Source organism: Lissotriton vulgaris, chromosome 1_1, assembly GCF_964263255.1.
Source record: "Lissotriton vulgaris chromosome 1_1, aLisVul1.2, whole genome shotgun sequence".
Taxonomy (NCBI): domain Eukaryota; kingdom Metazoa; phylum Chordata; class Amphibia; order Caudata; family Salamandridae; genus Lissotriton; species Lissotriton vulgaris.
In genome coordinates this window covers 237,535,814-237,604,495 of record NC_141685.1, presented here as the reverse complement: position 1 = coordinate 237,604,495, position 68,682 = coordinate 237,535,814, and positions in this window count along the sequence as shown.

The following is a 68,682-nucleotide window of genomic DNA, read 5'->3' as shown; positions in this document are numbered from 1 at the left end:
CCTCTTCTCACTCTCACCTCTTCTCACTCACACCCTCTTCTCGCTCTCACCCTCTTCTCACACTCTCAGCCTCTTCTCGCTCTCACCCTCTTCTCGCTCTCACCCTCTTCTCACTCTCTTCTCACTCTCACTCTCACCCTCTTCTCGCTCTCACCCTCTTCTTGCTCTCACCCTCTTCTCACTCTCTTCTCGCTCTCAACCTCTTCTCACTCTCACCCTATTCTTGCTCTTACCCTCTTCTCACTCTCACCCTCTTCTCGCTCTCACCCACTTCTTGCTCGCATTTTCTTCTCGCTCTCTCCCTCTTCTCACTCTCACCTCTTCTCACTCTCACCCTCTTCTCGCTCTCACCCTCTTCTCACACTCTCACCCTCTTCTCGCTCTCACCCACCTCTCGCTCTCACCCTCTTCTCACTCTCTTCTCGATCTCACCCTATTCTCACTCTCACCCTCTTCTCGCTCTCACCCTCGTCTCACTCTCGCTTTCACCCTCTTCTCACCCTCTTCTCGCTCTCACCCTCTTCTCGCTCCCACCCTCTTCTCACTCTCTTCTTGCTCTCACCCTCTTCTCGCTGTCACCCTCTTCTCACTCTCACCCTCTTCTCACTCTCACCCTCTTTTTGTCTAACCCTCTTCTCACTCTCACCCTCTTCTCGCTCTCACCCTCTTCTGGCTCTCACTCTAACCCTCTTCTCGCTCTCTCCCTCTTCTCACACTCTCACCCTCTTCTCGCTCTCACCCTCTTCTCATACTCTCACCCTCCTCTCGCTCTCACCCTCTTCTCAATCTCACCCTCTTCTTGCTCTCTCCCTCTTCTCGCTCTCACCCTCTTCACACTCTCACCGTGTTTTCACACTCTCACCCTCTTCTTGCTCTCTCCCTCCTCTCACCCTCTTCTCGCTCTCACCCTCTTCTCGCTCTCACCCTCTTCTCGCTTTCACCCTCTTCTCGGTCTCACCTTCTTCTCACTCTCACCCTCTTCTCACTCTCACCCTCTTTTTGTCTAACCCTCTTCTCACTCTCACCCTCTTCTCGCTCTCACCCTCTTCTGGCTCTCACTCTAACCCTCTTCTCGCTCTCTCCCTCTTCTCACACTCTCACCCTCTTCTCGCTCCCACCCTCTTCTCACTCTCTTCTTGCTCTCACCCTCTTCTCGCTGTCACCCTCTTCTCACTCTCACCCTCTTCTCACTCTCACCCTCTTTTTGTCTAACCCTCTTCTCACTTTCACCCTCTTCTCGCTCTCACCCTCTTCTGGCTCTCACTCTAACCCTCTTCTCGCTCTCTCCCTCTTCTCACACTCTTCTAGCTCTCACCCTCTTCTCGCTCTCACCCTCTTCTCGCTCTCACCCTCACCCTCTTCTCGCTCTCACTCTCCTCTCGCTCTCCCTCTTCTCATACTCTCACCCTCCTCTCGCTCTCACCCTCTTCTCACTCTCACCCTCTTCTCGCTCTCACCCTCTTCTCACTCTCACCCTCTACTTGCTCTAACCCTCTTCTCGCTCTCACCCTCTTCTCGCTCTCACCCTCTTCTCACTCTCACCCTCTTCTCGCTCTCCCTCTTCTCACTCTCACCCCTTCTTACTCTCACCTCTTCTCACTCTCACCCTCTTCTTGCTTTCACCCTCTTCTCACACTCTCACCCTCTTCTCACTCTCACCTCTTCTCACTCTCACCCTCTTCTCGATCTCACCCTCTTCTCAGACTTTCAATCTCTTCTCGCTCTCACCCTCTTCTGAATCTCACCCTCTTCTTGCTCTCTCCCTCTTCTCGCTCTCACCCTCTTCACACTCTCACCCTCTTCTCACACTCTCACCCTCTTCTTGCTCTCTCCCTCCTCTCACCCTCTTCTCGCTCTCACCCTCTTCTCGCTCTCACCCTCTTCTCGCTTTCACCCTCTTCTCGCTCTCACCCTCTCCTCACTCTCACCCTATTCTCGCTCTCACCCTCTTCGCACACTCTCACCCTCTTCTTGCTTTCACCCTCTTCTCACACTCTCACCCTCTTCTCACACTCTCACCCTCTTCTTGCTCTCTCCCTCTTCTCGATCTCACCCTCTTCTAACACTCTCACTCTCTTCTCGCTCTCACCTTCTTCCCACTCTCACCCTCTTCTTGCTCTCTCCCTCTTCTCGCTCTCACCCTCTTCGCACACTCTCACCCTCTTCTTGCTCTCTCCCTCCTCTCACCCTCTTCTCGCTCTCACCCTCTTCTCGCTTTCACCCTCTTCTCGGTCTCACCCTCTTCTCACTCTCACCCTATTCTCGCTCTCTCCCTCTTCTCACTCTCACCTCTTCTCACTCTCACCCTCTTCTCGCTCTCACCCTCTTCTCGCTCTCACCCTCTTCTCACTCTCGCTCTCACCCTCTTCTCGGTCTCACCCTCTTCTCACTCTCAGCCTCTTCTCGCTCTCTCTCTCTTCTTACTCTCACCTCTTCTCGCTCTCACCCTCTTCTCACTCTCACCCTCTTCTCACACTCTCACCCTCTTCTCGCTCTCACCCTCTTCTCACCCTCTTCTCGCTCTCACCCTCTTCTCACCCTCTTCTCACTCTCACTCTCAGCCTCTTCTTGCTCTCTACCTCCTCTCACCCTCTTCTCGCTCTCACCCTCTTCTCACTCTCACCCTATTCTCGCTCTCTCCCTCTTCTCACTCTCACCTCTACTCACTCTCACCTCTTCTCACTCTCACCCTCTTCTCGCTCTCACCCTCTTCTCGCTCTCACCCTCTTCTCGCTCTCCCCCTCTTCTCACTCTCGGTCTCACCCTCTCTCACCCTCTTCTCGCTCTTACCCTCTTCTCACTCTCTTCTTGCTCTCACCCTCTTCTCGCTCTCACCCTCTTCTCACTCTCACCTCTTCTCGCTCTCACCCTCTTCTCGCTCTCACCCTCTTCTCACCCTCTTCTCGCTCTCAGCCTCTTCTCACTCTCTTCTCGCTCTCACCCTCTTCTCGCTCTCACCCTCTTCTCGCTCTAACCCTCTTCTCACTCTCACCCTCTTCTTGCTCTAACCCTCTTCTCGCTCTCACCCTCTTCTCGCTCCCACCCTCTTCTCGATCTCACCCTCTTCTCGCTCTCACCCTCTTCTCACCCTCTTCTCACCCTCTTCTCGCTCTCAGCCTCTTCCCACTCACTTCTCACTCTCACCCTCTTCTCGCTCTCACCCTCTTCTCACTCTCACCCTCTTCTCACCCTCTTCTCACTCTCACCCTCTTCTTGGTCTAACCCTCTTCTCACTCTCACCCTCTTCTCGGTCTAACCCTCTTCTTGCTCTGACCCTCTTCTCGCTCTCACATGCTTCTCGCTCCCACCCTCTTCTCGATCTCACCCTCTTCTCAATCTCACTCTCTTCTCACTCTCACCCTCTTCTCACTCTCTTCTCGCTCTCACCCTCTTCTTGCTCTCACCCTCTTCTCGATCTCACCCTCTTCTCACCCTCTTCTCGCTCTCACCCACTTCCTGCTCGCACCTTCTTCTCACTCTCTCCCTCTTCTCACTCTCACCCTCTTCTCACACTCTCACCCTCTTCTCGCTCTCTCCCTCCTCTCACCCTCTTCCCGCTCTCACTCTCTTCTCACTCTCACCCTCTACTCGCTCTCACCCTCTTCTCACTCTCACCCTCTTCTCGCTCTCACCCTCTTCTCACACTTTCACCCTCTTCTCGCTCTCACCCTCTTCTCACTCTCTTCTCTCTCTCACCCTATTCTCACTCTCACCCTCTTCTCGCTCTCACCCTCTTCTCACACTTTCACCCTCTTCTCACTCTCACCCTCTCCTCACTCTCTTCTTGATCTCACCCTATTCTCACTCTCACCCTCTTCTCGCTCTCACCCTCTTCTCACTCTCGCTTTCACCCTCTTCTCACCCTCTTCTCATACTCTCCCCCTCTTCTCGCTGTCACCTCTTCTCACTCACACCCTCTTCTCGCTCTCACCCTCTTCTCACACTCTCACCCTCTTCTAGCTCTCACCCTCTTCTTACTCTCTCCCTCTTCTCACTCTCACCTCTTCTCACTCTCACCCTCTCCTCGCTCTCACCCTCTCCTCGCTCTCACACTCTTCTCGCTCTCACCCTCTTCTCGCTCTCACCCTCTTCTCACTCTCACCCTCTCCTCGCTGTCACCCTCTTCACACTCTCACCCTCTTCTCGATCTCACCCTCTTCTCGCTTTCACCCTCTTCTCACTCTCACCCTCTTCTCGCTCTCACTCTCTTCTCACTCTCACCCTCTTCTCGCTCTCACCCTCTTCTCACTCTCACCCTCTTCTCGCTTTCACCCTCTTCTCACTCTCTTCTCACTCTCACTCTCAGCCTCTTCTTGCTCTCTACCTCCTCTCACCCTCTTCTCGCTCTCACCCTCTTCTCACTCTCACCCTCTTCTCGCTCTCTCCCTCTTCTCACTCTCACCTCTACTCACTCTCACCTCTTCTCACTCTCACTCTCACCCTCTTCTCGCTCTCACCCTCTTCTCGCTCTCACCCTCTTCTCGCTCTCCCCCTCTTCTCACTCTCGGTCTCACCCTCTCTCACCCTCTTCTCGCTCTCACCCTCTTCTCACTCTCTTCTTGCTCTCACCCTCTTCTCGCTCTCACCCTCTTCTCACTCTCACCTCTTCTCGCTCTCACACTCTTCTCGCTCTCACCCTCTTCTCACCCTCTTCTCGCTCTCAGCCTCTTCTCACTCTCTTCTCGCTCTCACCCTCTTCTCGCTCTCACCCTCTTCTCGCTCTAACCCTCTTCTCACTCTCACCCTCTTCTTGCTCTCACCCTCTTCTCGCTCTCACCCTCTTCTCGCTCCCACCCTCTTCTCGATCTCACCCTCTTCTCGCTCTCACCCTCTTCTCGCTCTCACCCTCTTCTCACCCTCTTCTCACCCTCTTCTCGCTCTCAGCCTTTTCTCACTCACTTCTCGCTCTCACCCTCTTCTCGCTCTCACCCTCTTCTCACTCTCACCCTCTTCTCACTCTCACCCTCTTCTTGGTCTAACCCTCTTCTCACTCTCACCCTCTTCTCGGTCTAACCCTCTTCTTGCTCTGACCCTCTTCTCGCTCTCACATGCTTCTCGCTCCCACCCTCTTCTCGATCTCACCCTCTTCTCAATCTCACTCTCTTCTCACTCTCACCCTCTTCTCACTCTCTTCTCGCTCTCACCCTCTTCTTGCTCTCACCCTCTTCTCGATCTCACCCTCTTCTCACCCTCTTCTCGCTCTCACCCACTTCCTGCTCGCACCTTCTTCTCACTCTCTCCCTCTTCTCACTCTCACCCTCTTCTCACACTCTCACCCTCTTCTCGCTCTCTCCCTCCTCTCACCCTCTTCCCGCTCTCACTCTCTTCTCACTCTCACCCTCTACTCGCTCTCACCCTCTTCTCACTCTCACCCTCTTCTCGCTCTCACCCTCTTCTCACACTTTCACCCTCTTCTCGCTCTCACCCTCTTCTCACTCTCTTCTCTCTCTCACCCTATTCTCACTCTCACCCTCTTCTCGCTCTCACCCTCTTCTCACACTTTCACCCTCTTCTCACTCTCACCCTCTCCTCACTCTCTTCTTGATCTCACCCTATTCTCACTCTCACCCTCTTCTCGCTCTCACCCTCTTCTCACTCTCGCTTTCACCCTCTTCTCACCCTCTTCTCATACTCTCACCCTCTTCTCGCTCTCACCCTCTTATCACTCTCACCTCTTCTCACTCACACCCTCTTCTCACTCTCACCCTCTCCTCGCTCTCACCCTCTCCTCGCTCTCACACTCTTCTCGCTCTCACCCTCTTCTCGCTCTCACCCTCTTCTCACTCTCACCCTCTCCTCGCTGTCATCCTCTTCACACTCTCACCCTCTTCTCGCTCTCACCCTCTTCTCACTCTCGCTCTCACCCTCTTCTCACTCTCACCCTCTTCACACTCTCACCTTCTTCTCGCTCTCACTCTCACCCTCTTCTCACCCTCTTCTCGCTCTCACCCTCTTCTCGCTGTCACCCTCTTCTCACTCTCACCCTCTCCTCGCTGTCACCCTCTTCACACTCTCACCCTCTTCTCACTCTCACCCTCTTCTCACTCTCGCTCTCACCCTCTTCTCACTCTCACCCTCTTCTCGCTCTCACCCTCTTCTCACTCTCACCCTCTCCTCGCTGTCACCCTCTTCACACTCTCACCCTCTTCTCACTCCCACCCTCTTCTCACTCTCGCTCTCACCCTCTTCTCACTCTCACCCTCTTCACACTCTCACCTTCTTCTCGCTCTCACTCTCACCCTCTTCTCACCCTCTTCTCGCTCTCACCCTCTTCTTGCTGTCACCCTCTTCTCACTCTCACCTTCTTCTCGCTCTCACTCTCACCCTCTTCTCACTCTCACCCTCTTCTCACCCTCTTCTCGCTCTCAGTCTCTTCTCACTCTCTTCTCGCTCTCACCCTCTTCTCGCTCTCACCCTCTTCTCGCTCTCACCTTCTTCTCACTCTCACCCTCTTCTTGCTCTAACCCTCTTCTCGCTCCCACCCTCTTCTCGCTCCCACCCTCTTCTCGCTCCCACCCTCTTCTCGCTCCCACCCTCTTCTCAATCTCACTCTCTTCTCACTCTCACCCTTTTCTCACTCTCTTCTCGCTCTCACTCTCTTCTCGCTCTCACACTCTTCTCGCTCTCACCCTCTTCTCGCTCTCACCCTCTTCTCGATCTCACCCTCTTCTCACTCTCTTCTCGCTCCCACCCTCTTCTCGCTCTCACACTCTTCTCGCTCTCACACTCTTCTCGCTCTCACCCTCTTCTCGCTCTCACCCTCTTCTCACTCTCACCCTCTTCTCGCTCTCTTCCTCTTCTCGCTCTCACCCTCTTCTCACTCTCACCCTCTTCTCGCTCTCACCCTCTTCTCGCTCTAACCCTCTTCTCACTCTCACACTCTTCTTGCTCTAACCCTCTTCTCGCTCTCACCATCTTCTCGCTCTCACCCTCTTCTCGCTCTCACCCTCTTCTCACTCTCACCCTCTTCTCGCTTTCACCCTCTTCTCACTCTCACCCTCTTCTCGCTCTCACCCTCTTCTCGATCTCACCTTCTTCTCACTCTCTTCTCGCTCTCACCCTCTTCTCGCTCTCACACTCTTCTCGCTCTCACACTCTTCTCGCTCTCACCCTCTTCTCGCTCTCACCCTCTTCTCACTCTCACCCTCTTCTCGCTCTCTTCCTCTTCTCGCTCTCACCCTCTTCTCACTCTCACCCTCTTCTCGCTCTCACCCTCTTCTCGCTCTAACCCTCTTCTCACTCTCACACTCTTCTTGCTCTAACCCTCTTCTCGCTCCCACCATCTTCTCGCTCTCACCCTCTTCTCGATCTCACCCTCTTCTCACTCTCACCCTCTTCTCGCTTTCACCCTCTTCTCGCTTTCACCCTCTTCTCACTCTCACCCTCTTCTCGCTCTCACCCTCTTCTCACTCTCACCCTCTTCTCGCTCTCACCCTCTTCTCACTCTCACCCTCTTCTCGCTTTCACCCTCTTCTCACTCTCTTCTCACTCTCACTCTCAGCCTCTTCTTGCTCTCTACCTCCTCTCACCCTCTTCTCGCTCTCACCCTCTTCTCACTCTCACCCTATTCTCGCTCTCTCCCTCTTCTCACTCTCACCTCTACTCACTCTCACCTCTTCTCACTCTCACTCTCACCCTCTTCTCGCTCTCACCCTCTTCTCGCTCTCACCCTCTTCTCGCTCTCCCCCTCTTCTCACTCTCGGTCTCACCCTCTCTCACCCTCTTCTCGCTCTCACCCTCTTCTCACTCTCTTCTTGCTCTCACCCTCTTCTCGCTCTCACCCTCTTCTCACTCTCACCTCTTCTCGCTCTCACACTCTTCTCGCTCTCACCCTCTTCTCACCCTCTTCTCGCTCTCAGCCTCTTCTCACTCTCTTCTCGCTCTCACCCTCTTCTCGCTCTCACCCTCTTCTCGCTCTAACCCTCTTCTCACTCTCACCCTCTTCTTGCTCTCACCCTCTTCTCGCTCTCACCCTCTTCTCGCTCCCACCCTCTTCTCGATCTCACCCTCTTCTCGCTCTCACCCTCTTCTCGCTCTCACCCTCTTCTCACCCTCTTCTCACCCTCTTCTCGCTCTCAGCCTTTTCTCACTCACTTCTCGCTCTCACCCTCTTCTCGCTCTCACCCTCTTCTCACTCTCACCCTCTTCTCACCCTCTTCTCACTCTCACCCTCTTCTTGGTCTAACCCTCTTCTCACTCTCACCCTCTTCTCGGTCTAACCCTCTTCTTGCTCTGACCCTCTTCTCGCTCTCACATGCTTCTCGCTCCCACCCTCTTCTCGATCTCACCCTCTTCTCAATCTCACTCTCTTCTCACTCTCACCCTCTTCTCACTCTCTTCTCGCTCTCACCCTCTTCTTGCTCTCACCCTCTTCTCGATCTCACCCTCTTCTCACCCTCTTCTCGCTCTCACCCACTTCCTGCTCGCACCTTCTTCTCACTCTCTCCCTCTTCTCACTCTCACCCTCTTCTCACACTCTCACCCTCTTCTCGCTCTCTCCCTCCTCTCACCCTCTTCCCGCTCTCACTCTCTTCTCACTCTCACCCTCTACTCGCTCTCACCCTCTTCTCACTCTCACCCTCTTCTCGCTCTCACCCTCTTCTCACACTTTCACCCTCTTCTCGCTCTCACCCTCTTCTCACTCTCTTCTCTCTCTCACCCTATTCTCACTCTCACCCTCTTCTCGCTCTCACCCTCTTCTCACACTTTCACCCTCTTCTCACTCTCACCCTCTCCTCACTCTCTTCTTGATCTCACCCTATTCTCACTCTCACCCTCTTCTCGCTCTCACCCTCTTCTCACTCTCGCTTTCACCCTCTTCTCACCCTCTTCTCATACTCTCACCCTCTTCTCGCTCTCACCCTCTTCTCACTCTCACCTCTTCTCACTCACACCCTCTTCTCACTCTCACCCTCTCCTCGCTCTCACCCTCTCCTCGCTCTCACACTCTTCTCGCTCTCACCCTCTTCTCGCTCTCACCCTCTTCTCACTCTCACCCTCTCCTCGCTGTCATCCTCTTCACACTCTCACCCTCTTCTCGCTCTCACCCTCTTCTCACTCTCGCTCTCACCCTCTTCTCACTCTCACCCTCTTCACACTCTCACCTTCTTCTCGCTCTCACTCTCACCCTCTTCTCACCCTCTTCTCGCTCTCACCCTCTTCTCGCTGTCACCCTCTTCTCACTCTCACCCTCTCCTCGCTGTCACCCTCTTCACACTCTCACCCTCTTCTCACTCTCACCCTCTTCTCACTCTCGCTCTCACCCTCTTCTCACTCTCACCCTCTTCTCGCTCTCACCCTCTTCTCACTCTCACCCTCTCCTCGCTGTCACCCTCTTCACACTCTCACCCTCTTCTCACTCCCACCCTCTTCTCACTCTCGCTCTCACCCTCTTCTCACTCTCACCCTCTTCACACTCGCACCTTCTTCTCGCTCTCACTCTCACCCTCTTCTCACCCTCTTCTCGCTCTCACCCTCTTCTTGCTGTCACCCTCTTCTCACTCTCACCTTCTTCTCGCTCTCACTCTCACCCTCTTCTCACTCTCACCCTCTTCTCACCCTCTTCTCGCTCTCAGTCTCTTCTCACTCTCTTCTCGCTCTCACCCTCTTCTCGCTCTCACCCTCTTCTCGCTCTCACCTTCTTCTCACTCTCACCCTCTTCTTGCTCTAACCCTCTTCTCGCTCCCACCCTCTTCTCGCTCCCACCCTCTTCTCGCTCCCACCCTCTTCTCGCTCCCACCCTCTTCTCAATCTCACTCTCTTCTCACTCTCACCCTTTTCTCACTCTCTTCTCGCTCTCACTCTCTTCTCGCTCTCACACTCTTCTCGCTCTCACCCTCTTCTCGCTCTCACCCTCTTCTCGATCTCACCCTCTTCTCACTCTCTTCTCGCTCTCACCCTCTTCTCGCTCTCACACTCTTCTCGCTCTCACACTCTTCTCGCTCTCACCCTCTTCTCGCTCTCACCCTCTTCTCACTCTCACCCTCTTCTCGCTCTCTTCCTCTTCTCGCTCTCACCCTCTTCTCACTCTCACCCTCTTCTCGCTCTCACCCTCTTCTCGCTCTAACCCTCTTCTCACTCTCACACTCTTCTTGCTCTAACCCTCTTCTCGCTCTCACCATCTTCTCGCTCTCACCCTCTTCTCGCTCTCACCCTCTTCTCACTCTCACCCTCTTCTCGCTTTCACCCTCTTCTCACTCTCACCCTCTTCTCGCTCTCACCCTCTTCTCGATCTCACCTTCTTCTCACTCTCTTCTCGCTCTCACCCTCTTCTCGCTCTCACACTCTTCTCGCTCTCACACTCTTCTCGCTCTCACCCTCTTCTCGCTCTCACCCTCTTCTCACTCTCACCCTCTTCTCGCTCTCTTCCTCTTCTCGCTCTCACCCTCTTCTCACTCTCACCCTCTTCTCGCTCTCACCCTCTTCTCGCTCTAACCCTCTTCTCACTCTCACACTCTTCTTGCTCTAACCCTCTTCTCGCTCCCACCATCTTCTCGCTCTCACCCTCTTCTCGATCTCACCCTCTTCTCACTCTCACCCTCTTCTCGCTTTCACCCTCTTCTCGCTTTCATCCTCTTCTCACTCTCACCCTCTTCTCGCTCTCACCCTCTTCTCACTCTCACCCTCTTCTCGCTCTCACCCTCTTCTCACTCTCACCCTCTTCTCGCTTTCACCCTCTTCTCACTCTCTTCTCACTCTCACTCTCAGCCTCTTCTTGCTCTCTACCTCCTCTCACCCTCTTCTCGCTCTCACCCTCTTCTCACTCTCACCCTATTCTCGCTCTCTCCCTCTTCTCACTCTCACCTCTACTCACTCTCACCTCTTCTCACTCTCACTCTCACCCTCTTCTCGCTCTCACCCTCTTCTCGCTCTCACCCTCTTCTCGCTCTCCCCCTCTTCTCACTCTCGGTCTCACCCTCTCTCACCCTCTTCTCGCTCTCACCCTCTTCTCACTCTCTTCTTGCTCTCACCCTCTTCTCGCTCTCACCCTCTTCTCACTCTCACCTCTTCTCGCTCTCACACTCTTCTCGCTCTCACCCTCTTCTCACCCTCTTCTCGCTCTCAGCCTCTTCTCACTCTCTTCTCGCTCTCACCCTCTTCTCGCTCTCACCCTCTTCTCGCTCTAACCCTCTTCTCACTCTCACCCTCTTCTTGCTCTCACCCTCTTCTCGCTCTCACCCTCTTCTCGCTCCCACCCTCTTCTCGATCTCACCCTCTTCTCGCTCTCACCCTCTTCTCGCTCTCACCCTCTTCTCACCCTCTTCTCACCCTCTTCTCGCTCTCAGCCTTTTCTCACTCACTTCTCGCTCTCACCCTCTTCTCGCTCTCACCCTCTTCTCACTCTCACCCTCTTCTCACCCTCTTCTCACTCTCACCCTCTTCTTGGTCTAACCCTCTTCTCACTCTCACCCTCTTCTCGGTCTAACCCTCTTCTTGCTCTGACCCTCTTCTCGCTCTCACATGCTTCTCGCTCCCACCCTCTTCTCGATCTCACCCTCTTCTCAATCTCACTCTCTTCTCACTCTCACCCTCTTCTCACTCTCTTCTCGCTCTCACCCTCTTCTTGCTCTCACCCTCTTCTCGATCTCACCCTCTTCTCACCCTCTTCTCGCTCTCACCCACTTCCTGCTCGCACCTTCTTCTCACTCTCTCCCTCTTCTCACTCTCACCCTCTTCTCACACTCTCACCCTCTTCTCGCTCTCTCCCTCCTCTCACCCTCTTCCCGCTCTCACTCTCTTCTCACTCTCACCCTCTACTCGCTCTCACCCTCTTCTCACTCTCACCCTCTTCTCGCTCTCACCCTCTTCTCACACTTTCACCCTCTTCTCGCTCTCACCCTCTTCTCACTCTCTTCTCTCTCTCACCCTATTCTCACTCTCACCCTCTTCTCGCTCTCACCCTCTTCTCACACTTTCACCCTCTTCTCACTCTCACCCTCTCCTCACTCTCTTCTTGATCTCACCCTATTCTCACTCTCACCCTCTTCTCGCTCTCACCCTCTTCTCACTCTCGCTTTCACCCTCTTCTCACCCTCTTCTCATACTCTCACCCTCTTCTCGCTCTCACCCTCTTCTCAATCTCACCTCTTCTCACTCACACCCTCTTCTCGCTCTCACCCTCTTCTCACACTCTCACCCTCTTCTCGCTCTCACCCTCTTCTTACTCTCTCCCTCTTCTCACTCTCACCTCTTCTCACTCTCACCCTCTCCTCGCTCTCACCCTCTCCTCGCTCTCACACTCTTCTCGCTCTCACCCTCTTCTCGCTCTCACCCTCTTCTCACTCTCACCCTCTCCTCGCTGTCACCCTCTTCACACTCTCACCCTCTTCTCGCTCTCACCCTCTTCTCACTCTCGCTCTCACCCTCTTCTCACTCTCACCCTCTTCACACTCTCACCTTCTTCTCGCTCTCACTCTCACCCTCTTCTCACCCTCTTCTCGCTCTCACCCTCTTCTCGCTGTCACCCTCTTCTCACTCTCACCCTCTCCTCGCTGTCACCCTCTTCACACTCTCACCCTCTTCTCACTCTCACCCTCTTCTCACTCTCGCTCTCACCCTCTTCTCACTCTCACCCTCTTCTCGCTCTCACCCTCTTCTCACTCTCACCCTCTCCTCGCTGTCACCCTCTTCACACTCTCACCCTCTTCTCACTCTCACCCTCTTCTCACTCTCGCTTTCACCCTCTTCTCACTCTCACCCTCTTCACACTCTCACCTTCTTCTCGCTCTCACTCTCACCCTCTTCTCACCCTCCTCTCGCTCTCACCCTCTTCTCGCTGTCACCCTCTTCTCACTCTCACCTTCTTCTCGCTCTCACTCTCACCCTCTTCTCACTCTCACCCTCTTCTCACCCTCTTCTCGCTCTCAGTCTCTTCTCACTCTCTTCTCGCTCTCACCCTCTCCTCGCTCTCACCCTCTTCTCGCTCTCACACTCTTCTCGCTCTCACCCTCTTCTCGCTCTCACCCTCTTCTCACTCTCACCCTCTCCTCGCTGTCACCCTCTTCACACTCTCACCCTCTTCTCGCTCTCACCCTCTTCTCACTCTCGCTCTCACCCTCTTCTCACTCTCACCCTCTTCACACTCTCACCTTCTTCTCGCTCTCACTCTCACCCTCTTCTCACCCTCTTCTCGCTCTCACCCTCTTCTCGCTGTCACCCTCTTCTCACTCTCACCCTCTCCTCGCTGTCACCCTCTTCACACTCTCACCCTCTTCTCACTCTCACCCTCTTCTCACTCTCGCTCTCACTCTCTTCTCACTCTCACCCTCTTCTCGCTCTCACCCTCTTCTCACTCTCACCCTCTCCTCGCTGTCACCCTCTTCACACTCTCACCCTCTTCTCACTCTCACCCTCTTCTCACTCTCGCTCTCACCCTCTTCTCACTCTCACCCTCTTCACACTCTCACCTTCTTCTCGCTCTCACTCTCACCCTCTTCTCACCCTCTTCTCGCTCTCACCCTCTTCTCGCTGTCACCCTCTTCTCACTCTCACCTTCTTCTCGCTCTCACTCTCACCCTCTTCTCACTCTCACCCTCTTCTCACCCTCTTCTCGCTCTCAGTCTCTTCTCACTCTCTTCTCGCTCTCACCCTCTTCTCGCTCTCACCCTCTTCTCGCTCTCACCCTCTTCTCACTCTCACCCTCTTCTTGCTCTAACCCTCTTCTCGCTCCCACCCTCTTCTCGCTCCCACCCTCTTCTCGCTCCCACCCTCTTCTCGCTCCCACCCTCTTCTCGATCTCACTCTCTTCTCACTCTCACCCTTTTCTCACTCTCTTCTCGCTCTCACTCTCTTCTCGCTCTCACACTCTTCTCGCTCTCACCCTCTTCTCGCTCTCACCCTCTTCTCGATCTCACCCTCTTCTCACTCTCTTCTCGCTCTCACCCTCTTCTCGCTCTCACACTCTTCTCGCTCTCACACTCTTCTCGCTCTCACCCTCTTCTCGCTCTCACCCTCTTCTCACTCTCACCCTCTTCTCGCTCTCTTCCTCTTCTCGCTCTCACCCTCTTCTCACTCTCACCCTCTTCTCGCTCTCACCCTCTTCTCGCTCTAACCCTCTTCTCACTCTCACACTCTTCTTGCTCTAACCCTCTTCTCGCTCTCACCATCTTCTCGCTCTCACCCTCTTCTCGCTCTCACCCTCTTCTCACTCTCACCCTCTTCTCGCTTTCACCCTCTTCTCACTCTCACCCTCTTCTCGCTCTCACCCTCTTCTCGATCTCACCCTCTTCTCACTCTCTTCTCGCTCTCACCCTCTTCTCGCTCTCACACTCTTCTCGCTCTCACACTCTTCTCGCTCTCACCCTCTTCTCGCTCTCACCCTCTTCTCACTCTCACCCTCTTCTCGCTCTCTTCCTCTTCTCGCTCTCACCCTCTTCTCACTCTCACCCTCTTCTCGCTCTCACCCTCTTCTCGCTCTAACCCTCTTCTCACTCTCACACTCTTCTTGCTCTAACCCTCTTCTCGCTCTCACCATCTTCTCGCTCTCACCCTCTTCTCGCTCTCACCCTCTTCTCACTCTCACCCTCTTCTCGCTTTCACCCTCTTCTCGCTTTCACCCTCTTCTCACTCTCACCCTCTTCTCGCTCTCACCCTCTTCTCACTCTCACCCTCTTCTCGCTCTCACCCTCTTCTCACTCTCACCCTCTTCTCGCTTTCACCCTCTTCTCACTCTCTTCTCACTCTCACTCTCAGCCTCTTCTTGCTCTCTACCTCCTCTCACCCTCTTCTCGCTCTCACCCTCTTCTCACTCTCACCCTATTCTCGCTCTCTCCCTCTTCTCACTCTCACCTCTACTCACTCTCACCTCTTCTCACTCTCACCCTCTTCTCGCTCTCACCCTCTTCTCGCTCTCACCCTCTTCTCGCTCTCCCCCTCTTCTCACTCTCGGTCTCACCCTCTCTCACCCTCTTCTCGCTCTCACCCTCTTCTCACTCTCTTCTTGCTCTCACCCTCTTCTCGCTCTCACCCTCTTCTCACTCTCACCTCTTCTCGCTCTCACCCTCTTCTCGCTCTCACCCTCTTCTCACCCTCTTCTCGCTCTCAGCCTCTTCTCACTCTCTTCTCGCTCTCACCCTCTTCTCGCTCTCACCCTCTTCTCGCTCTAACCCTCTTCTCACTCTCACCCTCTTCTTGCTCTCACCCTCTTCTCGCTCTCACCCTCTTCTCGCTCCCACCCTCTTCTCGATCTCACCCTCTTCTCGCTCTCACCCTCTTCTCACCCTCTTCTCACCCTCTTCTCGCTTTCAGCCTCTTCTCACTCACTTCTCGCTCTCACCCTCTTCTCGCTCTCACCCTCTTCTCACTCTCACCCTCTTCTCACCCTCTTCTCACTCTCACCCTCTTCTTGGTCTAACCCTCTTCTCACTCTCACCCTCTTCTCGGTCTAACCCTCTTCTTGCTCTGACCCTCTTCTTGCTCTCACATGCTTCTCGCTCCCACCCTCTTCTCGATCTCACCCTCTTCTCAATCTCACTCTCTTCTCACTCTCACCCTCTTCTCACTCTCTTCTCACTCTCACCCTCTTCTTGCTCTCACCCTCTTCTCGATCTCACCCTCTTCTCACCCTCTTCTCGCTCTCACCCACTTCCTGCTCGCACCTTCTTCTCACTCTCTCCCTCTTCTCACTCTCACCCTCTTCTCACACTCTCACCCTCTTCTCGCTCTCTCCCTCCTCTCACCCTCTTCCCGCTCTCACTCTCTTCTCACTCTCACCCTCTACTCGCTCTCACCCTCTTCTCACTCTCACCCTCTTCTCGCTCTCACCCTCTTCTCACACTTTCACCCTCTTCTCGCTCTCACCCTCTTCTCACTCTCTTCTCTCTCTCACCCTATTCTCACTCTCACCCTCTTCTCGCTCTCACCCTCTTCTCACACTTTCACCCTCTTCTCACTCTCACCCTCTCCTCACTCTCTTCTTGATCTCACCCTATTCTCACTCTCACCCTCTTCTCGCTCTCACCCTCTTCTCACTCTCGCTTTCACCCTCTTCTCACCCTCTTCTCATACTCTCACCCTCTTCTCGCTCTCACCCTCTTCTCACTCTCACCTCTTCTCACTCACACCCTCTTCTCGCTCTCACCCTCTTCTCACACTCTCACCCTCTTCTCGCTCTCACCCTCTTCTTACTCTCTCCCTCTTCTCACTCTCACCTCTTCTCACTCTCACCCTCTCCTCGCTCTCACCCTCTCCTCGCTCTCACACTCTTCTCGCTCTCACCCTCTTCTCACTCTCACCCTCTCCTTGCTGTCACCCTCTTCACACTCTCACCCTCTTCTCGCTCTCACCCTATTCTCACTCTCGCTCTCACCCTCTTCTCACTCTCACCCTCTTCACACTCTCACCTTCTTCTCGCTCTCACTCTCACCCTCTTCTCACCCTCTTCTCGCTCTCACCCTCTTCTCGCTGTCACCCTCTTCTCACTCTCACCCTCTCCTCGCTGTCACCCTCTTCACACTCTCACCCTCTTCTCACTCTCACCCTCTTCTCACTCTCGCTCTCACCCTCTTCTCACTCTCACCCTCTTCTCGCTCTCACCCTCTTCTCACTCTCACCCTCTCCTCGCTGTCACCCTCTTCACACTCTCACCCTCTTCTCACTCTCACCCTCTTCTCACTCTCGCTCTCACCCTCTTCTCACTCTCACCCTCTTCACACTCTCACCTTCTTCTCGCTCTCACTCTCACCCTCTTCTCACCCTCTTCTCGCTCTCACCCTCTTCTCGCTGTCACCCTCTTCTCACTCTCACCTTCTTCTCGCTCTCACTCTCACCCTCTTCTCACTCTCACCCTCTTCTCACCCTCTTCTAGCTCTCAGTCTCTTCTCACTCTCTTCTCGCTCTCACCCTCTTCTCGCTCCCACCCTCTTCTCGCTCCCACCCTCTTCTCGCTCCCACCCTCTTCTCGCTCCCACCCTCTTCTCGATCTCACCCTCTTCTCGCTGTCACCCTCTTCTCACTCTCACCCTCTCCTCGCTGTCACCCTCTTCTCGCTCTCAGTCTCTTCTCACTCTCTTCTCGCTCTCACCCTCTTCTCGCTCTCACCCTCTTCTTGCTCTCACCCTCTTCTCACTCTCACCCTCTTCTTGCTCTAACCCTCTTCTCGCTCCCACCCTCTTCTCGCTCCCACCCTCTTCTCGCTCCCACCCTCTTCTCGCTCCCACCCTCTTCTCGATCTCACTCTCTTCTCACTCTCACCCTTTTCTCACTCTCTTCTCGCTCTCACTCTCTTCTCGCTCTCACACTCTTCTCGCTCTCACCCTCTTCTCGCTCTCACCCTCTTCTCGATCTCACCCTCTTCTCACTCTCTTCTCGCTCTCACCCTCTTCTCGCTCTCACACTCTTCTCGCTCTCACACTCTTCTCGCTCTCACCCTCTTCTCGCTCTCACCCTCTTCTCACTCTCACTCTCTTCTCGCTCTCTTCCTCTTCTCGCTCTCACCCTCTTCTCACTCTCACCCTCTTCTCGCTCTCACCCTCTTCTCGCTCTAACCCTCTTCTCACTCTCACACTCTTCTTGCTCTAACCCTCTTCTCGCTCTCACCATCTTCTCGCTCTCACCCTCTTCTCGCTCTCACCCTCTTCTCACTCTCACCCTCTTCTCGCTTTCACCCTCTTCTCACTCTCACCCTCTTCTCGCTCTCACCCTCTTCTCGATCTCACCCTCTTCTCACTCTCTTCTCGCTCTCACCCTCTTCTCGCTCTCACACTCTTCTCGCTCTCACACTCTTCTCGCTCTCACCCTCTTCTCGCTCTCACCCTCTTCTCACTCTCACCCTCTTCTCGCTCTCTTCCTCTTCTCGCTCTCACCCTCTTCTCACTCTCACCCTCTTCTCGCTCTCACCCTCTTCTCGCTCTAACCCTCTTCTCACTCTCACACTCTTCTTGCTCTAACCCTCTTCTCGCTCTCACCATCTTCTCGCTCTCACCCTCTTCTCGCTCTCACCCTCTTCTCAGTCTCACCCTCTTCTCAGTCTCACCCTCTTCTCGCTCTCACCCTCTTCTCACTCTCACCATCTTCTCGCTCTCACCCTCTTCTCGCTCTCACCCTCTTCTCACTCTCACCCTCTTCTCGCTTTCACCCTCTTCTCGCTTTCACCCTCTTCTCACTCTCACCCTCTACTCGCTCTCACCCTCTTCTCACTCTCACCCTCTTCTCGCTCTCACCCTCTTCTCACACTTTCACCCTCTTCTCGCTCTCACCCTCTTCTCACTCTCTTCTCTCTCTCACCCTATTCTCACTCTCACCCTCTTCTCGCTCTCACCCTCTTCTCACACTTTCACCCTCTTCTCACTCTCACCCTCTTCTCGCTTTCACCCTCTTCTCGCTCTCACCATCTTCTCGCTCTCACCCTCTTCTCGCTCTCACCCTCTTCTCACTCTCACCCTCTTCTCGCTTTCACCCTCTTCTCACTCTCACCCTCTTCTCGCTCTCACCCTCTTCTCGATCTCACCCTCTTCTCACTCTCTTCTCGCTCTCACCCTCTTCTCGCTCTCACACTCTTCTCGCTCTCACACTCTTCTCGCTCTCACCCTCTTCTCGCTCTCACCCTCTTCTCACTCTCACCCTCTTCTCGCTCTCTTCCTCTTCTCGCTCTCACCCTCTTCTCACTCTCACTCTCTTCTCGCTCTCACCCTCTTCTCGCTCTAACCCTCTTCTCACTCTCACACTCTTCTTGCTCTAACCCTCTTCTCGCTCTCACCATCTTCTCGCTCTCACCCTCTTCTCGCTCTCACCCTCTTCTCACTCTCACCCTCTTCTCGCTTTCACCCTCTTCTCGCTTTCACCCTCTTCTCACTCTCACCCTCTTCTCGCTCTCACCCTCTTCTCACTCTCACCCTCTTCTCGCTCTCACCCTCTTCTCACTCTCACCCTCTTCTCGCTTTCACCCTCTTCTCACTCTCTTCTCACTCTCACTCTCAGCCTCTTCTTGCTCTCTACCTCCTCTCACCCTCTTCTCGCTCTCACCCTCTTCTCACTCTCACCCTATTCTCGCTCTCTCCCTCTTCTCACTCTCACCTCTACTCACTCTCACCTCTTCTCACTCTCACCCTCTTCTCGCTCTCACCCTCTTCTCGCTCTCACCCTCTTCTCGCTCTCCCCCTCTTCTCACTCTCGGTCTCACCCTCTCTCACCCTCTTCTCGCTCTCACCCTCTTCTCACTCTCTTCTTGCTCTCACCCTCTTCTCGCTCTCACCCTCTTCTCACTCTCACCTCTTCTCGCTCTCACCCTCTTCTCGCTCTCACCCTCTTCTCGCTCTCAGCCTCTTCTCACTCTCTTCTCGCTCTCACCCTCTTCTCGCTCTCACCCTCTTCTCGCTCTAACCCTCTTCTCACTCTCACCCTCTTCTTGCTCTCACCCTCTTCTCGCTCTCACCCTCTTCTCGCTCCCACCCTCTTCTCGATCTCACCCTCTTCTCGCTCTCACCCTCTTCTCACCCTCTTCTCACCCTCTTCTCGCTCTCAGCCTCTTCTCACTCACTTCTCGCTCTCACCCTCTTCTCGCTCTCACCCTCTTCTCACTCTCACCCTCTTCTCACCCTCTTCTCACTCTCACCCTCTTCTTGGTCTAACCCTCTTCTCACTCTCACCCTCTTCTCGGTCTAACCCTCTTCTTGCTCTGACCCTCTTCTTGCTCTCACATGCTTCTCGCTCCCACCCTCTTCTCGATCTCACCCTCTTCTCAATCTCACTCTCTTCTCACTCTCACCCTCTTCTCACTCTCTTCTCACTCTCACCCTCTTCTTGCTCTCACCCTCTTCTCGATCTCACCCTCTTCTCACCCTCTTCTCGCTCTCACCCACTTCCTGCTCGCACCTTCTTCTCACTCTCTCCCTCTTCTCACTCTCACCCTCTTCTCACACTCTCACCCTCTTCTCGCTCTCTCCCTCCTCTCACCCTCTTCCCGCTCTCACTCTCTTCTCACTCTCACCCTCTACTCGCTCTCACCCTCTTCTCACTCTCACCCTCTTCTCGCTCTCACCCTCTTCTCACACTTTCACCCTCTTCTCGCTCTCACCCTCTTCTCACTCTCTTCTCTCTCTCACCCTATTCTCACTCTCACCCTCTTCTCGCTCTCACCCTCTTCTCACACTTTCACCCTCTTCTCACTCTCACCCTCTCCTCACTCTCTTCTTGATCTCACCCTATTCTCACTCTCACCCTCTTCTCGCTCTCACCCTCTTCTCACTCTCGCTTTCACCCTCTTCTCACCCTCTTCTCATACTCTCACCCTCTTCTCGCTCTCACCCTCTTCTCACTCTCACCTCTTCTCACTCACACCCTCTTCTCGCTCTCACCCTCTTCTCACACTCTCACCCTCTTCTCGCTCTCACCCTCTTCTTACTCTCTCCCTCTTCTCACTCTCACCTCTTCTCACTCTCACCCTCTCCTCGCTCTCACCCTCTCCTCGCTCTCACACTCTTCTCGCTCTCACCCTCTTCTCACTCTCACCCTCTCCTTGCTGTCACCCTCTTCACACTCTCACCCTCTTCTCGCTCTCACCCTATTCTCACTCTCGCTCTCACCCTCTTCTCACTCTCACCCTCTTCACACTCTCACCTTCTTCTCGCTCTCACTCTCACCCTCTTCTCACCCTCTTCTCGCTCTCACCCTCTTCTCGCTGTCACCCTCTTCTCACTCTCACCCTCTCCTCGCTGTCACCCTCTTCACACTCTCACCCTCTTCTCACTCTCACCCTCTTCTCACTCTCGCTCTCACCCTCTTCTCACTCTCACCCTCTTCTCGCTCTCACCCTCTTCTCACTCTCACCCTCTCCTCGCTGTCACCCTCTTCACACTCTCACCCTCTTCTCACTCTCACCCTCTTCTCACTCTCGCTCTCACCCTCTTCTCACTCTCACCCTCTTCACACTCTCACCTTCTTCTCGCTCTCACTCTCACCCTCTTCTCACCCTCTTCTCGCTCTCACCCTCTTCTCGCTGTCACCCTCTTCTCACTCTCACCTTCTTCTCGCTCTCACTCTCACCCTCTTCTCACTCTCACCCTCTTCTCACCCTCTTCTCGCTCTCAGTCTCTTCTCACTCTCTTCTCGCTCTCACCCTCTTCTCGCTCCCACCCTCTTCTCGCTCCCACCCTCTTCTCGCTCCCACCCTCTTCTCGCTCCCACCCTCTTCTCGATCTCACCCTCTTCTCGCTGTCACCCTCTTCTCACTCTCACCCTCTCCTCGCTGTCACCCTCTTCTCGCTCTCAGTCTCTTCTCACTCTCTTCTCGCTCTCACCCTCTTCTCGCTCTCACCCTCTTCTTGCTCTCACCCTCTTCTCACTCTCACCCTCTTCTTGCTCTAACCCTCTTCTCGCTCCCACCCTCTTCTCGCTCCCACCCTCTTCTCGCTCCCACCCTCTTCTCGCTCCCACCCTCTTCTCGATCTCACTCTCTTCTCACTCTCACCCTTTTCTCACTCTCTTCTCGCTCTCACTCTCTTCTCGCTCTCACACTCTTCTAGCTCTCACCCTCTTCTCGCTCTCACCCTCTTCTCGATCTCACCCTCTTCTCACTCTCTTCTCGCTCTCACCCTCTTCTCGCTCTCACATTCTTCTCGCTCTCACACTCTTCTCGCTCTCACCCTCTTCTCGCTCTCACCCTCTTCTCACTCTCACTCTCTTCTCGCTCTCTTCCTCTTCTCGCTCTCACCCTCTTCTCACTCTCACCCTCTTCTCGCTCTCACCCTCTTCTCGCTCTAACCCTCTTCTCACTCTCACACTCTTCTTGCTCTAACCCTCTTCTCGCTCTCACCATCTTCTCGCTCTCACCCTCTTCTCGCTCTCACCCTCTTCTCACTCTCACCCTCTTCTCGCTTTCACCCTCTTCTCACTCTCACCCTCTTCTCGCTCTCACCCTCTTCTCGATCTCACCCTCTTCTCACTCTCTTCTCGCTCTAACCCTCTTCTCGCTCTCACACTCTTCTCGCTCTCACACTCTTCTCGCTCTCACCCTCATCTCGCTCTCACCCTCTTCTCACTCTCACCCTCTTCTCGCTCTCTTCCTCTTCTCGCTCTCACCCTCTTCTCACTCTCACCCTCTTCTCGCTCTCACCCTCTTCTCGCTCTAACCCTCTTCTCACTCTCACACTCTTCTTGCTCTAACCCTCTTCTCGCTCTCACCATCTTCTCGCTCTCACCCTCTTCTCGCTCTCACCCTCTTCTCACTCTCACCCTCTTCTCGCTTTCACCCTCTTCTCGCTTTCACCCTCTTCTCACTCTCACCCTCTACTCGCTCTCACCCTCTTCTCACTCTCACCCTCTTCTCGCTCTCACCCTCTTCTCACACTTTCACCCTCTTCTCGCTCTCACCCTCTTCTCACTCTCTTCTCTCTCTCACCCTATTCTCACTCTCACCCTCTTCTCGCTCTCACCCTCTTCTCACACTTTCACCCTCTTCTCACTCTCACCCTCTCCTCACTCTCTTCTTGATCTCACCCTATTCTCACTCTCACCCTCTTCTCGCTCTCACCCTCTTCTCACTCTCGCTTTCACCCTCTTCTCACCCTCTTCTCATACTCTCACCCTCTTCTCGCTGTCACCCTCTTCTCACTCTCACCTCTTCTCACTCACACCCTCTTCTCGCTCTCACCCTCTTCTCACACTCTCACCCTCTTCTCGCTCTCACCCTCTTCTTACTCTCTCCCTCTTCTCACTCTCACCTCTTCTCACTCTCACCCTCTCCTCGCTCTCACCCTCTCCTCGCTCTCACACTCTTCTCGCTCTCACCCTCTTCTCGCTCTCACCCTCTTCTCACTCTCACCCTCTCCTCGCTGTCACCCTCTTCACACTCTCACCCTCTTCTCGCTCTCACCCTCTTCTCACTCTCGCTCTCACCCTCTTCTCACTCTCACCCTCTTCACACTCTCACCTTCTTCTCGCTCTCACTCTCACCCTCTTCTCACTCTCTTCTCGCTCTCACCCTCTTCTCGCTGTCACCCTCTTCTCACTCTCACCCTCTCCTCGCTGTCACCCTCTTCACACTCTCACCCTCTTCTCACTCTCACCCTCTTCTCACTCTCACTCTCAACCTCTTCTTGCTCTCTACCTCCTCTCACCCTCTTCTCGCTCTCACCCTCTTCTCACTCTCACCCTATTCTCGCTCTCTCCCTCTTCTCACTCTCACCTCTACTCACTCTCACCTCTTCTCACTCTCACCCTCTTCTCGCTCTCACCCTCTTCTCGCTCTCACCCTCTTCTCGCTCTCCCCCTCTTCTCACTCTCGGTCTCACCCTCTCTCACCCTCTTCTCGCTCTCACCCTCTTCTCACTCTCTTCTTGCTCTCACCCTCTTCTCGCTCTCACCCTCTTCTCACTCTCACCTATTCTCGCTCTCACCCTCTTCTCGCTCTCACCCTCTTCTCACCCTCTTCTCGCTCTCAGCCTCTTCTCACTCTCTTCTCGCTCTCACCCTCTTCTCACTCTCACCCTCTTCTCGCTCTAACCCTCTTCTCACTCTCACCCTCTTCTTGCTCTCACCCTCCTCTCGCTCTCACCCTCTTCTCGCTCCCACCCTCTTCTCGATCTCACCCTCTTCTCGCTCTCACCCTCTTCTCACCCTCTTCTCACCCTCTTCTCGCTCTCACCCTCTTCTCACTCACTTCTCGCTCTCACCCTCTTCTCGCTCTCACCCTCTTCTCACTCTCACCCTCTTCTCACCCTCTTCTCACTCTCACCCTCTTCTTGGTCTAACCCTCTTCTCACTCTCACCCTCTTCTCGGTCTAACCCTCTTCTTGCTCTGACCCTCTTCTCGCTCTCACATGCTTCTCGCTCCCACCCTCTTCTCGATCTCACCCTCTTCTCAATCTCACTCTCTTCTCACTCTCACCCTCTTCTCACTCTCTTCCCGCTCTCACCCTCTTCTTGCTCTCACCCTCTTCTCGATCTCACCCTCTTCTCACCCTCTTCTCGCTCTCACCCACTTCCTGCTCGCACCTTCTTCTCACTCTCTCCCTTCTCTCACTCTCACCCTCTTCTCACACTCTCACCCTCTTCTCGCTCTCTCCCTCCTCTCACCCTCTTCCCGCTCTCACTCTCTTCTCACTCTCACCCTCTACTCGCTCTCACCCTCTTCTCACTCTCACCCTCTTCTCGCTCTCACCCTCTTCTCACACTTTCACCCTCTTCTCGCTCTCACCCTCTTCTCACTCTCTTCTCTCTCACCCTATTCTCACTCTCACCCTCTTCTCGCTCTCACCCTCTTCTCACACTTTCACCCTCTTCTCACTCTCACCCTCTCCTCACTCTCTTCTTGATCTCACCCTATTCTCACTCTCACCCTCTTCTCGCTCTCACCCTCTTCTCACTCTCGCTTTCACCCTCTTCTCACCCTCTTCTCATACTCTCACCCTCTTCTCGCTGTCACCCTCTTCTCACTCTCACCTCTTCTCACTCACACCCTCTTCTCGCTCTCACCCTCTTCTCACACTCTCACCCTCTTCTCGCTCTCACCCTCGTCTTACTCTCTCCCTCTTCTCACTCTCACCTCTTCTCACTCTCCCCCTCTCCTCGCTCTCACCCTCTCCTCGCTCTCACACTCTTCTCGCTCTCACCCTCTTCTCGCTCTCACCCTCTTCTCACTCTCACCCTATCCTCGCTGTCATCCTCTTCACACTCTCACACTCTTCTCGCTCTCACCCTCTTCTCACTCTCGCTCTCACCCTCTTCTCACTCTCACCCTCTTCACACTCTCACCTTCTTCTTGCTCTCACTCTCACCCTCTTCTCACCCTCTTCTCGCTCTCACCCTCTTCTCGCTGTCACCCTCTTCTCACTCTCACCCTCTCCTCGCTGTCACCCTCTTCACACTCTCACCCTCTTCTCACTCTCACCCTCTTCTCACTCTCGCTCTCACCCTCATCTCACTCTCACCCTCTTCTCGCTCTCACCCTCTTCTCACTCTCACCCTCTCCTCGCTGTCACCCTCTTCACACTCTCACCCTCTTCTCACTCCCACCCTCTTCTCACTCTCGCTCTCACCCTCTTCTCACTCTCACCCTCTTCACACTCTCACCTTCTTCTCGCTCTCACTCTCACCCTCTTCTCACCCTCTTCTCGCTCTCACCCTCTTCTTGCTGTCACCCTCTTCTCACTCTCACCTTCTTCTCGCTCTCACTCTCACCCTCTTCTCACTCTCACCCTCTTCTCACCCTCTTCTCGCTCTCAGTCTCTTCTCACTCTCTTCTCGCTCTCACCCTCTTCTCGCTCTCACCCTCTTCTCGCTCTCACCTTCTTCTCACTCTCACCCTCTTCTTGCTCTAACCCTCTTCTCGCTCCCACCCTCTTCTCGCTCCCACCCTCTTCTCGCTCCCACCCTCTTCTCGCTCCCACCCTCTTCTCGATCTCACTCTCTTCTCACTCTCACCCTTTTCTCACTCTCTTCTCGCTCTCACTCTCTTCTCGCTCTCACACTCTTCTCGCTCTCACCCTCTTCTCGCTCTCACCCTCTTCGAAAATCTCACCCTCTTCTCACTCTCTTCTCGCTCTCACCCTCTTCTCGCTCTCACACTCTTCTCGCTCTCACACTCTTCTCGCTCTCACCCTCTTCTCGCTCTCACCCTCTTCTCACTCTCACCCTCTTCTCGCTCTCTTCCTCTTCTCGCTCTCACCCTCTTCTCACTCTCACCCTCTTCTCGCTCTCACCCTCTTCTCGCTCTAACCCTCTTCTCACTCTCACACTCTTCTTGCTCTAACCCTCTTCTCGCTCTCACCATCTTCTCGCTCTCACCCTCTTCTCGCTCTCATCCTCTTCTCACTCTCACCCTCTTCTCGCTTTCACCCTCTTCTCACTCTCACCCTCTTCTCGCTCTCACCCTCTTCTCGATCTCACCCTCTTCTCACTCTCTTCTCGCTCTCACCCTCTTCTCGCTCTCACACTCTTCTCGCTCTCACCCTCTTCTCGCTCTCACCCTCTTCTCACTCTCACCCTCTTCTCGCTCTCTTCCTCTTCTCGCTCTCACCCTCTTCTCACTCTCACCCTCTTCTCGCTCTCACCCTCTTCTCGCTCTAACCCTCTTCTCACTCTCACACTCTTCTTGCTCTAACCCTCTTCTCGCTCTCACCATCTTCTCGCTCTCACCCTCTTCTCGCTCTCACCCTCTTCTCACTCTCACCCTCTTCTCGCTTTCACCCTCTTCTCGCTTTCACCCTCTTCTCACTCTCACCCTCTTCTCGCTCTCACCCTCTTCTCACTCTCACCCTCTTCTCGCTCTCACCCTCTTCTCACTCTCACCCTCTTCTCGCTTTCACCCTCTTCTCACTCTCTTCTCACTCTCACTCTCAGCCTCTTCTTGCTCTCTACCTCCTCTCACCCTCTTCTCGCTCTCACCCTCTTCTCACTCTCACCCTATTCTCGCTCTCTCCCTCTTCTCACTCTCACCTCTACTCACTCTCACCTCTTCTCACTCTCACTCTCACCCTCTTCTCGCTCTCACCCTCTTCTCGCTCTCACCCTCTTCTCGCTCTCCCCCTCTTCTCACTCTCGGTCTCACCCTCTCTCACCCTCTTCTCACTCTCTTCTTGCTCTCACCCTCTTCTCGCTCTCACCCTCTTCTCACTCTCACCTCTTCTCGCTCTCACACTCTTCTCGCTCTCACCCTCTTCTCACCCTCTTCTCGCTCTCAGCCTCTTCTCACTCTCTTCTCGCTCTCACCCTCTTCTCGCTCTCACCCTCTTCTCGCTCTAACCCTCTTCTCACTCTCACCCTCTTCTTGCTCTCACCCTCTTCTTGCTCTCACCCTCTTCTCGCTCCCACCCTCTTCTCGATCTCACCCTCTTCTCGCTCTCACCCTCTTCTCGCTCTCACCCTCTTCTCACCCTCTTCTCGCTCTTAGCCTTTTCTCACTCACTTCTCGCTCTCACCCTCTTCTCGCTCTCACCCTCTTCTCACTCTCACCCTCTTCTCACTCTCACCCTCTTCTTGGTCTAACCCTCTTCTCACTCTCACCCTCTTCTCGGTCTAACCCTCCTCTTGCTCTGACCCTCTTCTCGCTCTCACATGCTTCTCGCTCCCACCCTCTTCTCGATCTCACCCTCTTCTCAATCTCACTCTCTTCTCACTCTCACCCTCTTCTCACTCTCTTCTCGCTCTCACCCTCTTCTTGCTCTCACCCTCTTCTCGATCTCACCCTCTTCTCACCCTCTTCTCGCTCTCACCCACTTCCTGCTCGCACCTTCTTCTCACTCTCTCCCTCTTCTCACTCTCACCCTCTTCTCACACTCTCACCCTCTTCTCGCTCTCTCCCTCCTCTCACCCTCTTCCCGCTCTCACTCTCTTCTCACTCTCACCCTCTACTCGCTCTCACCCTCTTCTCACTCTCACCCTCTTCTCGCTCTCACCCTCTTCTCACACTTTCACCCTCTTCTCGCTCTCACCCTCTTCTCACTCTCTTCTCTCTCTCACCCTATTCTCACTCTCACCCTCTTCTCGCTCTCACCCTCTTCTCACACTTTCACCCTCTTCTCACTCTCACCCTCTCCTCACTCTCTTCTTGATCTCACCCTATTCTCACTCTCATCCTCTTCTCGCTCTCACCCTCTTCTCACTCTCGCTTTCACCCTCTTCTCACCCTCTTCTCATACTCTCACCCTCTTCTCGCTCTCACCCTCTTCTCACTCTCACCTCTTCTCACTCACACCCTCTTCTCGCTCTCACCCTCTTCTCACACTCTCACCCTCTTCTCGCTCTCACCCTCTTCTTACTCTCTCCCTCTTCTCACTCTCACCTCTTCTCACTCTCACCCTCTCCTCGCTCTCACCCTCTCCTCGCTCTCACACTCTTCTCGCTCTCACCCTCTTCTCGCTCTCACCCTCTTCTCACTCTCACCCTCTCCTCGCTGTCACCCTCTTCACACTCTCACCCTCTTCTCGCTCTCACCCTCTTCTCACACTCGCTCTCACCCTCTTCTCACTCTCACCCTCTTCACACTCTCACCTTCTTCTCGCTCTCACTCTCACCCTCTTCTCACCCTCTTCTCGCTCTCACCCTCTTCTCGCTGTCACCCTCTTCTCACTCTCACCCTCTCCTCGCTGTCACCCTCTTCACACTCTCACCCTCTTCTCACTCTCACCCTCTTCTCACTCTCGCTCTCACCCTCTTCTCACTCTCACCCTCTTCTCGCTCTCACCCTCTTCTCACTCTCACCCTCTCCTCGCTGTCACCCTCTTCACACTCTCACCCTCTTCTCACTCTCACCCTCTTCTCACTCTCGCTCTCACCCTCTTCTCACTCTCACCCTCTTCACACTCTCACCTTCTTCTCGCTCTCGCTCTCACTCTCACCCTCTTCTCACCCTCTTCTCGCTCTCACCCTCTTCTCGCTGTCACCCTCTTCTCACTCTCACCTTCTTCTCGCTCTCACTCTCACCCTCTTCTCACTCTCACCCTCTTCTCACCCTCTTCTCGCTCTCAGTCTCTTCTCACTCTCTTCTCGCTCTCACCCTCTTCTCGCTCTCACCCTCTTCTCGCTCTCACCCTCTTCTCACTCTCACCCTCTTCTCGCTCTCACCCTCTTCTCACTCTCACCCTCTCCTCGCTGTCACCCTCTTCACACTCTCACCCTCTTCTCGCTCTCACCCTCTTCTCACTCTCGCTCTCACCCTCTTCTCACTCTCACCCTCTTCACACTCTCACCTTCTTCTCGCTCTCACTCTCACCCTCTTCTCACCCTCTTCTCGCTCTCACCCTCTTCTCGCTGTCACCCTCTTCTCACTCTCACCCTCTCCTCGCTGTCACCCTCTTCACACTCTCACCCTCTTCTCACTCTCACCCTCTTCTCACTCTCGCTCTCACTCTCTTCTCACTCTCACCCTCTTCTCGCTCTCACCCTCTTCTCACTCTCACCCTCTCCTCGCTGTCACCCTCTTCACACTCTCACCCTCTTCTCACTCTCACCCTCTTCTCACTCTCGCTCTCACCCTCTTCTCACTCTCACCCTCTTCACACTCTCACCTTCTTCTCGCTCTCACTCTCACCCTCTTCTCACCCTCTTCTCGCTCTCACCCTCTGCTCGCTGTCACCCTCTTCTCACTCTCACCTTCTTCTCGCTCTCACTCTCACCCTCTTCTCACTCTCACCCTCTTCTCACCCTCTTCTCGCTCTCAGTCTCTTCTCACTCTCTTCTCGCTCTCACCCTCTTCTCGCTCTCACCCTCTTCTCGCTCTCACCCTCTTCTCACTCTCACCCTCTTCTTGCTCTAACCCTCTTCTCGCTCCCACCCTCTTCTCGCTCCCACCCTCTTCTCGCTCCCACCCTCTTCTCGCTCCCACCCTCTTCTCGATCTCACTCTCTTCTCACTCTCACCCTTTTCTCACTCTCTTCTCGCTCTCACTCTCTTCTCGCTCTCACACTCTTCTCGCTCTCACCCTCTTCTCGCTCTCACCCTCTTCTCGATCTCACCCTCTTCTCACTCTCTTCTCGCTCTCACCCTCTTCTCGCTCTCACACTCTTCTCGCTCTCACACTCTTCTCGCTCTCACCCTCTTCTCGCTCTCACCCTCTTCTCACTCTCACCCTCTTCTCGCTCTCTTCCTCTTCTCGCTCTCACCCTCTTCTCACTCTCACCCTCTTCTCGCTCTCACCCTCTTCTCGCTCTAACCCTCTTCTCACTCTCACACTCTTCTTGCTCTAACCCTCTTCTCGCTCTCACCATCTTCTCGCTCTCACCCTCTTCTCGCTCTCACCCTCTTCTCACTCTCACCCTCTTCTCGCTTTCACCCTCTTCTCACTCTCACCCTCTTCTCGCTCTCACCCTCTTCTCGATCTCACCCTCTTCTCACTCTCTTCTCGCTCTCACCCTCTTCTCGCTCTCACACTCTTCTCGCTCTCACACTCTTCTCGCTCTCACCCTCTTCTCGCTCTCACCCTCTTCTCACTCTCACCCTCTTCTCGCTCTCTTCCTCTTCTCGCTCTCACCCTCTTCTCACTCTCACCCTCTTCTCGCTCTCACCCTCTTCTCGCTCTAACCCTCTTCTCACTCTCACACTCTTCTTGCTCTAACCCTCTTCTCGCTCTCACCATCTTCTCGCTCTCACCCTCTTCTCGCTCTCACCCTCTTCTCACTCTCACCCTCTTCTCGCTTTCACCCTCTTCTCGCTTTCACCCTCTTCTCACTCTCACCCTCTTCTCGCTCTCACCCTCTTCTCACTCTCACCCTCTTCTCGCTCTCACCCTCTTCTCACTCTCACCCTCTTCTCACTCTCTTCTCACTCTCACTCTCAGCCTCTTCTTGCTCTCTACCTCCTCTCACCCTCTTCTCGCTCTCACCCTCTTCTCACTCTCACCCTATTCTCGCTCTCTCCCTCTTCTCACTCTCACCTCTACTCACTCTCACCTCTTCTCACTCTCACCCTCTTCTTGCTCTCACCCTCTTCTCGCTCTCACCCTCTTCTCGCTCTCCCCCTCTTCTCACTCTCGGTCTCACCCTCTCTCACCCTCTTCTCGCTCTCACCCTCTTCTCACTCTCTTCTTGCTCTCACCCTCTTCTCGCTCTCACCCTCTTCTCACTCTCACCTCTTCTCGCTCTCACCCTCTTCTCGCTCTCACCCTCTTCTCACCCTCTTCTCGCTCTCAGCCTCTTCTCACTCTCTTCTCGCTCTCACCCTCTTCTCGCTCTCACCCTCTTCTCGCTCTAACCCTCTTCTCACTCTCACCCTCTTCTTGCTCTCACCCTCTTCTCGCTCTCACCCTCTTCTCGCTCCCACCCTCTTCTCGATCTCACCCTCTTCTCGCTCTCACCCTCTTCTCACCCTCTTCTCGCTCTCAGCCTCTTCTCACTCACTTCTCGCTCTCACCCTCTTCTCGCTCTCACCCTCTTCTCACTCTCACCCTCTTCTCACCCTCTTCTCACTCTCACCCTCTTCTTGGTCTAACCCTCTTCTCACTCTCACCCTCTTCTCGGTCTAACCCTCTTCTTGCTCTGACCCTCTTCTCGCTCTCACATGCTTCTCGCTCCCACCCTCTTCTCGATCTCACCCTCTTCTCAATCTCACTCTCTTCTCACTCTCACCCTCTTCTCACTCTCACCCTCTTCTTGCTCTCACCCTCTTCTCGATCTCACCCTCTTCTCACCCTCTTCTCGCTCTCACCCACTTCCTGCTCGCACCTTCTTCTCACTCTCTCCCTCTTCTCACTCTCACCCTCTTCTCACACTCTCACCCTCTTCTCGCTCTCTCCCTCCTCTCACCCTCTTCCCGCTCTCACTCTCTTCTCACTCTCACCCTCTACTCGTTCTCACCCTCTTCTCACTCTCACCCTCTTCTCGCTCTCACCCTCTTCTCACACTTTCACCCTCTTCTCGCTCTCAACCTCTTCTCACTCTCTTCTCTCTCTCACCCTATTCTCACTCTCACCCTCTTCTCGCTCTCACCCTCTTCTCACACTTTCACCCTCTTCTCACTCTCACCCTCTCCTCACTCTCTTCTTGATCTCACCCTATTCTCACTCTCACCCTCTTCTCGCTCTCACCCTCTTCTCACTCTCGCTTTCACCCTCTTCTCACCCTCTTCTCATACTCTCACCCTCTTCTCGCTCTCACCCTCTTCTCACTCTCACCTCTTCTCACTCACACCCTCTTCTCGCTCTCACCCTCTTCTCACACTCTCACCCTCTTCTCGCTCTCACCCTCTTCTTACTCTCTCCCTCTTCTCACTCTCACCTCTTCTCACTCTCACCCTCTCCTCGCTCTCACCCTCTCCTCGCTCTCACACTCTTCTCGCTCTCACCCTCTTCTCGCTCTCACCCTCTTCTCGCTCTAACCCTCTTCTCACTCTCACCCTCTTCTTGCTCTCACCCTCTTCTCGCTCTCACCCTCTTCTCGCTCCCACCCTCTTCTCGATCTCACCCTCTTCTCGCTCTCACCCTCTTCTCACCCTCTTCTCGCTCTCAGCCTCTTCTCACTCACTTCTCGCTCTCACCCTCTTCTCACACTCTCACCCTCTTCTCGCTCTCACCCTCTTCTTACTCTCTCCCTCTTCTCACTCTCACCTCTTCTCACTCTCACCCTCTCCTCGCTCTCACCCTCTCCTCGCTCTCACACTCTTCTCGCTCTCACCCTCTTCTCGCTCTCACCCTCTTCTCACTCTCACCCTCTCCTCGCTGTCACACTCTTCACACTCTCACCCTCTTCTCGCTCTCACCCTCTTCTCACTCTCGCTCTCACCCTCTTCTCACTCTCACCCTCTTCACACTCTCACCTTCTTCTCGCTCTCACTCTCACCCTCTTCTCGCTCTCACCCTCTTCTCGCTGTCACCCTCTTCTCACTCTCACCCTCTCCTCGCTGTCACCCTCTTCACACTCTCACCCTCTTCTCACTCTCACCCTCTTCTCACTCTCGCTCTCACCCTCTTCTCACTCTCACCCTCTTCTCGCTCTCACCCTCTTCTCACTCTCACCCTCTCCTCGCTGTCACCCTCTTCACACTCTCACCCTCTTCTCACTCTCACCCTCTTGTCACTCTCGCTCTCACCCTCTTCTCACTCTCACCCTCTTCACACTCTCACCTTCTTCTCGCTCTCACTCTCACCCTCTTCTCACCCTCTTCTCGCTCTCACCCTCTTCTCACTCTCACCCTCTTCACACTCTCACCTTCTTCTCGCTCTCACTCTCACCCTCTTCTCACCCTCTTCTCGCTCTCACCTTCTTCTCGCTCTCACTCTCACCCTCTTCTCACCCTCTTCTCGCTCTCACCCTCTTCTCGCTGTCACCCTCTTCTCACTCTCACCCTCTCCTCGCTGTCACCCTCTTCACACTCTCACCCTCTTCTCACTCTCACCCTCTTCTCACTCTCGCTCTCACCCTCTTCTCACTCTCACCCTCTTCTCGCTCTCACCCTCTTCTCACTCTCACCCTCTCCTCGCTGTCACCCTCTTCACACTCTCACCCTCTTCTCACTCTCACCCTCTTCTCACTCTCGCTCTCACCCTCTTCTCACTCTCACCCTCTTCTCACTCTCACCTTCTTCTCGCTCTCACTCTCACCCTCTTCTCACTCTCACCCTCTTCTCACCCTCTTCTCGCTCTCAGTCTCTTCTCACTCTCTTCTCGCTCTCACCCTCTTCTCGCTCCCACCCTCTTCTCGCTCCCACCCTCTTCTCGCTCCCACCCTCTTCTCGCTCCCACCCTCTTCTCGATCTCACTCTCTTCTCACTCTCACCCTTTTCTCACTCTCTTCTCGCTCTCACTCTCTTCTCGCTCTCACACTCTTCTCGCTCTCACCCTCTTCTCGCTCTCACCCTCTTCTCGATCTCACCCTCTTCTCACTCTCTTCTCGCTCTCACCCTCTTCTCGCTCTCACACTCTTTTCGCTCTCACACTCTTCTCGCTCTCACCCTCTTCTCGCTCTCACCCTCTTCTCACTCTCACCCTCTTCTCGCTCTCTTCCTCTTCTCGCTCTCACCCTCTTCTCACTCTCACCCTCTTCTCGCTCTCACCCTCTTCTCACTCTCACCCTCTTCTCGCTTTCACCCTCTTCTCACTCTCACCCTCTTCTCGCTCTCACCCTCTTCTCGATCTCACCCTCTTCTCACTCTCTTCTCGCTCTCACCCTCTTCTCGCTCTCACACTCTTCTCGCTCTCACACTCTTCTCGCTCTCACCCTCTTCTCGCTCTCACCCTCTTCTCACTCTCACCCTCTTCTCGCTCTCTTCCTCTTCTCGCTGTCACCCTCTTCTCGCTCTCACCCTCTTATCACTCTCACCCTCTTCTCGCTCTCACCCTCTTCTCGCTCTAACCCTCTTCTCACTCTCACACTCTTCTCGCTCGTACCCTCTTCTCACTCTCACACTCTTCTTGCTCTAACCCTCTTCTCGCTCTAACCCTCTTCTCACTCTCACACTCTTCTTGCTCTAACCCTCTTCTCGCTCTCACCCTCTTCTCACTCTCACCCTCTTCTCGCTCTCTTCCTCTTCTCGCTCTCACCCTCTTCTCACTCTCACCCTCTTCTCGCTCTCACCCTCTTCTCGCTCTAACCCTCTTCTCGCTCTCACCCTCTTCTCGCTTTCACCCTCTTCTCACTCTCTTCTCGCTCTCACCCTCTTCTCGCTCTCACACTCTTTTTGCTCTCACACTCTTCTCGCTCTCACCCTCTTCTCGCTCTCACCCTCTTCTCACTCTCACCCTCTTCTCGCTCTCACCCTCTTCTCACTCTCACCCTCTTCTCGCTTTCACCCTCTTCTCACTCTCACCCTCTTCTCGCTCTCACCCTCTTCTCGATCCCACCCTCTTCTCACTCTCTTCTCGCTCTCACCCTCTTCTCGCTCTCACACTCTTCTCGCTCTCACACTCTTCTCGCTCTCACCCTCTTCTCGCTCTCACCCTCTTCTCACTCTCACCCTCTTCTCGCTCTCTTCCTCTTCTCGCTCTCACCCTCTTCTCGCTCTCACCCTCTTCTCGCTTTCACCCTCTTCTCACTCTCACCCTCTCCTGACTCTCACCCTCTTCTGACTCTCACCCTCTTCTCACTCTCACCCTCTTCTCGCTCTCACCCTCTTCTCGCTCTAACCCTCTTCTCACTCTCACACTCTTCTTGCTCTAACCCTCTTCTCGCTCTCACCCTCTTCTCGCTCTCACCATCTTCTCACTCTCACCCTCTTCTCGCTCTCTTCCTCTTCTCGCTCTCACCCTCTTCTCGCTCTCACCCTCTTCTCGCTCTAACCCTCTTCTCACTCTCACACTCTTCTTGCTCTAACCCTCTTCTTGCTCTCACCCTCTTCTCACTCTCACCCTCTTCTCGCTCTCTTCCTCTTCTCGCTCTCACCCTCTTCTCACTCTCACCCTCTTCTCGCTTTCACCCTCTTCTCACTCTCACCCTCTTCTCGCTCTCACCCTCTTCTCGATCTCACCCTCTTCTCACTCTCTTCTCGCTCTCACCCTCTTCTCGCTCTCACACTCTTCTCGCTCTCACACTCTTCTCGCTCTCACCCTCTTCTCGCTCTCACCCTCTTCTCACTCTCACCCTCTTCTCGCTCTCTTCCTCTTCTCGCTCTCACCCTCTTCTCGCTCTCACCCTCTTCTCACTCTCACCCTCTTCTCGCTCTCACCCTCTTCTCGCTCTCATCCTCTTCTCACTCTCATCCTCTTCTCACTCTCACCATCTTCTCGCTCTCACCCTCTTCTCGCTCTCATCCTCTTCTCACTCTCACCATCTTCTCACTCTCACCCTCTTCTCGCTCTCTTCCTCTTCTCGCTCTCACCCTCTTCTCACCCTCTTCTCGCTCTCACCCTCTTCTCGCTCTCACACTCTTCTCGCTCTCACACTCTTCTCGCTCTCACCCTCTTCTCGCTCTCACCCTCTTCTCACTCTCACCCTCTTCTCGCTCTCTTCCTCTTCTCGCTCTCACCCTCTTCTCGCTCTCACCCTCTTCTCACTCTCACCCTCTTCTCGCTCTCACCCTCTTCTCGCTCTAACCCTCTTCTCACTCTCACACTCTTCTTGCTCTAACCCTCTTCTCGCTCTCACCATCTTCTCGCTCTCACCCTCTTCTCGCTCTCACCCTCTTCTCACTCTCACCCTCTTCTCGCTTTCACCCTCTTCTCGCTTTCACCCTCTTCTCACTCTCACCCTCTTCTCGCTCTCACCCTCTTCTCACTCTCACCCTCTTCTCGCTTTCACCCTCTTCTCACTCTCACCCTCTTCTCGCTCTCACCCTCTTCTCGCTCTCACTCTCACCCTCTTCTCGCTCTCACCCTCTTCTCACTCTCACCCTCTTCTCGCTTTCACCCTCTTCTCGCTTTCACCCTCTTCTCACTCTCACCCTCTTCTCGCTTTCACCCTCTTCTCGCTCTCACCCTCTTCTTGCTCTCACCCTCTTCTCGCTCTCACCCTCTTCTCGCTCTCACCCTCTTCTCACTCTCACAGTCTTCTCGCTCTCACCCTCTTCTCACTCTCACGCTCTTCTCGCTCTCACTCTCACCCTCTTCTCACTCTCACCCTCTTCTCGCTCTCACCCTCTCCTCGCTCTCACCCTCTTCTCGCTCTCACCCTCTTCTCACTCTCACCCTCCTCTCGTTCTCTCCTGAATGCACTTCCTTGCCTCTCCTTGATACCACCACTCCCCAAACACAACACACACTCACGTGTAAGAACTTCATTTCTTTGACTTATTTATGTTTTTTTATTTTCTCTATTTCTAAAGCGCATCACTTATCTCCACAGGGATGTCACAGCGCTGATTCCTCGTCTCACCTAACCACTGAGAGATGACCCTGGGTAAGATACATCATATCATTCATTAGCCCAGAAAAAGCCTGGTTTTCAAGTTCTTTATAAACCTGGTATAAGTTCTGCCTTGTCAATGTTTCGGTGGCTCTGCACCCCCATCACACATTTGCACAGAATAACAATTGCAACCGGAATACAAGACCAATGTCCTGTGTGCTTGGCAGAGAGTCCAAGGATTGGATGATCAGGGACCCTGAACACCTTTTTTACCCACTGACAGGCACTGTGAGAAACAGGTACTGCCTTCAGCCTCCACTCCAGAGCACTTGTTCATGGCCTGTTATAAACACCTGGAGGTGGCTCGGCTCAAAGTGTACACTGCCCAGGAGCAGAGCCCTGCACTGACAATGTACAGAGACCCAACATCCTGGAAATAGCAAACATTCCTAGGAAATGCAAAATGAGGTAAAGCATGTAAAGTATAAACATGAACTAAACCACTTTTGAGGATTACATTAATGTTTCCTATGTTCATTGTTCAGATATCGTTCAATGTTTTGATGGCAAAAAAGTTAAGGACATGAACATAGAACATGACAGGGACCCATTCCAATGTCCGTTATTGATTACTACCGGGAATGAGACCCAGAGTGAACCGGCCCACTTAAAGCCCTGCTCTGAGGTTGTTTTGGTGTAGAGTGAGCCTTGTTATGAGTGCTCTGAGGCTGTCTCAGTGTGAGAGAGCCCTGTTATTAGTGCTCTGAGGCTCTCTCAGTGTAGAGTGAGCCCTGTTATTAGTGCTCTGAGGCTGTCTCAGTGTGAGAGAGCCCTGTTATTAGTGCTCTGAGGCTCTCTCAGTGTGAGAGAGCCCTGTTATTAGTGCTCTGAGGCTGTCTCAGTGTAGAGTGAGCCCTGTTATTAGTGCTCTGAGGCTGTCTCAGTGTGAGAGAGCCCTGTTATTAGTGCTCTGAGGCTCTCTCAGTGTGAGAGAGCCCTGTTATTAGTGCTCTGAGGCTGTCTCAGTGTAGAGTGAGCCCTGTTATTAGTGCTCTGAGGCTGTCTCAGTGTAGAGTGAGCCCTGTTATTAGTGCTCTGAGGCTGTCTCACTGTAGAGTGAGCCCTGTTATTAGTGCTCTGAGGCTGTCTCAGTGTGAGAGAGCCCTGTTATTAGTGCTCTGAGGCTGTCTCAGTGTGAGAGAGCCCTGTTATTAGTGCTCTGAGGCTGTCTCAGTGTGAGAGAGCCCTGTTATTAGTGCTCTGAGGCTGTCTCAGTGTAGAGTGAGCCTGTTATTAGTGCTCTGAGGCTGTCTCAGTGTGAGAGAGCCCTGTTATTAGTGCTCTGAGGCTGTCTCAGTGTGAGAGAGCCCTGTTATTAGTGCTCTGAGGCTGTCTCAGTGTGAGAGAGCCCTGTTATTAGTGCTCTGAGGCTGTCTCAGTGTGAGAGAGCCCTGTTATTAGTGCTCTGAGGCTGTCTCAGTGTGAGAGAGCCCTGTTATTAGTGCTCTGAGGCTGTCTCAGTGTAGAGTGAGCCTGTTATTAGTGCTCTGAGGCTGTCTCAGTGTAGAGCGAGCCCTGTTATTAGTGCTCTGAGGCTGTCTCAGTGTAGAGTGAGCCCTGTTATTAGTGCTCTGAGGCTCTCTCAGTGTAGAGTGAGCCCTGTTATTAGTGCTCTGAGGCTGTCTCAGTGTAGAGTGAGCCCTGTTATTAGCGCTCTGAGGCTGTCTCAGTGTAGAGTGGGCCCTGTTATTAGCGCTCTGAGGCTGTCTCAGTGTAGAGTGAGCCCTGTTATTAGCGCTCTGAGGCTGTCTCAGTGTAGAGTGAGCCCTGTTATTAGTGCTCTGAGGCTCTCTCAGTGTGAGAGAGCCCTGTTATTAGTGCTCTGAGGCTGTCTCAGTGTAGAGTGAGCCCTGTTATTAGTGCTCTGAGGCTGTCTCAGTGTAGAGTGAGCCCTGTTATTAGTGCTCTGAGGCTGTCTCACTGTAGAGTGAGCCCTGTTATTAGTGCTCTGAGGCTGTCTCAGTGTGAGAGAGCCCTGTTATTAGTGCTCTGAGGCTGTCTCAGTGTGAGAGAGCCCTGTTATTAGTGCTCTGAGGCTGTCTCAGTGTGATAGAGCCCTGTTATTAGTGCTCTGAGGCTCTCTCAGTGTGAGAGAGCCCTGTTATTAGTGCTCTGAGGCTGTCTCAGTGTAGAGTGAGCCCTGTTATTAGTGCTCTGAGGCTGTCTCAGTGTAGAGTGAGCCCTGTTATTAGTGCTCTGAGGCTGTCTCAGTGTAGAGTGAGCCCTGTTATTAGTGCTCTGAGGCTGTCTCAGTGTCGAGTGAGCCCTGTTATTAGTGCTCTGAGGCTGTCTCCGTGTAGAGTGAGCCCGGTTATTAGCTCTCTGAGGCTGTCGCGGTGTAGAGCGAGCCCTGTTATTAGTGCTCTGAGGCTGTCTCAGTGTAGAGTGAGCCCTGTTATTAGTGCTCTGAGGCTGTCTCAGTGTAGAGGGAGCCCTGATATTAGTGCTCTGAGGCTGTCCCAGTGTAGAGTGAGCCCTGTTATTAGTGCTCTGAGGCTGTCTCAGTGTAGTGCGAGCCCTGTTATTAGTGCTCTGAGGCTGTCTCAGTGTAGAGCGAGCCCTGGTATTATTGCTCTGAGGCTGTCTCAGTGTAGAGCGAGCCCTGTTATTAGTGCTCTGAGGCTGTCTCAGTGTAGAGTGAGCCTGTTATTAGTGCTCTGAGGTTGTCTCGGTGTAGTGTGTGCCCTGTTATTAGTGCTCTGAGGCTGTCTCAGTGTAGAGTGAGCCCTGTTATTAGTGCTCTGAGGCTGTCTCAGTGTAGAGTGAGCCCTGTTATTAGTGCTCTGAGGCTGTCTCAGTGTAGAGGGAGCCCTGTTATTAGTGCTCTGAGGCTGTCTCAGTGTAGTGCGAGCCCTGTTATTAGTGCTCCGAGGCTGTCTCAGTGTAGAGAGAGCCCTGTATTAGGGCTCTGAGCCTGTCTCAGTGTAGTGAGAGCCCTGTTATTAGTGCTCTGAGGCTGTCTCGGTGTGGAGTGAGCCCTGTTATTAGTGCTCTGAGGCTGTCTCAGTGTAGAGGGAGCCCTGTTATTAGTGCTCTGAGGCTGTCTCAGTGTAGAGCGAGCCCTGGTATTAGTGCTCTGAGGCTGTCTCAGTGTAGAGTGAGCCCTGTTATTGGTGCTCTGAGGCTGTCTCAGTGTAGAGCGAGCCCTGGTATTAGTGCTCTGAGGCTGTCTCAGTGTAGAGCGAGCCCTGGTATTAGTGCTCTGAGGCTGTCTCAGTGTAGAGTGAACCCTGTTATTAGTGCTCTGAGGCTGTCTCAGTGTAGTGTGAGCCTGTTATTAGTGCTCTGAGGCTGTCTCAGTGTAGAGTGAGCCCTGTTATTAGTGCTCTGAGGCTGTCTCAGTGTAGAGTGAGCCCTGTTATTAGTGCTCTGAGGCTGTCTCAGTGTAGAGTGAGCCCTGTTATTAGTGCTCTGAGGCTGTCTCAGTGTAGTGCGAGCCCTGTTATTAGTGCTCTGAGACTGTCTCAGTGTAGAGTGAGCCCTGTTATTAGTGCTCTGAGGCTGTCTCAGTGTAGAGTGAGCTCTGTTATTAGTGCTCTGAGGCTGTCTCGGTGTAGAGCGAGCCCTGTTATTAGTGCTCTGAGGCTGTCTCAGTGTAGAGTGAGCCCTGTTATTAGTGCTCTGAGGCTGTCTCGGTGTAGAGTGAGCCCTGTTATTAGTGCTCTGAGGCTGTCTCGGTGAAGTCCGAGCCCTGTTATTAGTGCTCTGAGGCTCTCTCGGTGTAGAGTGAGCCCTGTTATTAGTGCTCTGAGGCTGTCTCAGTGTAGTGCGAGCCCTGTTATTAGTGCTCTGAGGCTGTCTCATTGTAGAGTGAGCCCTGTTATTAGTGCTCTGAGGCTCTCTCAGTGTAGAGCGAGCCCTGTTATTAGTGCTCTGAGGCTGTCTCCGTGTAGAGTGAGCCCTGTTATTAGCTCTCTGAGGCTGTCTCGGTGTAGAGCGAGCCCTGTTATTAGTGCTCTGAGGCTGTCTCAGTGTAGAGTGAGCCCTGTTATTAGTGCTCTGAGGCTGTCTCCGTGTAGAGTGAGCCCTGTTATTAGTGCTCTGAGGCTGTCTCAGTGTAGTGCGAGCCCTGTATTAGGGCTCTGAGCCTGTCTCAGTGTAGTGAGAGCCCTGTTATTAGTGCTCTGAGGCTGTCTCGGTGTGGAGTGAGCCCTGTTATTAGTGCTCTGAGGCTGTCTCGGTGTAGAGCGAGCCCTGGTATTAGTGCTCTGAGGCTGTCTCAGTGTAGAGCGAGCCCTGTTATTAGTGCTCTGAGGCTGTCTCGGTGTGGAGTGAGCCCTGTTATTAGTGCTCTGAGGCTGTCTCAGTGTAGAGTGAGTGAGCCCTGTTATTAGTGCTCTGAGACTGTCTCAGTGTAGAGTGAGCCCTGTTATTAGTGCTCTGAGGCTGTCTCAGTGTAGAGTGAGCCCTGTTATTAGTGCTCTGAGGCTGTCTCGGTGTAGAGCGAGCCCTGTTATTAGTGCTCTGAGGCTGTCTCTGTGAAGTCCGAGCCCTGTTATTAGTGCTCTGAGGCTGTCTCAGTGTAGAGTGAGCCCTGTTATTAGTGCTCTGAGGCTGTCTCGGTGTAGAGTGAGCCCTGTTATTAGTGCTCTGAGGCTGTCTCAGTGTAGAGTGAGACCTGTTATTAGTGCTCTGAGGCTGTCTCATGGTAGAGTAAGCCCTGTTATGAGTGCTCTGAGGTTGTCTCAGTGTAGAGTGAGCCCTGTTATTAGTGCTCTGAGGCTGTCTCAGTGTAGAGGGAGCCCTGTTATTAGTGCTCTGAGGCTGTCTCGGTGTAGAGAGAGCCCTGTTATTAGTGCTCTGAGGCTCTCTCAGTGTAGAGTGAGCTCTGTTATGAGTGCTCTGAGGCTGTCTCAGTGTAGAGTGAGCCCTGTTATGAGTGCTCTGAGGCTGTCTCAGTGTAGAGTGAGCCCTGTTATTAGTGCTCTGAGGCTGTCTCGGTGTAGAGTGAGCCCTGTTATTAGTGCTCTGAGGCTGTCTCAGTGTAGAGTGAGCCTGTTATTAGTGCTCTGAGGCTGTCTCACTCTAGAGTGAGCCCTGTTATTAGTGCTCTGAGGCTCTCTCAGTGTAGAGTGAGCCCTGTTATTAGTGCTCTGAGGCTGTCTCAGTGTAGAGTGAGCCCTGGTATTAGTGCTCTGAGGCTGTCTCAGTGTAGAGTGAGCCCTGTTATAAGTGCTCTGAGGCTGTCTCAGTGTAGAGTGAGCCCTGTTATTAGTGCTCTGAGGCTGTCTCACTCTAGAGTGAGCCCTGTTATTAGTGCTCTGAGGCTGTCTCGGTGTAGAGCGAGCCCTGTTATTAGTGCTCTGAGGCTGACTCAGTGTAGAGCGAGCCCTGTTATTAGTGCTCTGAGGCTGACTCAGTGTAGAGTGAGCCTGTTATTAGTGCTCTGAGGCTGTCTCAGTGTAGAGTGAGCCCTGTTATTAGTGCTCTGAGGCTGTCTCAGTGTAGAGCGAGCCCTGTTATTAGTGCTCTGAGGCTCTCTCAGTGTAGAGTGAGCCCTGTTATTAGTGCTCTGAGGCTGTCTCAGTGTAGAGTGAGCCCTGTTATGAGTGCTCTGAGGCTGTCTCAGTGTAGAGTGAGCTCTGTTATTAGCTCTCTGAGGCTGTCTCAGTGTAGAGTGAGCCCTGTTATTAGTGCTCTGAGGCTGTCTCAGTGTAGAGTGAGCCCTGTTATTAGTGCTCTGAGGCTGTCTCGGTGTAGAGTGAGCCCTGTTATTAGTGCTCTGAGGCTGTCTCAGTGTAGAGTGAGACCTGTTATTAGTGCTCTGAGGCTGTCTCGTGGTAGAGTAAGCCCTGTTATGAGTGCTCTGAGGTTGTCTCAGTGTAGAGTGAGCCCTGTTATAAGTGCTCTGAGGCTGTCTCGGTGTAGAGCGAGCCCTGTTATTAGTGCTCTGAGGCTGTCTCAGTGTAGAGCGAGCCCTGTTATTAGTGCTTTGAGTCTGTCTCAGTGTAGAGGGAGCCCTGTTATTAGTGCTCTGAGGCTGTCTCAGTGTAGAGGGAGCCCTGTTATTAGTGCTCTGAGGCTGACTCGGTGTAGAGTGAGCCCTGTTATTAGTGCTCTGAGGCTGTCTCAGTGTAGAGTGAGCCCTGTTATTAGTGCTCTGAGGCTGTCTCGGTGTAGAGTGAGCCCTGTTATTAGTGCTCTGAGGCTGTCTCAGTGTAGAGTGAGACCTGTTATTAGTGCTCTGAGGCTGTCTCATGGTAGAGTAAGCCCTGTTATGAGTGCTCTGAGGTTGTCTCAGTGTAGAGTGAGCCTGTTATTAGTGCTCTGAGGCTGTCTCGGTAGTAGAGCGAGCCCTGGTATTAGTGCTCTGAGGCTATCTCAGTGTAGAGTGAGCCCTGTTATTAGTGCTCAGGGGCTCTCTCAGTGTAGAGTGAGCCCTGTTATTAGTGCTCTGAGGCTGTCTCAGTGTAGAGCGAGCCCTGTTATTAGTGCTCTGAGGCTGTCTCAGTGTAGAGCGAGCCCTGTTATTAGTGCTTTGAGTCTGTCTCAGTGTAGAGTGAGCCCTGTTATTAGTGCTCTGAGGCTGTCTCAGGGTAGAGGGAGCCCTGTTATTAGTGCTCTGAGGCTGACTCAGTGTAGAGTGAGCCCTGTTATTAGTGCTCTGAGGCTGTCTCAGTGTAGAGTGAGCCCTGTTATTAGTGCTTTGAGTCTGTCTCAGTGTAGAGTGAGCCCTGTTATTAGTGCTCTGAGGCTGTCTCAGTGTAGAGGGAGCCCTGTTATTAGTGCTCTGAGGCTGACTCAGTGTAGAGTGAGCCCTGTTATTAGTCCTCTGAGGCTGTCTCAGTGTAGGGCGAGCCCTGTTATTAGTTCTCAGAGGCTGTCTCAGTGTAGGGTGAGCCCTGTTATTAGTGCTCTGAAGCTGTCTTAGTGTAGAGTGAGCCTGTTATTAGTGCTCTGAGGCTGTCTCAGTGTAGAGTGAGCCCTGTTATTAGTGCTCTGAGGCTGTCTCAGTGTAGAGGGAGCCCTGTTATTAGTCGTCTGAGGCTGTCTCAGTGTAGAGTGAGTCTGTTATTAGTGCTCTGAGGCTGTCTCAGTGTAGAGTGCGCCCTGTTATTAGTGCTCTGAGGCTGTCTCAGTGTAGAGTGAGCCCTGTTATTAGTGCTCTGAGGCTGTCTCAGTGTAGAGTGAGCCCTGTTATTAGTGCTCTGAGGCTCTCTCAGTGTAGAGGGAGCCATGTTATTAGTGCTCTGAGGCTGTCTCAGTGTAGAGGGAGCCCTGTTATTAGTGCTCTGAGGCTGTCTCGGTGTAGAGTGAGCCCTGTTATTAGTGCTCTGAGGCTGTCTCAGTGTAGAGTGAGCCCTGTTATTAGTGCTCTGAGGCTGTCTCGGTGTAGAGTGAGCCCTGTTATTAGTGCTCTGAGGCTGTCTCAGTGTAGAGTGAGACCTGTTATTAGTGCTCCGAGGCTGTCTCATGGTAGAGTAAGCCCTGTTATGAGTGCTCTGAGGTTGTCTCAGTGTAGAGTGAGCCTGTTATTAGTGCTCTGAGGCTCTCTCAGTGTAGAGTGACCCTGTTATTAGTGCTCTGAGGCTGTCTCAGTGTAGAGGGAGCCCTGTTATTAGTGCTCTGAGGCTGTCTCGGTGTAGAGAGAGCCCTGTTATTAGTGCTCTGAGGCTCTCTCAGTGTAGAGTGAGCCCTGTTATTAGTGCTCTGAGGCTGTCTCGGTGTAGAGTGAGCCCTGTTATTAGTGCTCTGAGGCTGTCTCAGTGTAGAGTGAGCCTGTTATTAGTGCTCTGAGGCTGTCTCACTCTAGAGTGAGCCCTGTTATTAGTGCTCTGAGGCTGTCTCAGTGTAGAGTGAGCCCTGTTATAAGTGCTCTGAGGCTGTCTCAGTGTAGAGTGAGCCCTGTTATTAGTGCTCTGAGGCTGTCTCACTCTAGAGTGAGCCCTGTTATTAGTCCTCTGAGGCTGTCTCAGTGTAGAGTGAGCCCTGTTATTAGTGCTCTGAGGCTGTCTCAGTGTAGAGCGAGCCTGTTATTAGTGCTCTGAGGCTGTCTCGTTGTAGAGCGAGCCCTGTTATTAGTGCTCTGAGGCTGTCTCAGTGTAGAGTTAGCCCTGTTATAAGTGCTCTGAGGCTGTCTCAGTGTAGAGTGAGCCCTGTTATTAGTGCTCTGAGGCTGTCTCGGTGTAGAGCGAGCCCTGTTATTAGTGCTCTGAGGCTGTCTCAGTGTAGAGTGAGCCCTGTTATTAGTGCTCTGAGGCTGTCTCAGTGTAGAGTGAGCCCTGTTATTAGTGCTCTGAGGCTGTCTCGGTGTAGAGTGAGCCCTGTTATTAGTGCTCTGAGGCTGTCTCAGTGTAGAGTGAGCCCTGTTATTAGTGCTCTGAGGCTGTCTCAGTGTAGAGTGAGCCCTGTTATTAGCGCTCTGAGGCTGTCTCACTGTAGAGTGAGCCCTGGTATTAGTGCTCTGAGGCTGTCTCAGTGTAGTGTGAGCCCTGTTATTAGCGCTCTGAGGCTGTCTCGGTGTCGAGTGAGCCCTGTTATTAGTGCTCTGAGGCTGTCTCAGTGTAGAGTGAGCCTGTTATTAGTGCTCTGAGGCTGTCTCACTCTAGAGTGAGCCCTGTTATTAGTGCTCTGAGGCTGTCTCAGTGTAGTGTGAGCCCTGTTATTAGTGCTCTGAGGCTGTCTCAGTGTAGAGTGAGCCTGTTATTAGTGCTCTGAGGCTGTCTCAGTGTAGAGTGAGCCCTGTTATTAGCGCTCTGAGGCTGTCTCACTGTAGAGTGAGCCCTGTTATTAGTGCTCTGAGGCTGTCTCAGTGTAGAGTGAGCCCTGTTATTAGCGCTCTGAGGCTGTCTCGGTGTCGAGTGAGCCCTGTTATTAGTGCTCTGAGGCTGTCTCAGTGTAGAGTGAGCCCTGTTATTAGTGCTCTGAGGCTGTCTCAGTGTAGAGTGAGCCCTGTTATTAGTGCTCTGAGGCTCTCTCGGTGTAGAGTGAGCCCTGTTATTAGTGCTCTGAGGCTGTCTCAGTGTAGAGTGAGCCCTGTTATTAGTGCTCCGAGGCTGTCTCAGTGTAGAGTGAGCCCTGTTATTAGTGCTCTGAGGCTGTCTCAGTGTAGAGTGAGCCTGTTATTAGTGCTCTGAGGCTGACTCAGTGTAGAGCGAGCCCTGGTATTAGTGCTCTGAGGCTGTCTCGGTGTAGAGCGAGCCCTGTTATTAGTGCTCTGAGGCTGTCACAGTGTAGAGCGAGCCCTGTTATTAGTGCTCTGAGGCTGTCTCAGTGTAGAGTGAGACCTGTTATTAGTGCTCTGAGGCTGTCTCAGTGTAGAGTGAGCCCTGTTATTAGTGCTCTGAGGCTGTCTCAGTGTAGAGTGAGCCTGTTATTAGTGCTCTGAGGCTGTCTCAGTGTAGAGTGAGCCCTGTTATTAGTGCTCTGAGGCTGTCTCAGTGTAGAGTGAGCCTGTTATTAGTGCTCTCAGGCTGTCTCAGTGTAGAGTGAGCCCTGTTATTAGTGCTCTGAGGCTCTCTCGGTGTAGAGTGAGCCCTGGTATTAGTGCTCTGAGGCTGTCTCAGTGTAGAGTGAGCCCTGGTATTAGTGCTCTGAGGCTGTCTCAGTGTAGAGTGAGCCTGTTATTAGTGCTCTGAGGCTGTCTCAGTGTAGAGTGAGCCCTGTTATTAGTGCTCTGAGGCTGTCTCAGTGTAGAGTGAGCCCTGTTATTAGTGCTCTGAGGCTGTCTCAGTGTAGAGTGAGCCTGTTATTAGTGCTCTGAGGCTGTCTAAGTGTAGTGCGAGCCCTGTTATTAGTGCTCTGAGGCTGTCTCAGTGTAGTGCGAGCCCTGTTATTAGTGCTCTGAGGCTGTCTCAGTGTAGTGCGAGCCCTGTTATTAGTGCTCTGAGGCTGTCTCAGTGTAGAGTGAGCCCTGTTATTAGTGCTCTGAGGCTGTCTAAGTGTAGTGCGAGCCCTGTTATTAGTGCTCTGAGGCTGTCTCGGTGTAGAGTGTGCCCTGTTATTAGTGCTCTGAGGCTGTCTCAGTGTAGAGTGAGCCCTGTTATTAGTGCTCTGAGGCTGACTCAGTGTAGAGCGAGCCCTGGTATTAGTGCTCTGAGGCTGTCTCGGTGTAGAGCGAGCCCTGTTATTAGTGCTCTGAGGCTTTCTCAGTGTAGAGTGAGCCCTGTTATTGGTGCTTTGAGGCTGTCTCAGTGTAGAGTGAGCCTGTTATTAGTGCTCTGAGGCTGTCTCAGTGTAGAGTGAGCCCTGTTATTAGTGCTCTGAGGCTGTCTCAGTGTAGAGTGAGCCTGTTATTAGTGCTCTGAGGCTGTCTCAGTGTAGAGTGAGCCCTGTTATTAGTGCTCTGAGGCTGTCTCAGTGTAGAGGGAGCCCTGTTATTAGTGCTCTGAGGCTGTCTCAGTGTAGAGTGAGCCCAGTTATTAGTACTCTGAGGCTGTCTCACTGTAGAGTGAGCCCTGTTATTAGTGCTCTGAGGCTGTCTCGCTGTAGAGTAAGCCCTGTTATTAGTGCTCTGAGGCTGTCTCAGTGTAGAGTGAGCCCTGTTATTAGTGCTCTGAGGCTGTCTCAGTGTAGAGTGAGCCCTGTTATTAGTGCTCTGAGGCTGTCTCAGTGTAGAGTGAGCCCTGTTATTAGTGCCCTGAGGTTGTCTCAGTGTAGAGTGAGCCCTGTTATTAGTGCTCTGAGGCTGTCTCAGTGTAGAGCGAGCCCTGTTATTAGTGCTCTGAGGCTGTCTCAGTGTAGAGTGATCCCTGTTATTAGTGCTCTGAGGCTGTCTCGGTGTAGCGTGAGCCCTGTTATTAGCGCTCTGAGACTGTCTCGGTGTCGAGTGAGCCCTGTTATTAGTGCTCTGAGGCTGTCTCAGTGTAGAGTGAGCCCTGCTATTAGTGCTCTGAGGCTGTCTCAGTGTAGTGCGAGCCCTGTTATTAGTGCTCTGAGGCTGTCTCGTTGTAGAGCGAGCCCTGTTATTAGTGCTCTGAGGCTGTCTCAGTGTAGAGTGAGACCTGTTATTAGTGCTCTGAGGCTGTCTCAGTGTAGAGTGAGACCTATTATTAGTGCTCTGAGGCTGTCTCAGTGTAGAGCGAGCCCTGTTATTAGTGCTCCGAGGCTGTCTCAATGTAGAGTGAGCCCTGTTATTAGTGCTCTGAGGCTGTCTCAGTGTAGTGGGTGCCCTGTTATTTGTGCTCTGAGGCTGTCTCAGTGTAGAGTGAGCCCTGTTATTAGTGCTCTGAGGCTGTCTCAGTGTAGTGCGAGCCCTGTTATTAGTGCTCTGAGGCTGTCTCGTTGTAGAGCGAGCCCTGCTATTAGTGCTCTGAGGCTGTCTCAGTGTAGTGCGAGCCCTGTTATTAGTGCTCTGAGGCTGTCTCATTGTAGAGTGAGCCCTGTTATTAGTGCTCTGAGGCTGTCTCAGTGTAGAGTGAGCCCTGTTATTAGTGCTCTGAGGCTGTCTCAGTGTAGAGTGAGTCCTGTTATTAGTGCTCTGAGGCTGTCTCAGTGTAGTGCGAGCCCTGTTATTAGTGCTCTGAGGCTGTCTCAGTGTAGAGGGAGCCCTGTTATTAGTGCTCTGAGGCTGTCTCAGTGTAGAGTGAGCCCTGTTATTAGTGCTCTGAGGCTGTCTCAGTGTAGAGTGAGCCCTGTTATTAGTGCTCTGAGGCTGTCTCAGTGTGGAGTGAGCCCTGTTATTAGTGCTCTGAGGCTGTCTCGTTGTAGAGCGAGCCCTGCTATTAGTGCTCTGAGGCTGTCTCAGTGTAGTGCGAGCCCTGTTATTAGTGCTCTGAGGCTGTCTCATTGTAGAGTGAGCCCTGTTATTAGTGCTCTGAGGCTGTCTCAGTGTAGAGTGAGCCCTGTTATTAGTGCTCTGAGGCCTTCTCAGTGTAGTGCGAGCCCTGTTATTAGTGCTCTCAGGCTGTCTCAGTGTAGAGTGAGCCCTGTTATTAGTGCTCTGAGGCTCTCTCGGTGTAGAGTGAGCCCTGGTATTAGTGCTCTGAGGCTGTCTCAGTGTAGAGTGAGCCCTGTTATTAGTGCTCTGAGGCTGTCTCAGTGTAGAGTGAGCCTGTTATTAGTGCTCTGAGGCTGTCTCAGTGTAGAGTGAGCCCTGTTATAAGTGCTCTGAGGCTGTCTCAGTGTAGAGCGAGCCCTGTTATTAGTGCTCTGAGGCTGTCTCAGTGTAGAGTGAGCCTGTTATTAGTGCTCTGAGGCTGTCTCAGTGTAGAGTGAGCCCTGTTATTAGTGCTCTGAGGCTGTCTCAGTGTAGAGTGAGCCTGTTATTAGTGCTCTGAGGCTGTCTCAGTGTAGAGTGAGCCCTGTTATTAGTGCTCTGAGGCTGTCTCAGTGTAGAGGGAGCCCTGTTATTAGTGCTCTGAGGCTGTCTCAGTGTAGAGTGAGCCCAGTTATTAGTACTCTGAGGCTGTCTCACTGTAGAGTGAGCCCTGTTATTAGTGCTCTGAGGCTGTCTCACTGTAGAGTAAGCCCTGTTATTAGTGCTCTGAGGCTGTCTCAGTGTAGAGTGAGCCCTGTTATTAGTGCTCTGAGGCTGTCTCAGTGTAGAGTGAGCCCTGTTATTAGTGCTCTGAGGCTGTCTCAGTGTAGAGTGAGCCCTGTTATTAGTGCCCTGAGGTTGTCTCAGTGTAGAGTGAGCCCTGTTATTAGTGCTCTGAGGCTGTCTCAGTGTAGAGCGAGCCCTGTTATTAGTGCTTTGAGGCTGTCTCAGTGTAGAGTGAGCCCTGTTATTAGTGCTCTGAGGCTGTCTCGGTGTAGCGTGAGCCCTGTTATTAGCGCTCTGAGACTGTCTCGGTGTCGAGTGAGCCCTGTTATTAGTGCTCTGAGGCTGTCTCAGTGTAGAGTGAGCCCTGCTATTAGTGCTCTGAGGCTGTCTCAGTGTAGTGCGAGCCCTGTTATTAGTGCTCTGAGGCTGTCTCGTTGTAGAGCGAGCCCTGTTATTAGTGCTCTGAGGCTGTCTCAGTGTAGAGTGAGACCTGTTATTAGTGCTCTGAGGCTGTCTCAGTGTAGAGTGAGACCTATTATTAGTGCTCTGAGGCTGTCTCAGTGTAGTGGGTGCCCTGTTATTTGTGCTCTGAGGCTGTCTCAGTGTAGAGTGAGCCCTGTTATTAGTGCTCTGAGGCTGTCTCAGTGTAGTGCGAGCCCTGTTATTAGTGCTCTGAGGCTGTCTCGTTGTAGAGCGAGCCCTGCTATTAGTGCTCTGAGGCTGTCTCAGTGTAGTGCGAGCCCTGTTATTAGTGCTCTGAGGCTGTCTCATTGTAGAGTGAGCCCTGTTATTAGTGCTCTGAGGCTGTCTCAGTGTAGAGTGAGCCCTGTTATTAGTGCTCTGAGGCTGTCTCAGTGTAGAGTGAGTCCTGTTATTAGTGCTCTGAGGCTGTCTCAGTGTAGTGTGAGCCCTGTTATTAGTGCTCTGAGGCTGTCTCAGTGTAGAGGGAGCCCTGTTATTAGTGCTCTGAGGCTGTCTCAGTGTAGAGTGAGCCCTGTTATTAGTGCTCTGAGGCTGTCTCAGTGTAGAGTGAGCCCTGTTATTAGTGCTCTGAGGCTGTCTCAGTGTGGAGTGAGCCCTGTTATTAGTGCTCTGAGGCTGTCTCGTTGTAGAGCGAGCCCTGCTATTAGTGCTCTGAGGCTGTCTCAGTGTAGTGCGAGCCCTGTTATTAGTGCTCTGAGGCTGTCTCATTGTAGAGTGAGCCCTGTTATTAGTGCTCTGAGGCTGTCTCAGTGTAGAGTGAGCCCTGTTATTAGTGCTCTGAGGCCTTCTCAGTGTAGTGCGAGCCCTGTTATTAGTGCTCTCAGGCTGTCTCAGTGTAGAGTGAGCCCTGTTATTAGTGCTCTGAGGCTCTCTCGGTGTAGAGTGAGCCCTGGTATTAGTGCTCTGAGGCTGTCTCAGTGTAGAGTGAGCCCTGTTATTAGTGCTCTGAGGCTGTCTCAGTGTAGAGTGAGCCTGTTATTAGTGCTCTGAGGCTGTCTCAGTGTAGAGTGAGCCCTGTTATAAGTGCTCTGAGGCTGTCTCAGTGTAGAGTGAGCCCTGTTATTAGTGCTCTGAGGCTGTCTCAGTGTAGAGTGAGCCTGTTATTAGTGCTCTGAGGCTGCCTAAGTGTAGTGCGAGCCCTGTTATTAGTGCTCTGAGGCTGTCTCAGTGTAGTGCGAGCCCTGTTATTAGTGCTCTGAGGCTGTCTCAGTGTAGTGCGAGCCCTGTTATTAGTGCTCTGAGGCTGTCTCAGTGTAGAGTGAGCCCTGTTATTAGTGCTCTGAGGCTGTCTAAGTGTAGTGCGAGCCCTGTTATTAGTGCTCTGAGGCTGTCTCGGTGTAGAGTGTGCCCTGTTATTAGTGCTCTGAGGCTGTCTCAGTGTAGAGTGAGCCCTGTTATTAGTGCTCTGAGGCTGACTCAGTGTAGAGCGAGCCCTGGTATTAGTGCTCTGAGGCTGTCTCGGTGTAGAGCGAGCCCTGTTATTAGTGCTCTGAGGCTGTCTCAGTGTAAAGCGAGCCCTGTTATTAGTGCTCTGAGGCTGTCTCAGTGTAGAGTGAGCCTGTTATTAGTGCTCTGAGGCTGTCTCAGTGTAGAGTGAGCCCTGTTATTAGTGCTCTGAGGCTGTCTCAGTGTAGAGTGAGCCTGTTATTAGTGCTCTGAGGCTGTCTCAGTGTAGAGTGAGCCCTGTTATTAGTGCTCTGAGGCTGTCTCAGTGTAGAGGGAGCCCTGTTATTAGTGCTCTGAGGCTGTCTCAGTGTAGAGTTAGCCCAGTTATTAGTACTCTGAGGCTGTCTCACTGTAGAGTGAGCCCTGTTATTAGTGCTCTGAGGCTGTCTCACTGTAGAGTAAGCCCTGTTATTAGTGCTCTGAGGCTGTCTCAGTGTAGAGTGAGCCCTGTTATTAGTGCTCTGAGGCTGTCTCAGTGTAGAGTGAGCCCTGTTATTAGTGCTCTGAGGCTGTCTCAGTGTAGAGTGAGCCCTGTTATTAGTGCCCTGAGGTTGTCTCAGTGTAGAGTGAGCCCTGTTATTAGTGCTCTGAGGCTGTCTCAGTGTAGAGCGAGCCCTGTTATTAGTGCTTTGAGGCTGTCTCAGTGTAGAGTGAGCCCTGTTATTAGTGCTCTGAGGCTGTCTCGGTGTAGCGTGAGCCCTGTTATTAGCGCTCTGAGACTGTCTCGGTGTCGAGTGAGCCCTGTTATTAGTGCTCTGAGGCTGTCTCAGTGTAGAGTGAGCCCTGCTATTAGTGCTCTGAGGCTGTCTCAGTGTAGTGCGAGCCCTGTTATTAGTGCTCTGAGGCTGTCTCAGTGTAGAGTGAGACCTGTTATTAGTGCTCTGAGGCTGTCTCAGTGTAGAGTGAGACCTATTATTAGTGCTCTGAGGCTGTCTCAGTGTAGAGCGAGCCCTGTTATTAGTGCTCCGAGGCTGTCTCAATGTAGAGTGAGCCCTGTTATTAGTGCTCTGAGGCTGTCTCGTTGTAGAGCGAGCCCTGTTATTAGTGCTCTGAGGCTGTCTCAGTGTAGAGTGAGCCCAGTTATTAGTGCTCTGAGGCTGTCTCAGTGTAGTGCGAGCCCTGTTATTAGTGCCCTGAGGCTGTATCGTTGTAGAGCGAGCCCTGTTATTAGTGCTCTGAGGCTGTCTCAGTGTAGTGGGTGCCCTGTTATTTGTGCTCTGAGGCTGTCTCAGTGTAGAGTGAGCCCTGTTATTAGTGCTCTGAGGCTGTCTCAGTGTAGTGCGAGCCCTGTTATTAGTGCTCTGAGGCTGTCTCGTTGTAGAGCGAGCCCTGCTATTAGTGCTCTGAGGCTGTCTCAGTGTAGTGCGAGCCCTGTTATTAGTGCTCTCAGGCTGTCTCATTGTAGAGTGAGCCCTGTTATTAGTGCTCTGAGGCTGTCTCAGTGTAGAGTGAGCCCTGTTATTAGTGCTCTGAGGCTGTCTCAGTGTAGAGTGAGTCCTGTTATTAGTGCTCTGAGGCTGTCTCAGTGTAGTGCGAGCCCTGTTATTAGTGCTCTGAGGCTGTCTCAGTGTAGAGGGAGCCCTGTTATTAGTGCTCTGAGGCTGTCTCAGTGTAGAGTGAGCCCTGTTATTAGTGCTCTGAGGCTGTCTCAGTGTAGAGTGAGCCCTGTTATTAGTGCTCTGAGGCTGTCTCAGTGTGGAGTGAGCCCTGTTATTAGTGCTCTGAGGCTGTCTCGTTGTAGAGCGAGCCCTGTTATTAGTGCTCTGAGGCTGTCTCAGTGTAGAGTGAGACCTGTTATTAGTGCTCTGAGGCTGTCTCAGTGTAGTGCGAGCCCTGTTATTAGTGCTCTGAGGCTGTCTCGTTGTAGAGCGAGCCCTGTTATTAGTGCTCTGAGGCTGTCTCAGTGTAGAGTGAGACCTGTTATTAGTGCTCTGAGGCTGTCTCAGTGTAGAGTGAGACCTATTATTAGTGCTCTGAGGCTGTCTCAGTGTAGTGGGTGCCCTGTTATTTGTGCTCTGAGGCTGTCTCAGTGTAGAGTGAGCCCTGTTATTAGTGCTCTGAGGCTGTCTCAGTGTAGTGCGAGCCCTGTTATTAGTGCTCTGAGGCTGTCTCGTTGTAGAGCGAGCCCTGCTATTAGTGCTCTGAGGCTGTCTCAGTGTAGTGCGAGCCCTGTTATTAGTGCTCTGAGGCTGTCTCATTGTAGAGTGAGCCCTGTTATTAGTGCTCTGAGGCTGTCTCAGTGTAGAGTGAGCCCTGTTATTAGTGCTCTGAGGCTGTCTCAGTGTAGAGTGAGTCCTGTTATTAGTGCTCTGAGGCTGTCTCAGTGTAGTGCGAGCCCTGTTATTAGTGCTCTGAGGCTGTCTCAGTGTAGAGGGAGCCCTGTTATTAGTGCTCTGAGGCTGTCTCAGTGTAGAGTGAGCCCTGTTATTAGTGCTCTGAGGCTGTCTCAGTGTAGAGTGAGCCCTGTTATTAGTGCTCTGAGGCTGTCTCAGTGTGGAGTGAGCCCTGTTATTAGTGCTCTGAGGCTGTCTCGTTGTAGAGCGAGCCCTGCTATTAGTGCTCTGAGGCTGTCTCAGTGTAGTGCGAGCCCTGTTATTAGTGCTCTGAGGCTGTCTCATTGTAGAGTGAGCCCTGTTATTAGTGCTCTGAGGCTGTCTCAGTGTAGAGTGAGCCCTGTTATTAGTGCTCTGAGGCCTTCTCAGTGTAGTGCGAGCCCTGTTATTAGTGCTCTCAGGCTGTCTCAGTGTAGAGTGAGCCCTGTTATTAGTGCTCTGAGGCTCTCTCGGTGTAGAGTGAGCCCTGGTATTAGTGCTCTGAGGCTGTCTCAGTGTAGAGTGAGCCCTGTTATTAGTGCTCTGAGGCTGTCTCAGTGTAGAGTGAGCCTGTTATTAGTGCTCTGAGGCTGTCTCAGTGTAGAGTGAGCCCTGTTATAAGTGCTCTGAGGCTGTCTCAGTGTAGAGTGAGCCCTGTTATTAGTGCTCTGAGGCTGTCTCAGTGTAGAGTGAGCCTGTTATTAGTGCTCTGAGGCTGTCTAAGTGTAGTGCGAGCCCTGTTATTAGTGCTCTGAGGCTGTCTCAGTGTAGTGCGAGCCCTGTTATTAGTGCTCTGAGGCTGTCTCAGTGTAGTGCGAGCCCTGTTATTAGTGCTCTGAGGCTGTCTCAGTGTAGAGTGAGCCCTGTTATTAGTGCTCTGAGGCTGTCTAAGTGTAGTGCGAGCCCTGTTATTAGTGCTCTGAGGCTGTCTCGGTGTAGAGTGTGCCCTGTTATTAGTGCTCTGAGGCTGTCTCACTGTAGAGTGAGCCCTGTTATTAGTGCTCTGAGGCTGACTCAGTGTAGAGCGAGCCCTGGTATTAGTGCTCTGAGGCTGTCTCGGTGTAGAGCGAGCCCTGTTATTAGTGCTCTGAGGCTGTCTCAGTGTAGAGCGAGCCCTGTTATTAGTGCTCTGAGGCTGTCTCAGTGTAGAGTGAGCCTGTTATTAGTGCTCTGAGGCTGTCTCAGTGTAGAGTGAGCCCTGTTATTAGTGCTCTGAGGCTGTCTCAGTGTAGAGTGAGCCTGTTATTAGTGCTCTGAGGCTGTCTCAGTGTAGAGTGAGCCCTGTTATTAGTGCTCTGAGGCTGTCTCAGTGTAGAGGGAGCCCTGTTATTAGTGCTCTGAGGCTGTCTCATTGTAGAGTGAGCCCAGTTATTAGTACTCTGAGGCTGTCTCACTGTAGAGTGAGCCCTGTTATTAGTGCTCTGAGGCTGTCTCACTGTAGAGTAAGCCCTGTTATTAGTGCTCTGAGGCTGTCTCAGTGTAGAGTGAGTCCTGTTATTAGTGCTCTGAGGCTGTCTCAGTGTAGAGTGAGCCCTGTTATTAGTGCTCTGAGGCTGTCTCAGTGTAGAGGGAGCCCTGTTATTAGTGCTCTGAGGCTGACTCAGTGTAGAGTGAGCCCTGTTATTAGTCCTCTGAGGCTGTCTCAGTGTAGGGCGAGCCCTGTTATTAGTTCTCAGAGGCTGTCTCAGTGTAGGGTGAGCCCTGTTATTAGTGCTCTGAAGCTGTCTTAGTGTAGAGTGAGCCTGTTATTAGTGCTCTGAGGCTGTCTCAGTGTAGAGTGAGCCCTGTTATTAGTGCTCTGAGGCTGTCTCAGTGTAGAGGGAGCCCTGTTATTAGTCGTCTGAGGCTGTCTCAGTGTAGAGTGAGTCTGTTATTAGTGCTCTGAGGCTGTCTCAGTGTAGAGTGCGCCCTGTTATTAGTGCTCTGAGGCTGTCTCAGTGTAGAGTGAGCCTTGTTATTAGTGCTCTGAGGCTGTCTCAGTGTAGAGTGAGCCCTGTTATTAGTGCTCTGAGGCTCTCTCAGTGTAGAGGGAGCCATGTTATTAGTGCTCTGAGGCTGTCTCAGTGTAGAGGGAGCCCTGTTATTAGTGCTCTGAGGCTGTCTCGGTGTAGAGTGAGCCCTGTTATTAGTGCTCTGAGGCTGTCTCAGTGTAGAGTGAGCCCTGTTATTAGTGCTCTGAGGCTGTCTCGGTGTAGAGTGAGCCCTGTTATTAGTGCTCTGAGGCTGTCTCAGTGTAGAGTGAGACCTGTTATTAGTGCTCTGAGGCTGTCTCATGGTAGAGTAAGCCCTGTTATGAGTGCTCTGAGGTTGTCTCAGTGTAGAGTGAGCCTGTTATTAGTGCTCTGAGGCTCTCTCAGTGTAGAGTGACCCTGTTATTAGTGCTCTGAGGCTGTCTCAGTGTAGAGGGAGCCCTGTTATTAGTGCTCTGAGGCTGTCTCGGTGTAGAGAGAGCCCTGTTATTAGTGCTCTGAGGCTCTCTCAGTGTAGAGTGAGCCCTGTTATTAGTGCTCTGAGGCTGTCTCGGTGTAGAGTGAGCCCTGTTATTAGTGCTCTGAGGCTGTCTCAGTGTAGAGTGAGCCTGTTATTAGTGCTCTGAGGCTGTCTCACTCTAGAGTGAGCCCTGTTATTAGTGCTCTGAGGCTGTCTCAGTGTAGAGTGAGCCCTGTTATAAGTGCTCTGAGGCTGTCTCAGTGTAGAGTGAGCCCTGTTATTAGTGCTCTGAGGCTGTCTCACTCTAGAGTGAGCCCTGTTATTAGTCCTCTGAGGCTGTCTCAGTGTAGAGTGAGCCCTGTTATTAGTGCTCTGAGGCTGTCTCAGTGTAGAGCGAGCCTGTTATTAGTGCTCTGAGGCTGTCTCGTTGTAGAGCGAGCCCTGTTATTAGTGCTCTGAGGCTGTCTCAGTGTAGAGTTAGCCCTGTTATAAGTGCTCTGAGGCTGTCTCAGTGTAGAGTGAGCCCTGTTATTAGTGCTCTGAGGCTGTCTCGGTGTAGAGCGAGCCCTGTTATTAGTGCTCTGAGGCTGTCTCAGTGTAGAGTGAGCCCTGTTATTAGTGCTCTGAGGCTGTCTCAGTGTAGAGTGAGCCCTGTTATTAGTGCTCTGAGGCTGTCTCGGTGTAGAGTGAGCCCTGTTATTAGTGCTCTGAGGCTGTCTCAGTGTAGAGTGAGCCCTGTTATTAGTGCTCTGAGGCTGTCTCAGTGTAGAGTGAGCCCTGTTATTAGCGCTCTGAGGCTGTCTCACTGTAGAGTGAGCCCTGGTATTAGTGCTCTGAGGTTGTCTCAGTGTAGTGTGAGCCCTGTTATTAGCGCTCTGAGGCTGTCTCGGTGTCGAGTGAGCCCTGTTATTAGTGCTCTGAGGCTGTCTCAGTGTAGAGTGAGCCTGTTATTAGTGCTCTGAGGCTGTCTCACTCTAGAGTGAGCCCTGTTATTAGTGCTCTGAGGCTGTCTCAGTGTAGTGTGAGCCCTGTTATTAGTGCTCTGAGGCTGTCTCAGTGTAGAGTGAGCCTGTTATTAGTGCTCTGAGGCTGTCTCAGTGTAGAGTGAGCCCTGTTATTAGCGCTCTGAGGCTGTCTCACTGTAGAGTGAGCCCTGTTATTAGTGCTCTGAGGCTGTCTCAGTGTAGAGTGAGCCCTGTTATTAGCGCTCTGAGGCTGTCTCGGTGTCGAGTGAGCCCTGTTATTAGTGCTCTGAGGCTGTCTCAGTGTAGAGTGAGCCCTGTTATTAGTGCTCTGAGGCTGTCTCAGTGTAGAGTGAGCCCTGTTATTAGTGCTCTGAGGCTCTCTCGGTGTAGAGTGAGCCCTGTTATTAGTGCTCTGAGGCTGTCTCAGTGTAGAGTGAGCCCTGTTATTAGTGCTCCGAGGCTGTCTCAGTGTAGAGTGAGCCCTGTTATTAGTGCTCTGAGGCTGTCTCAGTGTAGAGTGAGCCTGTTATTAGTGCTCTGAGGCTGACTCAGTGTAGAGCGAGCCCTGGTATTAGTGCTCTGAGGCTGTCTCGGTGTAGAGCGAGCCCTGTTATTAGTGCTCTGAGGCTGTCACAGTGTAGAGCGAGCCCTGTTATTAGTGCTCTGAGGCTGTCTCAGTGTAGAGTGAGACCTGTTATTAGTGCTCTGAGGCTGTCTCAGTGTAGAGTGAGCCCTGTTATTAGTGCTCTGAGGCTGTCTCAGTGTAGAGTGAGCCTGTTATTAGTGCTCTGAGGCTGTCTCAGTGTAGAGTGAGCCCTGTTATTAGTGCTCTGAGGCTGTCTCAGTGTAGAGTGAGCCTGTTATTAGTGCTCTCAGGCTGTCTCAGTGTAGAGTGAGCCCTGTTATTAGTGCTCTGAGGCTCTCTCGGTGTAGAGTGAGCCCTGGTATTAGTGCTCTGAGGCTGTCTCAGTGTAGAGTGAGCCCTGGTATTAGTGCTCTGAGGCTGTCTCAGTGTAGAGTGAGCCTGTTATTAGTGCTCTGAGGCTGTCTCAGTGTAGAGTGAGCCCTGTTATTAGTGCTCTGAGGCTGTATCAGTGTAGAGTGAGCCCTGTTATTAGTGCTCTGAGGCTGTCTCAGTGTAGAGTGAGCCTGTTATTAGTGCTCTGAGGCTGTCTAAGTGTAGTGCGAGCCCTGTTATTAGTGCTCTGAGGCTGTCTCAGTGTAGTGCGAGCCCTGTTATTAGTGCTCTGAGGCTGTCTCAGTGTAGTGCGAGCCCTGTTATTAGTGCTCTGAGGCTGTCTCAGTGTAGAGTGAGCCCTGTTATTAGTGCTCTGAGGCTGTCTAAGTGTAGTGCGAGCCCTGTTATTAGTGCTCTGAGGCTGTCTCGGTGTAGAGTGTGCCCTGTTATTAGTGCTCTGAGGCTGTCTCAGTGTAGAGTGAGCCCTGTTATTAGTGCTCTGAGGCTGACTCAGTGTAGAGCGAGCCCTGGTATTAGTGCTCTGAGGCTGTCTCGGTGTAGAGCGAGCCCTGTTATTAGTGCTCTGAGGCTTTCTCAGTGTAGAGTGAGCCCTGTTATTAGTGCTCTGAGGCTGTCTCAGTGTAGAGTGAGCCTGTTATTAGTGCTCTGAGGCTGTCTCAGTGTAGAGTGAGCCCTGTTATTAGTGCTCTGAGGCTGTCTCAGTGTAGAGTGAGCCTGTTATTAGTGCTCTGAGGCTGTCTCAGTGTAGAGTGAGCCCTGTTATTAGTGCTCTGAGGCTGTCTCAGTGTAGAGGGAGCCCTGTTATTAGTGCTCTGAGGCTGTCTCAGTGTAGAGTGAGCCCAGTTATTAGTACTCTGAGGCTGTCTCACTGTAGAGTGAGCCCTGTTATTAGTGCTCTGAGGCTGTCTCGCTGTAGAGTAAGCCCTGTTATTAGTGCTCTGAGGCTGTCTCAGTGTAGAGTGAGCCCTGTTATTAGTGCTCTGAGGCTGTCTCAGTGTAGAGTGAGCCCTGTTATTAGTGCTCTGAGGCTGTCTCAGTGTAGAGTGAGCCCTGTTATTAGTGCCCTGAGGTTGTCTCAGTGTAGAGTGAGCCCTGTTATTAGTGCTCTGAGGCTGTCTCAGTGTAGAGCGAGCCCTGTTATTAGTGCTCTGAGGCTGTCTCAGTGTAGAGTGAGCCCTGTTATTAGTGCTCTGAGGCTGTCTCGGTGTAGCGTGAGCCCTGTTATTAGCGCTCTGAGACTGTCTCGGTGTCGAGTGAGCCCTGTTATTAGTGCTCTGAGGCTGTCTCAGTGTAGAGTGAGCCCTGCTATTAGTGCTCTGAGGCTGTCTCAGTGTAGTGCGAGCCCTGTTATTAGTGCTCTGAGGCTGTCTCGTTGTAGAGCGAGCCCTGTTATTAGTGCTCTGAGGCTGTCTCAGTGTAGAGTGAGACCTGTTATTAGTGCTCTGAGGCTGTCTCAGTGTAGAGTGAGACCTATTATTAGTGCTCTGAGGCTGTCTCAGTGTAGAGCGAGCCCTGTTATTAGTGCTCCGAGGCTGTCTCAATGTAGAGTGAGCCCTGTTATTAGTGCTCTGAGGCTGTCTCAGTGTAGTGGGTGCCCTGTTATTTGTGCTCTGAGGCTGTCTCAGTGTAGAGTGAGCCCTGTTATTAGTGCTCTGAGGCTGTCTCAGTGTAGTGCGAGCCCTGTTATTAGTGCTCTGAGGCTGTCTCGTTGTAGAGCGAGCCCTGCTATTAGTGCTCTGAGGCTGTCTCAGTGTAGTGCGAGCCCTGTTATTAGTGCTCTGAGGCTGTCTCATTGTAGAGTGAGCCCTGTTATTAGTGCTCTGAGGCTGTCTCAGTGTAGAGTGAGCCCTGTTATTAGTGCTCTGAGGCTGTCTCAGTGTAGAGTGAGTCCTGTTATTAGTGCTCTGAGGCTGTCTCAGTGTAGTGCGAGCCCTGTTATTAGTGCTCTGAGGCTGTCTCAGTGTAGAGGGAGCCCTGTTATTAGTGCTCTGAGGCTGTCTCAGTGTAGAGTGAGCCCTGTTATTAGTGCTCTGAGGCTGTCTCAGTGTAGAGTGAGCCCTGTTATTAGTGCTCTGAGGCTGTCTCAGTGTGGAGTGAGCCCTGTTATTAGTGCTCTGAGGCTGTCTCGTTGTAGAGCGAGCCCTGCTATTAGTGCTCTGAGGCTGTCTCAGTGTAGTGCGAGCCCTGTTATTAGTGCTCTGAGGCTGTCTCATTGTAGAGTGAGCCCTGTTATTAGTGCTCTGAGGCTGTCTCAGTGTAGAGTGAGCCCTGTTATTAGTGCTCTGAGGCCTTCTCAGTGTAGTGCGAGCCCTGTTATTAGTGCTCTCAGGCTGTCTCAGTGTAGAGTGAGCCCTGTTATTAGTGCTCTGAGGCTCTCTCGGTGTAGAGTGAGCCCTGGTATTAGTGCTCTGAGGCTGTCTCAGTGTAGAGTGAGCCCTGTTATTAGTGCTCTGAGGCTGTCTCAGTGTAGAGTGAGCCTGTTATTAGTGCTCTGAGGCTGTCTCAGTGTAGAGTGAGCCCTGTTATAAGTGCTCTGAGGCTGTCTCAGTGTAGAGTGAGCCCTGTTATTAGTGCTCTGAGGCTGTCTCAGTGTAGAGTGAGCCTGTTATTAGTGCTCTGAGGCTGTCTAAGTGTAGTGCGAGCCCTGTTATTAGTGCTCTGAGGCTGTCTCAGTGTAGTGCGAGCCCTGTTATTAGTGCTCTGAGGCTGTCTCAGTGTAGTGCGAGCCCTGTTATTAGTGCTCTGAGGCTGTCTCAGTGTAGAGCGAGCCCTGTTATTAGTGCTCTGAGGCTGTCTAAGTGTAGTGCGAGCCCTGTTATTAGTGCTCTGAGGCTGTCTCGGTGTAGAGTGTGCCCTGTTATTAGTGCTCTGAGGCTGTCTCAGTGTAGAGTGAGCCCTGTTATTAGTGCTCTGAGGCTGACTCAGTGTAGAGCGAGCCCTGGTATTAGTGCTCTGAGGCTGTCTCGGTGTAGAGCGAGCCCTGTTATTAGTGCTCTGAGGCTGTCTCAGTGTAGAGCGAGCCCTGTTATTAGTGCTCTGAGGCTGTCTCAGTGTAGAGTGAGCCTGTTATTAGTGCTCTGAGGCTGTCTCAGTGTAGAGTGAGCCCTGTTATTAGTGCTCTGAGGCTGTCTCAGTGTAGAGTGAGCCTGTTATTAGTGCTCTGAGGCTGTCTCAGTGTAGAGTGAGCCCTGTTATTAGTGCTCTGAGGCTGTCTCAGTGTAGAGGGAGCCCTGTTATTAGTGCTCTGAGGCTGTCTCAGTGTAGAGTGAGCCCAGTTATTAGTACTCTGAGGCTGTCTCACTGTAGAGTGAGCCCTGTTATTAGTGCTCTGAGGCTGTCTCACTGTAGAGTAAGCCCTGTTATTAGTGCTCTGAGGCTGTCTCAGTGTAGAGTGAGCCCTGTTATTAGTGCTCTGAGGCTGTCTCAGTGTAGAGTGAGCCCTGTTATTAGTGCTCTGAGGCTGTCTCAGTGTAGAGTGAGCCCTGTTATTAGTGCCCTGAGGTTGTCTCAGTGTAGAGTGAGCCCTGTTATTAGTGCTCTGAGGCTGTCTCAGTGTAGAGCGAGCCCTGTTATTAGTGCTTTGAGGCTGTCTCAGTGTAGAGTGAGCCCTGTTATTAGTGCTCTGAGGCTGTCTCGGTGTAGCGTGAGCCCTGTTATTAGCGCTCTGAGACTGTCTCGGTGTCGAGTGAGCCCTGTTATTAGTGCTCTGAGGCTGTCTCAGTGTAGAGTGAGCCCTGCTATTAGTGCTCTGAGGCTGTCTCAGTGTAGTGCGAGCCCTGTTATTAGTGCTCTGAGGCTGTCTCGTTGTAGAGCGAGCCCTGTTATTAGTGCTCTGAGGCTGTCTCAGTGTAGAGTGAGACCTGTTATTAGTGCTCTGAGGCTGTCTCAGTGTAGAGTGAGACCTATTATTAGTGCTCTGAGGCTGTCTCAGTGTAGTGGGTGCCCTGTTATTTGTGCTCTGAGGCTGTCTCAGTGTAGAGTGAGCCCTGTTATTAGTGCTCTGAGGCTGTCTCAGTGTAGTGCGAGCCCTGTTATTAGTGCTCTGAGGCTGTCTCGTTGTAGAGCGAGCCCTGCTATTAGTGCTCTGAGGCTGTCTCAGTGTAGTGCGAGCCCTGTTATTAGTGCTCTGAGGCTGTCTCATTGTAGAGTGAGCCCTGTTATTAGTGCTCTGAGGCTGTCTCAGTGTAGAGTGAGCCCTGTTATTAGTGCTCTGAGGCTGTCTCAGTGTAGAGTGAGTCCTGTTATTAGTGCTCTGAGGCTGTCTCAGTGTAGTGCGAGCCCTGTTATTAGTGCTCTGAGGCTGTCTCAGTGTAGAGGGAGCCCTGTTATTAGTGCTCTGAGGCTGTCTCAGTGTAGAGTGAGCCCTGTTATTAGTGCTCTGAGGCTGTCTCAGTGTAGAGTGAGCCCTGTTATTAGTGCTCTGAGGCTGTCTCAGTGTGGAGTGAGCCCTGTTATTAGTGCTCTGAGGCTGTCTCGTTGTAGAGCGAGCCCTGCTATTAGTGCTCTGAGGCTGTCTCAGTGTAGTGCGAGCCCTGTTATTAGTGCTCTGAGGCTGTCTCATTGTAGAGCGAGCCCTGTTATTAGTGCTCTGAGGCTGTCTCAGTGTAGAGTGAGCCCTGTTATTAGTGCTCTGAGGCCTTCTCAGTGTAGTGCGAGCCCTGTTATTAGTGCTCTCAGGCTGTCTCAGTGTAGAGTGAGCCCTGTTATTAGTGCTCTGAGGCTCTCTCGGTGTAGAGTGAGCCCTGGTATTAGTGCTCTGAGGCTGTCTCAGTGTAGAGTGAGCCCTGTTATTAGTGCTCTGAGGCTGTCTCAGTGTAGAGTGAGCCTGTTATTAGTGCTCTGAGGCTGTCTCAGTGTAGAGTGAGCCCTGTTATAAGTGCTCTGAGGCTGTCTCAGTGTAGAGTGAGCCCTGTTATTAGTGCTCTGAGGCTGTCTCAGTGTAGAGTGAGCCTGTTATTAGTGCTCTGAGGCTGTCTAAGTGTAGTGCGAGCCCTGTTATTAGTGCTCTGAGGCTGTCTCAGTGTAGTGCGAGCCCTGTTATTAGTGCTCTGAGGCTGTCTCAGTGTAGTGCGAGCCCTGTTATTAGTGCTCTGAGGCTGTCTCAGTGTAGAGTGAGCCCTGTTATTAGTGCTCTGAGGCTGTCTAAGTGTAGTGCGAGCCCTGTTATTAGTGCTCTGAGGCTGTCTCGGTGTAGGGTGTGCCCTGTTATTAGTGCTCTGAGGCTGTCTCAGTGTAGAGTGAGCCCTGTTATTAGTGCTCTGAGGCTGACTCAGTGTAGAGCGAGCCCTGGTATTAGTGCTCTGAGGCTGTCTCGGTGTAGAGCGAGCCCTGTTATTAGTGCTCTGAGGCTGTCTCAGTGTAGAGCGAGCCCTGTTATTAGTGCTCTGAGGCTGTCTCAGTGTAGAGTGAGCCTGTTATTAGTGCTCTGAGGCTGTCTCAGTGTAGAGTGAGCCCTGTTATTAGTGCTCTGAGGCTGTCTCAGTGTAGAGTGAGCCTGTTATTAGTGCTCTGAGGCTGTCTCAGTGTAGAGTGAGCCCTGTTATTAGTGCTCTGAGGCTGTCTCAGTGTAGAGGGAGCCCTGTTATTAGTGCTCTGAGGCTGTCTCAGTGTAGAGTGAGCCCAGTTATTAGTACTCTGAGGCTGTCTCACTGTAGAGTGAGCCCTGTTATTAGTGCTCTGAGGCTGTCTCACTGTAGAGTAAGCCCTGTTATTAGTGCTCTGAGGCTGTCTCAGTGTAGAGTGAGCCCTGTTATTAGTGCTCTGAGGCTGTCTCAGTGTAGAGTGAGCCCTGTTATTAGTGCTCTGAGGCTGTCTCAGTGTAGAGTGAGCCCTGTTATTAGTGCCCTGAGGTTGTCTCAGTGTAGAGTGAGCCCTGTTATTAGTGCTCTGAGGCTGTCTCAGTGTAGAGCGAGCATTGTTATTAGTGCTTTGAGGCTGTCTCAGTGTAGAGTGAGCCCTGTTATTAGTGCTCTGAGGCTGTCTCGGTGTAGCGTGAGCCCTGTTATTAGCGCTCTGAGACTGTCTCGGTGTCGAGTGAGCCCTGTTATTAGTGCTCTGAGGCTGTCTCAGTGTAGAGTGAGCCCTGCTATTAGTGCTCTGAGGCTGTCTCAGTGTAGTGCGAGCCCTGTTATTAGTGCTCTGAGGCTGTCTCGTTGTAGAGCGAGCCCTGTTATTAGTGCTCTGAGGCTGTCTCAGTGTAGAGTGAGACCTGTTATTAGTGCTCTGAGGCTGTCTCAGTGTAGAGTGAGACCTATTATTAGTGCTCTGAGGCTGTCTCAGTGTAGAGCGAGCCCTGTTATTAGTGCTCCGAGGCTGTCTCAATGTAGAGTGAGCCCTGTTATTAGTGCTCTGAGGCTGTCTCGTTGTAGAGCGAGCCCTGTTATTAGTGCTCTGAGGCTGTCTCAGTGTAGAGTGAGCCCAGTTATTAGTGCTCTGAGGCTGTCTCAGTGTAGTGCGAGCCCTGTTATTAGTGCCCTGAGGCTGTCTCGTTGTAGAGCGAGCCCTGTTATTAGTGCTCTGAGGCTGTCTCAGTGTAGTGGGTGCCCTGTTATTTGTGCTCTGAGGCTGTCTCAGTGTAGAGTGAGCCCTGTTATTAGTGCTCTGAGGCTGTCTCAGTGTAGTGCGAGCCCTGTTATTAGTGCTCTGAGGCTGTCTCGTTGTAGAGCGAGCCCTGCTATTAGTGCTCTGAGGCTGTCTCAGTGTAGTGCGAGCCCTGTTATTAGTGCTCTCAGGCTGTCTCATTGTAGAGTGAGCCCTGTTATTAGTGCTCTGAGGCTGTCTCAGTGTAGAGTGAGCCCTGTTATTAGTGCTCTGAGGCTGTCTCAGTGTAGAGTGAGTCCTGTTATTAGTGCTCTGAGGCTGTCTCAGTGTAGTGCGAGCCCTGTTATTAGTGCTCTGAGGCTGTCTCAGTGTAGAGGGAGCCCTGTTATTAGTGCTCTGAGGCTGTCTCAGTGTAGAGTGAGCCCTGTTATTAGTGCTCTGAGGCTGTCTCAGTGTAGAGTGAGCCCTGTTATTAGTGCTCTGAGGCTGTCTCAGTGTGGAGTGAGCCCTGTTATTAGTGCTCTGAGGCTGTCTCGTTGTAGAGCGAGCCCTGTTATTAGTGCTCTGAGGCTGTCTCAGTGTAGAGTGAGACCTGTTATTAGTGCTCTGAGGCTGTCTCAGTGTAGTGCGAGCCCTGTTATTAGTGCTCTGAGGCTGTCTCGTTGTAGAGCGAGCCCTGTTATTAGTGCTCTGAGGCTGTCTCAGTGTAGAGTGAGACCTGTTATTAGTGCTCTGAGGCTGTCTCAGTGTAGAGTGAGACCTATTATTAGTGCTCTGAGGCTGTCTCAGTGTAGTGGGTGCCCTGTTATTTGTGCTCTGAGGCTGTCTCAGTGTAGAGTGAGCCCTGTTATTAGTGCTCTGAGGCTGTCTCAGTGTAGTGCGAGCCCTGTTATTAGTGCTCTGAGGCTGTCTCGTTGTAGAGCGAGCCCTGCTATTAGTGCTCTGAGGCTGTCTCAGTGTAGTGCGAGCCCTGTTATTAGTGCTCTGAGGCTGTCTCATTGTAGAGTGAGCCCTGTTATTAGTGCTCTGAGGCTGTCTCAGTGTAGAGTGAGCCCTGTTATTAGTGCTCTGAGGCTGTCTCAGTGTAGAGTGAGTCCTGTTATTAGTGCTCTGAGGCTGTCTCAGTGTAGTGCGAGCCCTGTTATTAGTGCTCTGAGGCTGTCTCAGTGTAGAGGGAGCCCTGTTATTAGTGCTCTGAGGCTGTCTCAGTGTAGAGTGAGCCCTGTTATTAGTGCTCTGAGGCTGTCTCAGTGTAGAGTGAGCCCTGTTATTAGTGCTCTGAGGCTGTCTCAGTGTGGAGTGAGCCCTGTTATTAGTGCTCTGAGGCTGTCTCGTTGTAGAGCGAGCCCTGCTATTAGTGCTCTGAGGCTGTCTCAGTGTAGTGCGAGCCCTGTTATTAGTGCTCTGAGGCTGTCTCATTGTAGAGTGAGCCCTGTTATTAGTGCTCTGAGGCTGTCTCAGTGTAGAGTGAGCCCTGTTATTAGTGCTCTGAGGCCTTCTCAGTGTAGTGCGAGCCCTGTTATTAGTGCTCTCAGGCTGTCTCAGTGTAGAGTGAGCCCTGTTATTAGTGCTCTGAGGCTCTCTCGGTGTAGAGTGAGCCCTGGTATTAGTGCTCTGAGGCTGTCTCAGTGTAGAGTGAGCCCTGTTATTAGTGCTCTGAGGCTGTCTCAGTGTAGAGTGAGCCTGTTATTAGTGCTCTGAGGCTGTCTCAGTGTAGAGTGAGCCCTGTTATAAGTGCTCTGAGGCTGTCTCAGTGTAGAGTGAGCCCTGTTATTAGTGCTCTGAGGCTGTCTCAGTGTAGAGTGAGCCTGTTATTAGTGCTCTGAGGCTGTCTAAGTGTAGTGCGAGCCCTGTTATTAGTGCTCTGAGGCTGTCTCAGTGTAGTGCGAGCCCTGTTATTAGTGCTCTGAGGCTGTCTCAGTGTAGTGCGAGCCCTGTTATTAGTGCTCTGAGGCTGTCTCAGTGTAGAGTGAGCCCTGTTATTAGTGCTCTGAGGCTGTCTAAGTGTAGTGCGAGCCCTGTTATTAGTGCTCTGAGGCTGTCTCGGTGTAGAGTGTGCCCTGTTATTAGTGCTCTGAGGCTGTCTCAGTGTAGAGTGAGCCCTGTTATTAGTGCTCTGAGGCTGACTCAGTGTAGAGCGAGCCCTGGTATTAGTGCTCTGAGGCTGTCTCGGTGTAGAGCGAGCCCTGTTATTAGTGCTCTGAGGCTGTCTCAGTGTAGAGCGAGCCCTGTTATTAGTGCTCTGAGGCTGTCTCAGTGTAGAGTGAGCCTGTTATTAGTGCTCTGAGGCTGTCTCAGTGTAGAGTGAGCCCTGTTATTAGTGCTCTGAGGCTGTCTCAGTGTAGAGTGAGCCTGTTATTAGTGCTCTGAGGCTGTCTCAGTGTAGAGTGAGCCCTGTTATTAGTGCTCTGAGGCTGTCTCAGTGTAGAGGGAGCCCTGTTATTAGTGCTCTGAGGCTGTCTCAGTGTAGAGTGAGCCCAGTTATTAGTACTCTGAGGCTGTCTCACTGTAGAGTGAGCCCTGTTATTAGTGCTCTGAGGCTGTCTCACTGTAGAGTAAGCCCTGTTATTAGTGCTCTGAGGCTGTCTCAGTGTAGAGTGAGCCCTGTTATTAGTGCTTTGAGGCTGTCTCAGTGTAGAGTGAGCCCTGTTATTAGTGCTCTGAGGCTGTCTCGGTGTAGCGTGAGCCCTGTTATTAGCGCTCTGAGACTGTCTCGGTGTCGAGTGAGCCCTGTTATTAGTGCTCTGAGGCTGTCTCAGTGTAGAGTGAGCCCTGCTATTAGTGCTCTGAGGCTGTCTCAGTGTAGTGCGAGCCCTGTTATTAGTGCTCTGAGGCTGTCTCGTTGTAGAGCGAGCCCTGTTATTAGTGCTCTGAGGCTGTCTCAGTGTAGAGTGAGACCTGTTATTAGTGCTCTGAGGCTGTCTCAGTGTAGAGTGAGACCTATTATTAGTGCTCTGAGGCTGTCTCAGTGTAGAGCGAGCCCTGTTATTAGTGCTCCGAGGCTGTCTCAGTGTAGAGTGAGCCCTGTTATTAGTGCTCTGAGGCTGTCTCAGTGTAGTGCGAGCCCTGTTATTAGTGCTCTGAGGCTGTCTCGTTGTAGAGCGAGCCCTGCTATTAGTGCTCTGAGGCTGTCTCAGTGTAGTGCGAGCCCTGTTATTAGTGCTCTCAGGCTGTCTCATTGTAGAGTGAGCCCTGTTATTAGTGCTCTGAGGCTGTCTCAGTGTAGAGTGAGCCCTGTTATTAGTGCTCTGAGGCTGTCTCAGTGTAGAGTGAGTCCTGTTATTAGTGCTCTGAGGCTGTCTCAGTGTAGTGCGAGCCCTGTTATTAGTGCTCTGAGGCTGTCTCAGTGTAGAGGGAGCCCTGTTATTAGTGCTCTGAGGCTGTCTCAGTGTAGAGTGAGCCCTGTTATTAGTGCTCTGAGGCTGTCTCAGTGTAGAGTGAGCCCTGTTATTAGTGCTCTGAGGCTGTCTCAGTGTGGAGTGAGCCCTGTTATTAGTGCTCTGAGGCTGTCTCGTTGTAGAGCGAGCCCTGTTATTAGTGCTCTGAGGCTGTCTCAGTGTAGAGTGAGACCTGTTATTAGTGCTCTGAGGCTGTCTCAGTGTAGTGCGAGCCCTGTTATTAGTGCTCTGAGGCTGTCTCGTTGTAGAGCGAGCCCTGTTATTAGTGCTCTGAGGCTGTCTCAGTGTAGAGTGAGACCTGTTATTAGTGCTCTGAGGCTGTCTCAGTGTAGAGTGAGACCTATTATTAGTGCTCTGAGGCTGTCTCAGTGTAGTGGGTGCCCTGTTATTTGTGATCTGAGGCTGTCTCAGTGTAGAGTGAGCCCTGTTATTAGTGCTCTGAGGCTGTCTCAGTGTAGTGCGAGCCCTGTTATTAGTGCTCTGAGGCTGTCTCGTTGTAGAGCGAGCCCTGCTATTAGTGCTCTGAGGCTGTCTCAGTGTAGTGCGAGCCCTGTTATTAGTGCTCTGAGGCTGTCTCATTGTAGAGTGAGCCCTGTTATTAGTGCTCTGAGGCTGTCTCAGTGTAGAGTGAGCCCTGTTATTAGTGCTCTGAGGCTGTCTCAGTGTAGAGTGAGTCCTGTTATTAGTGCTCTGAGGCTGTCTCAGTGTAGTGCGAGCCCTGTTATTAGTGCTCTGAGGCTGTCTCAGTGTAGAGGGAGCCCTGTTATTAGTGCTCTGAGGCTGTCTCAGTGTAGAGTGAGCCCTGTTATTAGTGCTCTGAGGCTGTCTCAGTGTAGAGTGAGCCCTGTTATTAGTGCTCTGAGGCTGTCTCAGTGTGGAGTGAGCCCTGTTATTAGTGCTCTGAGGCTGTCTCAGTGTAGAGTGAGACCTATTATTAGTGCTCTGAGGCTGTCTCAGTGTAGAGCGAGCCCTGTTATTAGTGCTCCGAGGCTGTCTCAATGTAGAGTGAGCCCTGTTATTAGTGCTCTGAGGCTGTCTCAGTGTAGTGGGTGCCCTGTTATTTGTGCTCTGAGGCTGTCTCAGTGTAGAGTGAGCCCTGTTATTAGTGCTCTGAGGCTGTCTCAGTGTAGTGCGAGCCCTGTTATTAGTGCTCTGAGGCTGTCTCGTTGTAGAGCGAGCCCTGCTATTAGTGCTCTGAGGCTGTCTCAGTGTAGTGCGAGCCCTGTTATTAGTGCTCTGAGGCTGTCTCATTGTAGAGTGAGCCCTGTTATTAGTGCTCTGAGGCTGTCTCAGTGTAGAGTGAGCCCTGTTATTAGTGCTCTGAGGCTGTCTCAGTGTAGAGTGAGTCCTGTTATTAGTGCTCTGAGGCTGTCTCAGTGTAGTGCGAGCCCTGTTATTAGTGCTCTGAGGCTGTCTCAGTGTAGAGGGAGCCCTGTTATTAGTGCTCTGAGGCTGTCTCAGTGTAGAGTGAGCCCTGTTATTAGTGCTCTGAGGCTGTCTCA